General features: G+C 34.9%; 1 pseudogene; it reads right to left on the bottom strand.

Annotated features, from left to right (window-relative positions):
* Positions 1 to 30,782: 30,782 nt before the first annotated feature.
* LOC150041128 (mitochondrial amidoxime-reducing component 1 pseudogene) lies at positions 30,783 to 68,271 on the bottom strand (annotated as a pseudogene).
* Positions 68,272 to 72,089: the final 3,818 nt, after the last annotated feature.

Genomic DNA, 72,089 nt, shown 5'->3' with positions numbered 1-72,089 from the left:
CAGGAGGTTGAAATCTGAGGATCCCGGGTCAAAGCCAGCCTGGGCACCAGAATGTGACGCTTATATCCAATTAATCACTAGAACAGGGGAAGTTGGACTGTGGCTCAAGGGGTAGGGTTGTTGCCTTGAGCGGAAGAGCTCAGGAACAGCGCCCAGGTCTAGAGTTCAAGCTCCATGAATCATAAAAAAATAAACAAAGAAATCATAGCATTTCTATACTTAAAATAACTATAAGCCTGTATTGATTTCCACTTTACTGCTTTGAGCCAACTGAGTGAATTTCTTTTTTTTTCATATATTTTTATTGTTTTTTCTTTTTTATTGTAATTAATAAAAGGGTTACATGATATTTGCCAGATAGAAAGTGCATTAATTCACGTACATTGATGCCCTTTCACATGTCTTGGTACCCATTACCCTTCCCCCCATCCCCCCCACTTTCTTTTATAGTATTTCACTTTGTTATCTGAGTGAATTTCTTATAATTGCTTAAGATATTATTAATTTTGGACTTGTATTTCCTTTTTATTTGCTCAGAATCTGCATTTTAATAGTGTGTGTAGTCTAAATATTTTAAAGTCTTAAAAATTCATTTATCAAACTTTTATGTATTATAAAATTTATTCATTATAAAAATTTATTATTACCCTAATTTTTAGATAGAAATAAGTTGCAGCCAGGCACAACAATGACTTTTTGTTACAGCATGATTCTTTGAGCTTTTTGTGATCAGTGATTTTCTTGTCTACAGTTCCACCAGCCCATACTTCATGCATTCAAGAATCTTTTTTCCACTATCCTAAGTTCTAAAATCCCTCTTTGTACTCAGAACTTAATTGTATGCTTTTAAATCTCACCATGATTTATGTGGTTTTGAGCATGCTTGTCACGTTTTCCTCATAAGAATTCCTATCACGAGACCTCATTACTAATTTTGCAATGGTGTTCTTGCTAGTATCCTCCTGAACATGTTCATGGTCTATGGCTTACCATTTCTCAGCCCCGGGAGAATTTCCAGACTGCTCTGGTCCCCCGCCTCCCACCCACAACCTCCCACTTCTGAACTGTGAAACATTGTTGCAGGAATTTGTAAAGCAATGTTAAATGGATCCACTGCAGTTTTCTGTTGTCTAACCTCAATTGAACCACATGTGTTGCTTGGCAATCCTTTTATTTATCTGTGGTGACTCTACTACATTTTACACAGCAGCTGTCCAAACATATTATAGTTTTCAAGAGCCTAACTCACTATCACAGTTTTGCATTCAGCAGATGCCTCTCTTTACTGAGAGATAAGGTCAAGTAACTCAACAAAGCTTCATTTTTTTTTCTACTTAAGCTTTTTGTTGAAGCTTTTCAACCATTTTTTTTCCTGTATTAGAGTAACAAATATTATTCTCTACTAAATACCTGTGCGTGCCATTGTGTTTTCTTCCTCTATTTTCTTTTGGGCTTTTCTAATAAAATACTTATGTTTTCCCTTTATGTCTTAAATCTCTAACCCCTTACTTCTTGTTTTCCATTTCTGCGTGTATTGAGGTTTGAAGTCAGGTTGTCATGTCTGCTACCCAGGCATTTTACTATTTGATTCATGTCCAGATGCTAATTTTTCAGAAAGTCCCTTGAAATTTTGCCTGGAGCCAGCCTTAGACTGTAACCTTTCTATCTATGCCTTTTCATAGCTAGGATGAGATGCACATAACACTACACCTGAATTGTTGGTTGAGTTGAACTCTCACTGAATTGGTTGTTCCAGGGATAACTCAAAATAGTGATCTTTCAAATCTCCACCTCTCAAGTAGAAGCTAGAATATAATCCACTCTGTTTTTTTTAAATAACCAAATGACACTTCCATCCCTTAAAATTTGATTTTACTTTATTCTATAAAATAGTTACCTTTAATCATGTAACATAAAATCCTGTGAAATTTCTGTAATCTTTTTCTCTCTGGAAGCCCATGCTACATATAATTCTCTTAATTTTTTCTTCATATATTTCTTCTTAGTTTCTGTATTCTAGATTAATTCCACAAGTAAAACTACTTTCAAAGCTTATTTACAGATGTTCAAACCTCTCTCACTATACTTTTTCCTTAGTTATCACAAAATCTTGTACATTTATATCTTTTCATGATTTCTAGCTTAAATTCCATAGTCTACAATCAGACTTGTAAATCCACTCACATTTTGCACATATTTCTGTATTTGAATTTGCTTTGAAAACTGGAGTGTTAACCCATCAATCCAGTGATGTCATAGTTTAGGAGACTTCTATGATTGTTAGCCTACCTCATCTTCTACACAACCCAAAGTAAGGATTTTGTAGTACTTTTACAAAATTAGTAAGTAACAGTGTGCATTGTGTTAATGGTAAACAGTATAATAGTACATAAATGATTAATTCCTTTTGAATGATCAAAGGCTTTCAGCTACTCAAATCTATGTTTGAGTCCAAACTCAGATGCAAGCTATTTGACTGATCAACAAGTATCTCCTACCATGTATCCTTGTGTATGAAATGGAAATCCTGTGACATATTGTGAAGGAGCTAAAAATAATATTTTATCCAGTGAGAAAATGGTATAATAATAACACATGTCTATTTTTCAGAAAAGAATATTCTAATTATATGGAAATATGATTATTGCTCTTTTAACAAAATAAGTTTATTTTAAAGTGCTCATTGGACATTTGAATATGATAATATATGATATTGGACATTTGAATATGATAGGAAATGGCCAGTAATGAAAAATTCCAACATGGATTCTCTTTGTACCTAAACATGTAGTACTGCTTTTTAAGTACTATGAATACCCACATTACAAAAAAAATAAAAAGAAATGAATTTGGGTGTAATTTAACACTATACCCTATTAAAAATTATTTTTATATTATTAAAAAACAAAAATCCCTTAGTATTCAGAGCCACATAGTATTCTCAGGTCATGTGTAAAGTATATATAATCATTAAATATGCTATTGGTCTAAAATTATACAAGGATCCTAAAGAGGAGGTAGAGGTAAGAAATATGTGACCAAGTGTAATTGTAAGCCCACGTTACCCATAAAAATTTTAAATTATTTCTTGAATTTGCATTGTGTTAATTTGTATTGTGTCTACCATTGAAAATGTGAGACCTTATGTACTAGATATATCATTCATACATAGCACATATCACTGTTTAATATTTAAACTGTAACTGATAATATTGAATTGCTATAGAATATTTTGAATCACTTTTAATTGAAGAACTCTATTTCACTGACAACTGACTAGCTGTACTTCTAGGTGTCTTTAGTATTACAATATACAGTGAACTTTTGTATTTGGTTATATTCTCATGACAAATGCCAAGATCATCAGAAATTAATTACACATTTTAAACTTTGACATTTTCTCCACCCAAAACTCAAAGCAAAATACTACTAAGACTGCATTTACCATTTAACATCATTCAGTGCCAACTTAAATATGATTTTATTATACACCCAATTGAAATTAGTGTTCACTCTGTTTTTAAATTCAAATACCCTCCCAAAATATTGATAATGGCAATATTAATTAATTTTGTAAGCTGCTTCAGGAATTGTGGGATTTGACAAGTTATTCGACAAATTTATTGTATTCTTAATTCTGTGTGGATTATGGTAAGGTGGATTTTTCTTTATTATTACTAGTAATCACAACATTTTTTGTTTTTTCTTATTTTCAAATGATGGTTTTATGTAAGTCTGTAATTCATTTTCCAGTCTCTTGCACCTTGACTTGCTGACAAATATTTGCCGGTTACCTAAAAAACAAAAACAAACAACAAAATAAAAAAACACCTTTCGCCTAGCACGGAAACTCCTGAAAAATGTTTTTCGTTTAATGTCACCAAACTGACATTAAACAATTCTGATGCCAGACGTTGTTTCCTGAGCTCAGTGCTTTCTACTGTTTTTTTTTTTTTTATTTCAGTATCATCAAAAGTCCCTCATCACTGTTTGATATGAAAAAGGATGTTAGCTTTTTTCTTTGCTCTTAGAGATTTAAACTGTCTTTAATTAGGAATGTTCCCAATACTTCATAAAATTATTTGACAAATACAAAATTAATGGAATGATTACTTGGTAACTTTTTTTACATGATAAGAGTGTGAACTGTTTCAAGCTTTGTCTTAACTAAAAGAAATATCTTCATTTTAGAACACATGATTAAGGAAATGGATTAATGTATAGCTCAGCTTACTTTGTGAATACAAGTTATGAACATTCATAATGGTTGCTCTTTTGAAAATTAATTAACATAAGTGTATTTTCTATTTAGTATATAATTTTACTAATTCTGTGCACAATAAATATTTCTATTACCACTGTCTTTTAAAAGGAATTCCTTTTTAAAATTTATTTTTCACTGATGAACTGCAACTATACTTTCACATACTAATGAGGAAAAATATGATTCTTCAATACACGTATAAATTGCTTAATGCTTAAATCAGGTTAAAATTTTTTGGCAGTTATGTGAAATGAACTCAGGGCCTCTCAAAACCTTTCTCTCCAAACCAGTGCCCTACTATTTCAGGCACAGATCCACTTCCAAACTTTTGTTCGTTTATTTATTTATTGCTTGTTGTGGGGCTTGAACTCAAGGCCTGAGTACTGTCCTTGGAATTCTCTCAAGGCTAGAGCTCTACCCTTGAGCCACAGCACCACTTCCAGCTTTTTTCTAGGTATGTGGTAGCAAGGAATCAAACCTGGGTCTTTGTGCATGCTAGGCAAACATTCTACCACTAGGCCAAACACCTGGTCCTGCTAGATATTTCTATTTTTAATATATTTTTATTGTAATTAATAGAGGTGTTACATTATATTCAACAGATAGAGGGTGCATTATTTCACATACATTGATACCTTTTTTCATGTCTTGGTCCACATTTCCCTCCCCCCACACTCTTGTATACCCCCTCCCTTTCCTATTTACAATAAAAAAATAAACATGTGTACAATATACCAGATAACAAGTTGAAATACTTTAACAATATGAGCGAACCAAGGGATGGCGAAAGAGATGAGAGATAACATAGTACATTAAGGACAACAATCACTTATTATATGGCTTTTGTCTCTATATCCTGGAGGTCCTTTCATTTAGCATCATATTATATGGCCTTATGTATCTAGGTTTTGTTCTATTGTAAATCTCTGCTAGGAGAGCCCAAGGTTTCTGCTGATTAGGACAAATGAAGGAAACCATTGAGCCTATGTACCTCTGAGTCTGGCTTACTTCACTTAAAATGATTTTTTTCTAAGTCTTTCCATTTCCTTACAAATGGGGCAATGTCATTCTTTCTGACAGCAGCATAGAATTCCATTTTTATAAATACCAGATCTTGTGCAGGGTGACAAAGAAGGATCCAACTTTAGTTTTCTGAAGGTGCTTAACCAGTTCTGCCAGCACAACTTGTTGAAGAGGCTATATTTCTTCCATTCTATTTTTTTGGCTCCCTTGTCAAAGACTAGGTGGCCATAGGTCTGTGGTTTAATTTCTGGGTCCTCAGTTCTATTCCATTGGTCTTCAGTCCTGTTCTTGTGCCAGTACCAAGCTGTTTTGATAATTATTGCTCTGTAATAGAGTCTAAAGTTTGGTATTGAAATTCCTCCTGCACTGTTCTTTCTGCTAAGAAGTGTTTTTGTTATACGGGGCCTTTTATTATTCCATATGAAATTTTGGATTGCCTCTTGTAGTTCTTTAAAGAATGACATTGGGATATTGATGGGTATTGCGTTGAATTTGTAGATAGCTTGGCAAGACTGTCATTTTCACGATGTTGATTCTTCCAATCCAGGATCATGGGAGGTTTTTCCATTTCCTTAGTTCTGCTTTAATTCCCTTTTTCAGGGTTTTAAAGCTTTCATCAAAAAGGTCCTTCACATTCTTAGTTAAGCTAATTCCTAGGTACTTTATTTTCTTTGAGGCTATTGCAAAAAGAGTTGCTTTCCTGATTGTTGCCTCTTTCCTCTCACTGTTGGTGTAGAGAAAGGCAGTTGATTTTTGAGGGTTAATTTTATAGCCTGCTACCCTTCCAAAGTTTTTTTTTTATTTTTTATTGTAATTAGTAAAAGGGTTACATGATATTTGCCAGATAGAAGGTGCATTAATTCACATACATTGATACCCTTTCACATGTCTTGGTACCCATTACCCTCCCCCCCACACCCCCCTCCCGTCTTGGTTTTCCCCCCTTCCCTATCAAATTTCAAATAACCAAATACAAATAAATTCAATATATCAGATAACAAAGTGGGATACTATAACAATATGAGATAAACAAGGGACAGCAAAGGAGATGAGAGACAACATAGTACATTAAGGACAACAATCATTCGTTATAATTGTTTCAATATCCTGGAGGTCCTTTCAATTAGATTCATACTATATGAACTTATGTATCAAGATTTTGCTCTATTGCAGATCTCTGCTAGTAGAGCCCAAGGTTTCTACTGATTATGACGAATGACCTTCCAAAGTTTTGAATCAGCTCAAAGAGCTTAGGAGTAGAGTCTATAGGATTCTTTAAATACAGAATCATGTCATCTGCAAAGAGGGATAATTTTACTTCCTCTTTCCCTATTTGGATCTCCTTTATGCTTGCTTCTTGCCTTATTGCATTGGCTAGGAATTCTAATACTATGTTAAAGAGGAGTGGAGAGAGTGGGCATTCTCGTCTCATTCCTGATTTTAGAGGGAATGGCTTTAGCTTTTCATCATTAAGTATAATACTAGCTGTGGGTTTGTCATACACAGCCTTTATTATATTGAGGAATATTCCTTGGATTCCTAGTTTCTCCAGAGCTTTTAACATAAAGGGGTGTTGGATCTTGTCAAATCCCTTTTCTGCATCTATTGAGACAATCATGTGATTTTTGTCCTTGCTCCTGTTGATGTGTTGAATTATATTAATTGATTTGCGTATGTTGAACCAGCTTTGCCTCCCTGTGATGAAACCTGTTTGATCATAGTGTATAATTTTTTTGATGAGTTGTTGTAGACGGTTGGCCAGTATTTTGTTGAGAAATTTTGCATTGATGTTCATCAAAGAAATAAGTCTATAGTACTCTTTCTTTGATGAATCTCTGTCTGGTTTGGGGATGAGGGTTATACTGGCTTCATAGAATGAGTTTGGTAAAGAACCTTCATTTTCAATTTCGTTGAAGAGCTTGAGGATTATGGGTGTGAGTTCTGCTTTGAAGACCTTATAGAATTCAGCTGTGAATCCATCTGGCCCTGGGCTTTTCTTAGGTGGAAGTTCTCTAATTGCCATTTCTATTTCAGAGATTGAAATAGGCCTGTTTAGTTGAGTCAGTTCTTCTTGGTTCACTGTGGGTATGTTAATATTGGCTAGGAATTCATCCATTTCTTCTAGATTCTCAAATTTGTTGGTGTAAAGTTTTGAGAAGTACTCCCTCATGATATTCTGGATCTTGGTAATTTCCGTCGTGATATTACCATTTTCGTCTGCGATTTTGTTTATTTCGGTATGCTCTCTTCTTTTTTCGATAAGGTTTGCTAAGGGTTTGTCAATTTTGTTAATTCTTTCAAAGAACTAACTCCTTGTTTTGTTGATTCTTTCTATAGTTTTTTTGGATTCCAAATCATTTAATTCTGCTTTGATTTTAATAATTTTCTTCCTTCTAGTGGGATTAGGGTTGGTTTGTTGCTCTTTTTCCAGGAGCTTAAGGTGACCCATTAACTTGTTAGTTTGCGAGTTTTCCAACTTGTTGTTGTAGGCACTCAGAGCTATAAATTTTCCTCTGAGTACTGCCTTTGCCGTGTCCCAAAGGAGCTGGTATTTTGTGTGCTCCTCTTTGTTAAATTTCATAAACTGTTGGATTTCTGTTCTGATCTCTTCGATGACCCATTGGTGATTCAACAATTTGTTGTTTAATCTCCATGAATTACACGGTTTTCATTGATGGAGATGTGTGTTCAGTTCCAGTTTGATGCCTTTGTGATCTGAGAGCATGCAGGGAATAATTTCAGTGTTTCTGAATCTGTCCAGGTTTGTTTTATGGCCTAAGATGTCATCTATTTTGGAAAATGTTCCATGTGCTGCTGAAAAAAAACATATATTGTGTTGTTGCTGGGTGGAATATTCTGCAGATGTCTGTTAGATCTAGTTGGTCTATATAGTTGTTCAATTCTACGGTTTCTCTATTGAGTTTTTGTCTTGTTGATCTGTCCATAGGTGAGAGTGGTGTGTTAAAGTCACCAATAATCACTGTGTTTCGATCTATGTATGGTTTCAGTGAAAGTAAAATTTGCTTGATGAAATTTGGAGCTCCGGGATTGGGTGTGTAGATATTTAGGATTGTTATGTCTTCCTGGAGGAAAGATCCCTTTAGTAGTATGTAGTAACCTTCTTTGTCTTTTCTCACTAATTTTAGTTTGAAGTCTATTTTATCTGATATGAGGATGGCAACTCCAGCCTGTTTATGGGGGCTGTTAGCTTGATAGAGTTTATTCCAACCTCTCACTTTCAAAAAATATTTGTTTTTTTTTTTGGGTAAGATGTGTCTCTTGAAGACAGTAGAATGATGGATCTTGCCTTTTCATCCAACTTGAGAGTCTATGCTGTTTAATTGGAGAGATAAGTCCATTGATATTGAGCATTAGGATTGAGAGATATTTGTTAGTTCCTACCATTTTTAAAAGCTTTTATTAGAGACTGTGTCTTGACAGTTTTTGTGGTACTTAGATGGTATGCTGTTTAGGTGCCAATTCTTTCCCTATATTGCATTTATTTTGGTTTTCTATGTGTAGAACTTCTTTGAGAATTCTCTGTAGTGTTGGTTTTGTTGCTACATATTGTTGCAGCTTTTCCCTGGAATGGAATGTTTTTATTGTTCCCTCAGTTATGAATGAGACCTTAGCTGGGTACAGTATTCTTGGTTGGTAGTTATTTGACTTAAGGGCATGTCATATATGCTTCCAGACACTTCTTGCTTGCATGGTCTCTGCTGAGAAATTTGGGGTTATTCTGATTGGGTTGCCTTTATAGGTTATTGATCCCTTCACCCTGGCTGCCCTTAGGATCCTTTCTTTGATCTCTATTGATCCAGTTCGGATTACAATGTGGCGGTGGGATGTTCTTTTCTGATCAGGTCTGTTTGGGGTTCTAAAAGCTTCTTGTATCTGGATGGGCCTGCCCTTCTGGATATTTGGGAAATTCTCTGAGATGATTCCCCCCATTTGTTAGGAAATGGAAAGACTTAGAAAAAATCATATTAAGTGAAGTAAGCCAGACTCAAAGGAACTTAGGCTCAATGGTTTCCCTCATTCATCATAACCAGTAGAAACCTTGGGCTCTAATAGCAAAGATTTGCAATAGAGCAAAAATTTGATACATAAGGCCATATATTATGAAGCTAATTGAATGGACCTCTAGGATATTGAAACAAAAGCCATATAATGAATGATTGCTGTCCTTAAGGTGCTATGTTATCTCTCATTTTTTTTTTTGCCAGTCCTGCGCTTGAGCTCTGGGCCTGAACACTGTCCTTGGACCTTCTCAAGGCTAGAGCTCTACCACTTGAGCTTCAGCACTACTTCTGGCTTTTTTCTATGTATGTGGTACCGAGGAATCGAACCCGAGTCTTCATGCATGCTAGGCAAGCACTTTAACCACTAGGCCAAACTCCCGGCCCTATCTCTCATCTCTTTTGCTGTTCCTTTGTTATCTCATATTGTCACAATATCTCACTTTGTTATCTGATATGTTGGATACATTTGTATTTGGGTACTTGAAATTGGATAAGGAAGGGGGGAAAAGCAAGAGGGGTGGGGGGGGAGAGTAATGGGGACCAAGACATGTGAAGGGTATCAGTGAATAAATGCACCTTCTATCTGGCAAATATCATGTAACCCTTTTATTAAATACAATAAAAATATTAAAAAAAATAAATACCACATCTTGTTGATCCACTCATAAACTGAGGGACATCTGGGTTGTTTACATATCTTTGCTATGGGAAATAAAGCTGCAATGAATATCATTGTGCACGTAGTGGAATTTTTATTTCCTTGTTTCTGGATGATTGGGTAAATGCCAAGTAGTGGAATTGCTATGTCATAGGGGAACTTTATGTTTAGTCTTTTGAGGAACTGCCATACTGCTTTCCATAGTGTTTGAATGAGTTTGCAATCCCACCAACAGTGTAGTAGTGATCCCTCCTGGCCAAATCCCCTCCAGCGTCTGTTGTTATTAGATTTCTTGATCCTGGCCATTCTAACTGGTGTGAGGTGGAATCTTGGAGTTGTTTTGATTTGAATTTCTTTTATGGCCAGAGATGTTGAGCATTTCTTCATGTGTCTATGGGCCATTCTTATTTCTTCTTCAGAGAAGACCCTCTTTAAGTCTTTGACTCATCTTTTAATGGGATGGTTCTTTCTTTGGTGATTAGTTTGGGAGTGATTCAATTTTTTGAGCTGTTGTTATATTTTAGATATGAGGCCTTTGTCATATGTTTAGTGAAGATTTTCTCCCACACTGTAGGCTTTCTAGTTAATTTGCTAGCTATGTCTTTGGCATACAGAAGCCCTGTAGTTGAATGCAGTCCCACTTATCCAGAGTTTCTCTGATTTGTTGTGTTTCTTGGTCCTTATTAAGAAAGTTTCAAACTGTGCCAAGGAGGTGCCAATCCTAGAACCGAAACCCAGACCTTGGACATTTTACCTAAGCTTTTCTGCTCATGCTTATCACTGTACAGTTTTGAGCCACAGCTCCAGTTTCAGCTATTTAGTGGTTAGTTAATTGAAGATAATGGTCTAATAGATTTTCTTGCCTGATCTGTATTTGAACCTCGATCCTCAGATCACAACCTCTTTAGTAGCTAGGATTACAAGTACGAGCAACCCATGCTGAGTTTATTATTTTTAGGTAGTTTTATAAAGGGGTTGAATTCAACATGTCAGTTTATAAGTTCAAAACATGAATCGTGATCAAAGTCATTCCTTTCATTTTTCTCTTGCATCTCTCCCAACCCCAGCCACCCTCTCAATTTCCCTAATTATATTTTCATATATATATATATATACATTGTATATTCAGACTAAAAATGCTAGATTTTGCTATTGAAAAACTTGAAAAAAATGTTTAGTGGCCCAAATACATATTCAAATAGATCACATAGTAGGGTGCTGGTGGCTCATATCTATAATCTCAGGTACTCTGACATGCAGAGGATCATAGTTTGAAGCCAGTCTGGACAGAAAAGTAGTTGGAAACAAATATGAAAGAGTGATTCAAGTGGTAGAGATCTACCCAAGTAAGCAAGCTATGCAAGCATGAGACCTTAAGTTCAAACCCCATTTTGAACTACTTCACATCCACCAAAAATAAAATGTGGGAGGGGAAGGAAAAGTAATATCAAATGACATGGAGCAAGTGTTTCCCTTAATTATCATGAGGAAATATATAGTCCTATCAGTATTATTTTATTGGGTCAGACATAATGTATTCTAACATGTAATTATCCTTATATGGTAATAGTTTTAGGTATGAATTATAGTGAAAACAAGTAATACATTACAGTAAAAACACTCAAAACTGAAAGAGTCTGAAGCCAGGCACCAGTGGCTCATTCCTGTAATACTAGTTACAAAGAAAGCTGAGATTTGAGGATTGCAGTTCAAAGCCAACCCAGGCTTGAAAGTCTGTGAGACTCTTATCTCCATATTAATGAACAGAAAACTGGAAGTAGCATTGTGGCTCAAATTAGAAGAATTCTAGCCTTGAGTAAAATACTCATGCTCCAAATTCAAGCTCTACAACCTAAAAAATAAAAGGGTTGAATCTATACTTGTGACACTGGAACCTAGGCTCCTCGATCTAACAAAATATTAGTATTGTGACGTCGACCATAAACCAGCAGGGTGACTCAGCAGAGCCTTGTTTTTGTGTTAATTAAGGCCTCTGAGAATTATTTCCCAATACTTGGCTTGAAAAGGATTAAGCATAAAAACCCAATTAGGGAATAATTTTCTTTAGAAGTTAAGGCCACCTATGCTTTCAAAGGACTAAAGTATCCAAGGACCTTAATGACAAAGGATAAAATTTTAATTCTAGCATGATCATATTTTTCCAGCCTCCAAAAGCATTTATTCAGATAGTCCTTTTATCTCATAAATAAATATTAGTGAATATTTATTTTTCATCCTTTTAAAATTATTTTACCTGACATATTACTATAACCCTCTGTATACTATCTTTATAATAACCAGAAAAATTGTTATTTTCAAAAAAATATAAAAAATAAGGCTGTTTTTTCTTTGGTAAAAAAACAATGGAAATGGAAAGACATGCCATGCTCATGGCTAGCGAGAGCTATATTAAAGCCATATAACGAATGATTGTTGTCCTTAATGTACTATGTTATCTCTCATCTACTTTGATGTCCCTTGGGTATCTCATATTGTTACAGTATCTCACTTTGTTATCTGATATATTGAATTTATTTGTATTTGGTTATTTGAAATTTGATAGGGAAGGGGGGAAAACCAAGACGGGGGGTGGGTGGTGGGTGGGGGGGAGGGTAATGGGTACCAAGACATGTGAAAGGGTATCAATGTATGTGAATTAATGCACCTTCTATCTGGCAAATATCATGTAACCCTTTTATTAATTACAATAAAAAATATATATAAAAAACAAAAAATGGCTATACTGCCTAAATTGATATACAAATTCAATGCAATTCCCATCAAAATCCCAAAGACATTCTTTACAGAAATAGAAGATATAATCCAAAGATTCATATGGAACAAGAAAAGACCTAGAATAGCCAAAACAATTCTAGGCAAAAAGAGCAATGCTGGTGGTATTACAATACCAGACTTCAAACTCTACTATAGAGCCATAATAACAAAAACTGCTTGGTACTGGCGCAAAAACAGACCAGAGGATCAGTGGAACAGAATAGAAGACCCAGAAATAGAACCACATACTTACAGGCAACTTGTATTTGACAAAGGAGCCAAAGATATACAGTGGAACAAACACAGTCTATTCAATTATTGGTGCTGGCAAAACTGGGCAGCCACATGCAGAAAACTAAAAATTGACCCTAGCCTTTCGCCATGCACAAGCATTAACTCAAAGTGGATCAAAGACCTCAACGTCAGACCAGAAACCGTGAAAATGCTACATGATAGAGTAGGAGAGACACTGCAACTCATAGGCACAGGCAAAAGATTCCTGAACAGAATCCCAGGGTCACAACAGATTGGAGAGAGACTCGATAAATGGGACTACCTAAAAATAAAAAGTTTATGTACAGATAAAAATATAATCACAAAAGTAAAGAGACAGCCAACCAACTGGGAAAAGATATTCACCAACAATACATCTGACAAATGCTTAATATCCAGTATCTATAGGGAACTCAAGAAACTTCCCCCCCCCAACCCAATAAACCATTCATTAAATGGGCAAGCGAACTAAAGAGAGACTTAACAGAAGAAGAGATTAAAATGGCAGAAAAGCATATGAGAAAATGTTCATCATCTATGGACATAAAGGAAATGCAAATAAAAACAACCCTAAGATACCACCTTACCCCAACAAGAATGGCCAAGATTTTGAACTCAGACAATGACAGTTGCTGGTGGAATTGTGGAGAAAAAGGAACCCTACTACACTGCTGGTGGGAATGTAGACTAGTTCAGCCACTCTGGAAAGCAGTGTGGAGGTTTCTTAAAGAACTGAAAATAGACCTTCCCTACGATCCCGCCATACCACTTCTGGGCATCTAAAACATCATGACCCAAGATATTATAAGGACACCTGCTCAGCTATGTTTATCTCTGCGCTATTCACAGTAGCCAGGCAATGGAAACAATCCAGATGCCGTAATGCAAATGAATGGATACAGAAAATGTGGTATATATACACAATGGAATTCTACATAGCCAACAGACAAGATAAAATAATGGCATTTGCAGGGAAGTGGATGAATCTAGAGGGAATCATGTTAAGTGAGACAAGTCAAGACCTAAGGTATAAAAGGCGCATGGTATCCTTAATATGCGGCTATTAAATCCAAAGAGTACAAGAGCAAGGACTCAATAACTGCATACCAAAAGCTATGGACATGGTAATGGAAATATAAACATAAGTATATAGACATAAAAACCTATGACTCTACAGACATAATGTTTTATTTCTTAAATTAATATGTTTCTATGACATACAAACCCTTAGCCTAATTTTTATTAAGTTCTAAATACTAAGTCCCAGTGTTTGTAATTAGAGATTCCCTCCTTGAACACTTGTTTGTTAAACTTGTCATTTAAAATATGATGTAAAAATCAACGTTAATAAATTCTTTAATAAAAAATAAAACAAAACAAAAACAAAAAAATCACTTCGGCTAGGAGTTTGGCCTAGTAGTATAGCGCTTGCCTATCATGCACAATGACCCGGGTTCAATTCCTGGGTATCACATGCATAGAAAAAAGCAGGAATGGTGCTGTGGCTCAAGTGGTAGAGCTCTAGCCTTGAGAAAGCCAAAGGACAACACTGAGGCCCTGAATTCAAGCAGTAGGATTAAAAAAAAAATTAAAAATCACCTTTATTTCCTGACCATTTTTTCCAACCTGAAAACTCAGAAGCATGATCATGTTTTTTGTTTTTCGGGTTTTTTTTTGTTAGTAATGGAGCTTGAACTTTGGGCCTGGGTACTGTCCCTGAGCTGAATTTCAGCTCAAGGCTACCGCTCTACCCCTTGAACCACAGCACCATTTCCAGTTTTCTCGTGGTTAATTGGAGATAAGAGTCTCACGGGTACCAAGACATGTGAAAGGGTATCAATGTATGTGAATTAATGCACCGTCTATCTGGCAAATATCCTGTAACCCTTTTATTAATTACAATAAAAAAATTATAAAAAAAAGAGTCTCACGGACTTTAGTGCCTAGTCTGGCTTTGAACCCTGATCCTCAGAGCTCAGCCTCCTGAGTAGTTAGGATTACAAGTATGAGCCACTGGCGCCTGGCTGCATGATCATATTTTATAACTAAAAATAGGCTTCAAATTTCCTTGATCATAAACTACAAAGCCAAGATGTTAATTTCTCCTGACTCATAGATACTTAATGAATCAATGAATGTAATAGATATATACTGATGCCTGACTTAGGGGGCTGAGAGCTGAAGATCATAGTTCAAAGCCAGTCTGAGCAGGAAATCCACGAGACTTTTTTTCCAATTACCCACCAGAAAACCAGAAGTGGCTTTGTGGCTCAAAGTGGAAGAGTACTAGATTTGAGCAAAAGAGTTCAGGGACAGCATTCAGGCCCTAAATTCAGGACTCAGTGAGTTGAAGACTCACAACATATGTATATCATAGGCACAACAGTATGTGTTTCAGAAAGAATGAACTTCATATATATATATACAGATTTAAATAAATTCATAAAAATAGGTTTGCAAAGCCATATGTTCAAAGAAGGGCATTTCATTAAGGGAGATGCATCCCAAATTTTATTTACATAAATGACAAAATAAAAGAATATGTTTTGTGAATGTATGTATACATAAAGATCTATTTTTCAAGAAATTTAAATCCATACTTTTCTAGAAATTTTGCTTTCCAGGACAAAACTAATTCTGACTAACATAAGGATAAAAGGAAATTATTTCTAGGTAACTGTACAATTTTTGAGCTCAAAAAATTGCTAAGGAAGCTACAGCATTCAACTTGAATGGAAGGCAGCAGATATTGAAGGAAAACATGCAGTAGGAAATGGCCAAGGTCATGTTACAAGAAAGCACTGGAAACAATGAAACCACTGACACAACTGTCACTTAGCACTTCATCACTGCCAAAATTCTCGAGTTGCTCCGGAATGTGAGTCACTCCTCAAATTTCATAATCCTGAGCAGAAACATCTTATTGGTAAGTCATCTGGAAAAATTTCTACTCTGAGCACTCTGGCTGATAGAGCAAATGACTTCCTATCCTTGCACTAAGAGTTAAAAAATGAATGACCTTTCATAATTAAGAAATGGGCTCAGACATTGTTCAAGATATAATGTATTACTGTTGAAAAAGAAATGTACTTGGGCAGGGAGTTTGGCATAATGGTAAAGTGCTTGCCTAGCATGCAGGAAGACCAGGGTTTCATTCCTTGGTACCACATACAAAAGAAAAACCTGACAGTGGTGCTGAGGGTCAAGTGATAGAGTTCTAGCCTTGAGAAAGTCCAAGGACAGTGCTCAGGCTCTGAGTTCAAGCCCAGAACTGACAAAAAAAGAGAAATGTACTCATTATCTGACTTATATAACTGTAATGCCTTTTTATATCACCTTTACAATAATGTTTATTTCATTATTTTTAAATAATATTTATTATTAATTAAAATTTTTCCTGGGCTTTTGAACTCAGGGCCTGGGCAGTGTCTCTGAGGTTCTTTCGCTCAAGGCTAGCAATTTACCTTTTGAGCCACAACACCACAGCTCAAGAGGTTTTGATGTAGTTTAATGGACGCAAAAGTCTCACACTTTCCTGGGCCTGATGGCTGCAAATTGCAATCCTCAGATCTCAGCTTTCTGAGTAGCTAGCATTACAAGCATGAACTATAGGCAGCTGCCTCCAAACCAATTTCAACAAACTTCACTGTTCCATTTTCACACAAGAACATAAAGCATTTTGACCAAATTCACCTTTGTCTTCCCTCTTAGTTTGCCATTCTGTCCTCCAACCCTGGACAGGACCTGCTTCAATTTAAATCCAAGTCTCTATTCTCAAAACTACTAAGTCCAAAGGCTTAACATTTTTGTTTTATAAAGTTAGCACCCATAGCCAGAGGTAATTTTAGTATTAAGATTTTTAATGAACTGTACTTTTTTTGGTCATTGTACTGAAGTTAGGTGGCTGAGCCTAAGAGCTTATTGAAGCCATCCTGGTGCCTCTTGGTGGGTGGTGCTGAAAAGCCTAGAGATGAGAGAGAGGCCATTCACTGAATGCAAATGTCTACTTCAAGGTGAGCTTGCAGTGCTCTGCTTCAGAAAAATGCAGGTGACATAGCCTCAGGAAAGCTTTGCATAAGGAGAATGAATGTCTGACACCTTGTCATCAATATGGGGGAAGGTGCAGCTTCCCCAGGTGATAGGTATGCCTGAATCCATGGGATAAGGAGTGGGCACTTGGCTGATACGTTGTCAGTCCAGTACCTAAGACTGGGAGCTTCCTGTGACCCTGCCCCCTGACCTGACCCTAACTAGGCCTGGACCAGCATAGGAGTCATTATGCCATGCAATGTGTCTTTATGTTTGTGTCCTGCACTGGGTTTCCTGGCTGTTGCTGATCACCATGGCATCCCAATTCAGCTCTCCATTGGAGCTGAATTAGCTTGTTGGTATTGTTTTTGTTGTTTCTTTCCTCTCCAGTTCATTTCCTAATGTTATAAAGTGTATTTTCTGGCTGCTTGCCTTTGAGACAGGAGACCTTCGGGAGTCACTGGCCGCCTAATAAGGACTCCAAGATTTGAACCCTCAGAATGTGACTTCTCAGTATTCTTGCCTTACAACAGTAGTACAATAGGAATAGCTGACTAGGAAGAAAAAAAAAGATTCCTTCAACTGCTTTTAGAGCTGTTGTTAATTTTAACTCAAGATCACCCTCTGCTGGAAAAATTGGATATTGAACTATAAACTGCTTACAAAGGGCAAGCTCAGATTTCTAAAATGAATCATCAAAAATTTTTGTACTGCTTTATAATTAAACTAATCAGATCATATTATTGGATTTTACAAATAGGAAATGTATCAAATAAATAAATAAATAAATAAATAGGTATATATACAAATATAACTATAACATTCTTTCTAAAACTATGCTTTACATGGTTCTGTTTTTCAGTTGTCTACTATATATCTCTACCTCCTCACTTTCAACAACTCTAATCTGATTGATATGAGCTCCATAAACTACTAATTTTCTTCATTCCAGTTTCTACCTCATTTTTCCTCCTCCTCCTCCTGAAGTATTAGATTTGAATTCAGGGCCCATACTTGCTATCCAAGCACTCTACTGGCCATTTTGTGTGTGTGTGTGTGTGTGTGTGTGTGTGTGTGTGTGTGTGTGTGTGTGTGTGTGTGTGTGTGTGGTTTTGGTGGGTCATGGGGCTTGAACTCTGGGTCTGGTTGCTGTGCAATTCTTTGCTTTTAAATAATTTGCTCACATAACTAGGTGTGCACTCTTTGGAAATATATTAATTCTATGTTAAAATTTCAAAAATAATTACTACATGTACTTCCACATGTGTTAAATAACAGAATGCTAAGAATTTTATTACATGCATATCAAGCATATTTAGAGAACTATCTCTAAGTCCTGTGCCAATATTCATTTGGATTTTTTTTTTATTTTTCTGCTATTGAGTTGTATTCTGGAAAGTAATTGTTTATCAGATCATTTTTGTCCCTGTAAAGGTGACATACCAGGGGGTCAATTTTACATACGTCAGTTACTAAGTTTGTTTCTTTTTGAACAGTGTCAACTCTTCCTTCATTTTCTCCCAGGTTTTCCCTCCTGATCCCCCTCTACAAGTTGTATAGTTCATTTTCAACATAATGTCTACTGCGTATTACTGTAACAATTGTTCACCCTGTGTCTCACCATTTCTACATAGAAACAAAATAGATAAACTTACATACAAGATGAAAAGTACAGAAAACAAAAGTAGCAAATGAAAACAGTGACAGAAGAGAATACAAAAAAGAAAATTTAAAAAAACCTCTTGTTTCCATTTCTTGGAGTTTATTTCAACAAACATAATTTTATATGAGCATATGTAAATAGTTATTGAGCCTTTATGATCCTCTCTTAAGAATATTCTCCTTTTGTCTCACTGTGTGAATGTCAGACAGGAATTTTTTTGCTACTCTTTTCTCATGTTCTACAAGTTGATTGTCACTTGGTACTTTATTTTGTGCTTCTTTAGTAATCTTACCCACTATCAATCTGCTTATATATATATATAAGCAGACATATATATATATAAGCAGACATATATATATATAAGCAGACATATATATATATAAGCAGACATATATATATATATATATATATATATATATATATATATATATACGTCTAGGCCTGGGCTTTGTTTCTATGCTCTTCAGCTCAAGGCTACTGCCTACCCTTGAGCCAAGTCCCACTTCCCATTTTCTAGAAGCTAATTGGAGATTAGGGTCTCATGTCCTTTTGTGCCTGGGCTGGCTTTGAATTTTGGTCCTCAGATTTCAGCCTCCTGATTAGTTAGGATTACAGGTGTGAACCAAAATTACATATTTTATATGACAAAATGAATTCTCGAATATGTGGACATTGTAGGACAGGTTATTGAGCTTGTGAACCTATGACTTACCTTACATAATTATTTTCTTTTTGAATAAGAGTTCAATGACTTCTTCCTTGCTTGATAAAACAACAATGGCATAAATGAGCAATAACACCTGTTGGGAGCCAGAGTGGAATCAAACTGTACCTTGACTTGCATCAGAGGATGGCTTTATTGTCTTATTGCTTTCTGGCCCTATTCTATGTAAATGACCTGAGAATTACCATATGAATGTAACACCTGGAGGTTCCCTGGGTCTGGAGGAGGGAAGAAGCTGGAGTGGAAAATAAACGCAGCAGTCTCGGCAGTCTTTACCTGGACTGCGGATATCCCGGACCCGGTGTGTCTGTCTCTCTTCTATTTCTTGCTAGTTCTTGCCCCCGATTTCAGGAACCCCAATCTGCGAACCCTGGTTTGCTGCCGGTTGGCCCTGGCAAACACCAATAACAATATCCTCATCAACAAAGATATTGTACAAAAAGACTCAAGATTTTGTTTGGTGTTTTTTTGCATGTAAAAATATGCTTTCTTATTTTTGTGCAATTTTACAATATATAATAAAGAAAACAACATGAACACTGAGACTGAATGGATTTTTTGGTGAGTTGCTGTGAATAAAACACCTCATCTTTAGTTAACATTTTTGGTATAAAAAATTCAAGATGTGTTCTCTTAGTTATTTTCAAATACAATACATAATTATTGCTTCTAATTATCATATTGTACAATAATATCTCTTGAAAAATGATTCTCTTTTCTGAAATTTTCTGTCCTGTGACCGACATCTTCCTCAATAATGAATTCCACTATAGAAAACAAGTTTTACTATACATTCTTTGACATGTGCCTGTGAAAACTTATCTCAGTATTTTCATGATAAAATGCCTGAAAGTAGTATTACACAGTCAAGAAATATATCTAGTCTTAATTTTGATATATTTCACCAGTTGTGCTCAGACCACATAATAAATATCAAAGATTTTGGAATTCTTGATTTTCTATTTCTTTTCTTTCTTTCTTTCTTTCTTTCTTTCTTTCTTTCTTTCTTTCTTTCTTTTTTCTTCCTTCCTTCCTTCCTTTCTTCCTTCCTTCCTTTCTTTGCTTCTTTCTTTCCTTCCTTTCTTTCTTTTCTTCTTCCCTTCTTTACTTTTTTCTTTCTTTTTCTTTTGCCGGTCCTGGGGCTTGAACTCAGGGCCTGAGCACTGTCCATGTGCTTTTTCCTCAAAGCTATGGCTCTGCCACTTGAGCAACAGCACCACTTAATAGGCTAGTGCCTTCAATATAAAGATGAAAATTGATAGCTAAGAAAAAAATGAATAAATGAGTTTGAGAATGATAAAAATGATTAAAAAATACTTTGAGGCACAGGAGTTTGGCCTAGTGGTAGAGTGTTTGTCTAGCATAAATGAAGACCGGGGTTCGATTCCTCGGTACCGCATACATAGAAAAAGCTGGAAGTGGGCTGTGGCTCAATTGGTAGAGTGCTAGCCTATGCTATGATCGTAATTGGACATTCAGTATGGATGTGGAGTGTTTTTTTTCCTAATATCAGGTTTTGAAAGCCAAAATAAAGGGGGGAAGTAAATAAATCTAAAAAAGCAAATATAGTCCTTTTTAAAATACTGTAATTCTATTTAATACTTTTTTATATTTAGGTTAGTTAAATAGTAAAGCACTTTATCATTTGTACTAGCTTAATGAAAAGGAATTTTTGACTGGGGCATCTGTGGCTCACACATGTAGAGATCTGAGGACTGAAGTTCAAAACCAGCCTGGGAAGGAAAAGTCCTTGAGACCCTTATCTCCAATTAATCACAAAAAGGTGAGAGGGGAAACTGTAGATCAAGTGGTAGAGCACTATCTTTGGCCAAAAAAAGAAACTCAGGGAATGTGTTGGCAGGGAATGTGTCCATCAGGAAAAATGGCCCCATCTCCCTACATGGGAAACTGTAAAATCATTGCTTTCTGGATGTGACCCTCCCTAGAAGTTCCCACCTAACACTGTAAACTGGGCAACTGGTGCATCTGGGGGCAATGGGAAGGTGTTCAGGATCTAAGGTCACTTCCTCATCTGCTCCAATTATGCCTCCTTCATACTATCCCCTATATAATCTCTTTTTTTGCCATTCTGCACACACACCCATCTGATGCAGCCAGTGCTTTGGATCTCCTAATAAAATCTCTTCTGCCTGAACCACATGGGGTTTCATTTCCATAACTCTTACAAGTGCCTAGGCAATGAGTAATAGCCCCAGGAGAGGTAACACCACCCCCTGCCCCAAAAAATAAGAAAAGAAGAAAAAAAGGAATATAAAAATATTTCATAAGGGCCAAAAGTTTGGCCTAGTGGTAGAGTGGTTGCCTAGCATGCACATGTACCACATACATAGAACTGTGGCTCAAGTGATGGAGCTCTAGCCTTGAGAAAAGTCAAAGGACAGTGCTCAGTCCATGAGTTCAAGCCCCATGACTGGCAAAAAAGTATTTCATCATAGTTGGCTGGAAATTTTAAAATCATACTGAATCAGCATTCATTTCAGATTTCTTTTTGGATCTTATATAGCCACTAAGGTTTATCTGAATAAGAAGTACTTCAGGGCATATTTTTTTTGTTTTTTTTCCATATATATTTTTTATTGTAATTGATAGAAGGGTTACATGATATTTGCCAGATAGATGGTGCATTAATTCACATACATTGATACCCTTTCTCACATGTCTTGGTCCCCATTTCCCTCCTCCCACCCCCACCCCTCATCTTGTTTTCCCCCGTTCCCTATCTAATTTCAAATAACCAAATACAAATATATCCGATATATCACGTAACAAAGGCAGCTACTGTAACAATATGAGATAACCAAGGGATATCAAAAGAGATGAGAGATAACATAGTACCTTAAGAACAACAATCATTCATTATATGGCTTATGTTTCTATATCCTAGAGATCCTTTCATTCAGCGTCCTACTATATGGCCTTTTGTATCAAGGTTTTGCTCTATTGCAAATCTCTACTAGGAGAGCCCAAGGTTTCTACTGATTATGAAAAACGAGGGAAATCATTGAGCCTAAATTCCTTTGAGTCTGGCTTACTTCACTTAATATGATCTTTTCTTATATAGCCACTAAGGTTTGGCTGAATAAGAAGTACTTCAAGGCATAAATTTTTTATCAAAAATCTTTAGCAAACACAATAGACCAAAAGGTTTATTTTGTGCTTGGTAACAGTCCTGAAGAAGTTACTCTTGCTCGTAACTCTAGTGTACTTTCTTTTTTTTCACCTTTCATCATGTAAGTAATACCTACGCAGTTTTCTAAATGATATTCATTTTTCCATTATAGGATGCTGTTAGGTTTTTCTGTGTTTAAAGGCTGCCCCTTAATCACCATAGATTATTATCTTGCCTTCCATTCAAGGGACCATCTGAACACTGCTGCAGGAAATAAATTAATGAGATTATAGTTCTAAATCACAGTAGTTCACTATTGACATTTAGATTGTGAAAGTAATTTATTATAAACAAAGAGCTGAGCTTGAAAATAAGCTATGATCAGTGAAAACTTTCGGTGGCAGAGAAGATAAGCATTTTAGCTTCTGATGGCACTTTTGTCTTTGCTGAAGGAAACAGAAAACAGTTGTTATTTTTTACTAGGACAAACAGATTAAGTACAGAAATCATAGTGCAAAGATTATTATCACGAAAACAAACTCTATGTATCTCCAATCTGCAAAGATTAAAATCATATGTCTTGTTATAGATCACATGGCTTTCCACCATGAATCTACATAGTCATGTTATGAAAGCTGTACGAATGTTAAGATTGTGATTCCAGCAGGCAGTAAAAGAGAGACAATGTGTCCACTTTAAAAGAGATTCAGCAAGAATATCTATTCAAAAAAGGGGGTGGGGGAGGGGAAGTGGGAGAACATGGTAAGGGATAACAGTGTTGAAGAAGTAATATACCCAACTACCTGATGAATATAACTGTAACCCCTCTGTGCATCACCCCAAAATTAAAATAAAATTTAAAAAAAGGAAAAGAAAGCTACCTTCTTCCAATCACAATTATTATCCAGGTACAATTCTAAGGCCACATGAAAAGACACATCTGTGTGCACCTATTCTCCTCCAACACATATATGCCTAGTGCCCTGCACTGTGATCTATTTAACATGTACACGATAGCATTGTACCCTAAACTCTGAGTAGGGTGTGAAAGGTTGATCAGAGATGAGAACAGAGTCAGAGATGGCCTCTTGAAGAGCAAATGAGATTGTTTATGAAATTAGATTTGAATAATAATTAGGATTTTATGACATAAAGTGGATCTTGTTCATAGGCAAAATAACTGCTCATCCAGCATTTAATTCAGGAATGAGCTGTCACATTCAGACACTTGTAAATAGTTGACTACAAACAATAATGCAGGGTGACAATTGGAAAGAGAAGGGTAAATATGAAGGGAAAAGATGTAGAGTTAACTCATAAAAAACCCTGTTCTAATTCCAAATAACCAAATACAAATATATCCAATATATCAGATAAGAAAGTGAGATACTGTAACAATATGAGATAACCAAGGGACAGCAAAACAGATGAGAGATAACATAGTACATTAAGGGCAACAATCATTCATTATATGACTTTTGTTTCTATATCCTAGAGGTCCTTTCATTTAGCGTCATACTATATGGTCTTATGTATCTATGTTTTGCTCTATTGAAAGTCTCTGCTAGGAGACAAATGAGGGAAACCATTGAGCCTATGTTCCTTTGAGTCTGGCTTACTGCACTTAATATGATTTTTTCTAAGTCTTTCCATTTCCTAACAAATGGGGCGATGTCATTCTTTCTGACAGCCGCATAGAATTCCATTGTGTACAAATATGTGAGTTAATGCACCTTCTATCTGGCAAATATAATTGTAACCCTTCTATTAATTACAATACAAATATATTAAAAATTAAAAAAGCCTGGTTCCATGTATTAACAAATTAAGAAATCATCCTTACCACATTCTTCCCATCTAATGGTTTTTACCTAAGAAGAGAATTAAGAAAATGAAGACTTCTACATGAAGAAGGAAGTCAGCACATTTATGGAACATCTCTGACTAATTGTAACATAGTTTCTGACTTAATGTTTCATATTTGACTCTGCAGTTTTAGTATATCTTTTTCTTTCCTGTCACCATATATTGATTACTGTACATAGAGAAACTTGCATATTCCTTGAGATATTGATCCTTATAGGAATTGATCCCACCATCCCAGTATCATAGTAGTCATATTAACTTATTGTCAGTTACTCTTGCCATGTCAGCAAGACCACTTTGCTTGACTTGTGAACAATAACATTTCTTGCAAATACCCAGCATGCATGAAGTGTCATCAGTCTTCATAATTGACATGTTAATTGTGCATATCTGTTTCACCTTCCCACAGGTGATTATAAAACCATGAGATTGATTGAAAATTTATCATACATAGTCCTATTGAATCATCAGAGGAGCCCTCTAAGGTTGCCCTCATTAGAACTTCTTTTTTACAGTGAACAAAACTAATCTTTTCAGAATTCCTTAATCTATTCAAAGCTACACAACTAGTAAATGACAGTATTAGGACATGAGTCCCATTCTGCAAACATCTAAAATCCTTATAGGAAAAGGAAGGCTTGGCTTCAGTGCCTCATGAAAATCACAATTTTGCCTTACTTGAAGTAATATTTTTATTATCCTTACCTTGATGAAGCCTGGAATTGAAATAAGTCATTACCAAAGCTACTCAGATTATCTGGGTGTAATCAGCAGGTGAACTGCAGCAGCATGGAGCTAGTCTACACAGAGTGAGCAAAATGTGTCAGCTGCTAAAGCTATCTTTTAGAGAAGGTGTAAGTTGCCTTTGTAGTTTGTCCTTTTTACTTTGTCCAGCCTTTCTTGGCCTTTCCAAATCACAGTTATCACCTTTAACCTTGCATCTTGTCGAGGGATTCCTAAACATTTAGGATTGGCCAAGGACAAAATTGATATTTATTGTGACGCTCTTGAACCACACCTAACAGTTTATGCCAATAAGGTGACAGCCTCAAGCCAAGGGTGATCAGCCAGATCTCTTGGGAGTCAGGAGGTAAAAATTTAAGTTCACTAAAGAACAGTTATTCAATCAATCCATGCCTTGTTACTGGAGTTCAAATGAATATTTGGACACTAAAATTCAGATGTGTTTTCCAGCTTGGCAGATTCTGTTTGCATTACTACACATAAGTGACAAGAGGATAATGCATCCAGAGAAAAATCACATCACAAATATTAATGTGATGTAATGCTATTGACTTCCATATCATAAATATAGAAACAGACAATTCAAACTGAGTCAGATTATTTTTAATATTTTATATTATTTTGAAACAATAGTATACTTCAGCAGGTGATGAAATGCCAGCTATATCTCATGGAAATGAAATGTAATGGCAACATTATATTGGGCAATATTGGTGACTCATAATTGCAAGAAAAATTCTATGTATATCATGTAAGCTTTCTTGTAAATAAGTTTTGTTTTATGACAAATTACACAATATGCCACTAGAGTGTGCTAAAACATTTTCTCAGACTTGAAAATTATTTCTGAAATTCACAGTATTATAAGGAACATTTATTACTGGACCAATTGTATACGATCTTTGAGGAAGTTACTATAATAATACAAATTTCCAACTTATCTATGAAGTATTTTGGCTTTTGATAGTTTGTGATATTTGTTTTCAAATTAGGAAACTATTTAACAGTATTAATTTTAATTATCATTGTTAAGTATAGCAAGAAACATAATAGTATCTATCACATTGTCTAAACCAGTGAAAGGAGGCAATATGGATAATTGGTAAGAGGGCCCAAACATCAATGGAAATGAATAGTCAGTAGAAAATTCTAATTTAGAATTGATGTGAGGCAAAATATCACTGTGAAACCTTTCATAATTAGACAAATTTGGAATAATTTGACAATGATGTTAAACTTTGGTTATTTTGTTTTAATTCAAATTATCACAGAAGCATATTGATTAGACAAATTCACATAAAAATTTGAAGGGCTTTAAAACAGAAAGGACTCAATAAAAGAAAAATATGAATGTTTTTATACATGCTCTTTATGAACATATCTCATATAATTGTAAGCAAATCTTAGACACAAAGAAAATTACAGAACATGAATGAGGGAGGGAAACATGTTTGTTTTCTCACCAATCCTCTTCCTAATTGGAATGTCTTATAAGATTCTAGAGGAAGGTAAGGTTCTAACTCCTGGTGATGTACCTTTCTTCCATTTAAGAAAAATTTAAATAAACACCAGGGAATATGTGATCATATTCCACTGTACATGTAGAGAGAGATTTCAACATATATTGTTAGAAGATTCTCATACCTTGGTACTAGTATCTTCAAAAATTTAAACTGGCTTGGTTACATCCTATTTCACAAAGTGAAATGTGGTCTGAAAATTTACTCTAGGATGGGACACATGGTTCATAGTATTAGGAATGAGGGAAAAGCTATCTATAACAAAAGACATAGTGGAGATAATGTTTAAGTCATATCATAATATTAGTTTTATGCTTTACATTTTTATTAATGGAATTGTGGGAACTTTATCAAAACTGCCTTACAATAGTTATAAGGGAAGAATATGTATAAACTAAAAAATCTCTAATGTGTGATATATTCAGATGGCCTTATTATGAAATTTCCTGAGGAATGAAGATTATTACATTATTTGGAGGAATCAAGAGAATAAAGTAAAGAAGTCTCAAGTTAATTTGTGATTTTACTTCTGTGATATACAAACTAGGCACAGAAAACTGCATGAACTTTGAAAGACAAACTGATGAACAGAAGAAACAATCACCTTAAGAATTAAGTAATGAAATTCATTAATATATTAAGCAATTATACACTATGACCTACAGCTATCCTCTAAATGATAGCATGGTTCACAGGTGGAGAACTTATGGTCATGATTTCCTCCAATAAATCAAATAAGGGAACATAAGCATACAGATGTACAATTATTTTTCTAAATGTTGAAGTGGCATTTGAGGAACTGTAAATTTATGGTGGAAAAAACATAACGAACTGTGAGTGGAAGCGTACACTTTCTTTACAACGAAGTACATTTTTTTGAAACACCTATGATCCTAGTGCTTTACATTGATGCTATTAAGGAAAGAACATGATAGGAATCCATGTCCTTGCAATTATTGTTAAAGTAATATAATATGATTGTAAAGGGAGACTCCATCTGGCAACCAGGAAATACTGATGGGATGAAAAACAGAAGTACATTATATACAGAGATGAAAATGATACAATGAAACTTATTTTCATCCCATTTACAATCATGTCCTATTGTATTAAGCAATAATTCTAAACAATTTAAAAGAAGAGAAGGAGCAAGGACATTTAAGAAAGAGGCACATGAGTTTAGTGAACTCAAAATACATTATAAACACATTTTAAATATTATAATGAATTTTTTTATATAATTAATTTGTTCTAACAAAAAGAAAATATTTTGTCAACTTGATATTGGCATGAGGAGGTAAAAGAAAATATGGAGATACAAGAAGTGAGATCATTTATTTGTGACAGGCAATATGATTGTCAAGCGAAACAAAAATAAGCACAAATACAATAGAAGTAATTTGTTCACATAAGATTTCAACAAGATAGGCCTTAATATATCCCTCATCTCTCATTTTATGTTTAAGGAAATGAAGCATAATATTCTAGTTTATATAGTTAATAAGTGAAAGATACTGAATTTAGTTCTTTATTCAGTTTAATAGTTAGGTCAAGGAAACAATTTGAAAAGATAATATCCCATATGCAAATTCAATGTAGAAAAATAGAGTGACATAATATATAGGTATTCTATGAAGAAACAATCAAACTTTACTGAAATTATGTGCAAGAAAGAGAGAGAGAGAGAGAGAGAGAGAGAGAGAGAGAGAGAGAGAGAGAGAGAGAGAGAGAGAGAGAGAGAGAGAGAGAGAGGGGGGGGGGGAGTTTTAGTCCTACAGCTTAAACTCAGAAACTGAGTGCTATATCTGAGATTTTGCTTAAGGCTGCTAGCCTCTACCACTTGAGCTACAGCTTCTCCTCTGGCTTTTTCGGTGGTTAATTGGAGATATGAGTCTCACCAACTTTCTTGCCCCGACTGGCTTTGAACCCCATTCTCAAATCTCAGCCTCCTAAGAATCTAAGATTACAGGCTTGCCTCATTTGCACCTGGCTGAAATACATTTAGTAAATGAAAACTAAAAAAGATGCAGAGTAAATTGTATCAAATACCAAGGATAGGGAGATTAGTTTTAGAAAACGTGATCACGAAGTTCATCTGGCACACGAAAGGAAAGAGTCAAAAATACTCAGGGTATAATGAGAGTAGTAGCTTGCTGCTGCTCCTAACCTTTAAATAGAATATCACACAGAGTACTGTTAGCCAAGGGCGGTGGGGGGAGGAATTCAAACTTTTAAGGATGATTTTACTTACTGCAAATTGCTTTTTATAAGATTGCAGAGTTGAAAATATGAAGTAAAGGCAGCTTATTTTGAAGATCCATCTGTACATTATGAGGAATTATGTTATATTTGATATGTGGTTTATATTATGGAATGACTCAGAGTAATAAAATATCATCTCATACATCTTTTTAAAGGCTGCTATTAAAAAACTACGAAATCAGGTGGTGTAATAGCATATGTCTGTATTTTCATATTCAAGAGGCTGAAACAAGATCACAAATTTAAGACCAGACTAAGCAACACATTGAGAGAAAAGAAAATGAATGCCATCAAGTGAAACATTTAGTTAAGTACAAGTGAACAAATTTAATCAGTTAACTTTTTAGTTAAGGACTACAGAATAGTTCAATAACATGGGAGAGTTTTTATTTCCAGTCAAGAAGCTTCAATTTATTTGTAGTTTGGGGGTTATTTTTCATGATTTATAGTCAATTTCTTTACTGCAAGGAATAGACTAAAGGACATCAAAAAATCTACCCTATAACTCAAGTGGTAGAGCACTGGCCTTGAGGACAGTGTTCAGGCCCTGAGTTCATGTCCCAGGACTGACAAAAAAGAAAGAAGAAAGAAAGAAAGAAGAAAACTATATCCTACAAGATGTGTAGAATTGAAAAATTAGATTAGTAGAAAAACTGGGGTTCAACAAAAGGCCACTTTTCTTCCCCTTCAAAAATATCAGCATTTTTTCCACCTTGAATTTAAAAGGAGCACTTACTCATGTGCAAAGGTTAAAAAAAAAGCTTCTGATGCCACAGAGCCAGTATGGTTTAGGGAATAAGCCCAATCCTACACCAAAGACACAAAGAAATGGCTGGAGTCTATTTTCTTCCTTTAGGAAGTTTTTCTAGAAAACTACAAAGATGGCTATTTTAATCCTTCCACAAGGTCAGCTAAACTGCCATTTATCACCACTACATGGCACTACCTTCTTCTTGGTCTATTTCATTTTGTTCATTAAGAAGGCACCATTGCCAGCATCTCATGCCTTTAATCCTACCTATTCAGGAGACTGACATCTGAGGATTGCAGTTCAAACCAGCCAGGGCAGTAAAGTTCCCATAAGACTCTTACCTCCAATTAACCACTCAAAACCCAAGTGCAGTTATGGCTCAAGAGTGATGTAATGCTAACCTAGCCTTGGGCAAAAGAGCTCAGGAACAGCACCCAAACCCCGAGTTCAAGTTCCATGACTGACCAAAAAAATGCACCATCCTTCCTTAAGCAAGATCCTTTTGTCTCTTGTGTCACTGTCCACTTGTTCATGTTGGAAAGTGTTTTAGAGCCATTAGTAGAAAGTATTTCACATTTTGTCTCATGGCAGAAAAAAAAAAGTAAAAGCAAACAAAACTACTTTTTTGTTGTTTTAGGACTTTACAAAAAGCTAATCCAGAACTGAGGAGACATGTGAATTGACACTCCAGCCTAATTTGGGAAGCAATTTAATTTTCATTATTTCTCTCACACACAATCACAAAATCTTCACAAACTCCTGGCTCACCTGCTCTTATTCTTTTTCTGAAAGATGAGTAGAAAAGATGAGAATGATGTTATATTGCTCTTCCCAGGAGGAAGAATTCCATAATTATAGTTAAATGGGGTTTTTTTCATTGAACTTACTTAATGGAATCCTACTTGAAATTAACAAGACTCCTTTGCTTTGTGGGACCCAGGAAGTGTTGATTCAAATCCAAATTCAGAAGATGAAAAACTTGCATCCTAGAGCTTCAGATAATATGATTCAGTCAGTTCAGAAACACTGTGCTTCGTATGCCGAACTGTGAAAGGCATCTGAACTCCAGAACAGCTCCCTACGGGCCCAGCAGGAACACAGGGTCTCCCACTTTGTCTCTGGCTTCTCAGAACATAATACTGTCCAAAGAGGGGCGACTTTCCATATAATTTTACTTGGGAAGGGTCACACTGGCAAACTCTTCAGAGTTTCCAGTGGCTCCTTGGTGCTCATGATGCCTGTGTCTGAGTCCACCGTGGGGAGAATGAACCTGGTGCAAGCCATCACCCTCTTTAACTCCACGTCCCCAATCACAACCTGCTTCCAAGAATCCTCTGCAAACACATCACAATTACAATTTTTGGGCCAGAATTTAGACACCTTCACTTTCTTTTGCAACCTGCAGTTCAGATCCGCCAATGATGCCTCGGAGAGTACCAAGAAGGGGCTTGTTTCTGAATAGGCAACCTGGTCCGTGGGCCGGAACAAGTACTTGATTTAATGAAAACTTCGTGGTCTCATATGGGGCTCAAATTGTACTAGGCTGTACCCTGCATTCTCACAGTGGACTCGTGGCAGTTGTTCTGATGGGCAACAGCAGGTCCTGCACGTGGGTGTCTCCCTCACAGGTGGGGGAAATCAGGACCAGGCGCGGCTCCTGGAGAGCAGTAACCATGTTGCCTTCCTCACTGATCACAAGCCAAAACCTGTCCCCAAGGCCGCCAAGGCGCAGCTCCAAGGCCGTGCACTTGGCCGCGTCCACCTGTTATGGTCAGCCCAGGCGGACAGAAGCAGAGAGCATGTCAGAGTTTTTATGCCAAATGAAAGAAATAAAAGGAAATGTCTGCAATATTACATATTTAAAAACAATACTATTAAATAATTGGTAAAATAGTCCCTTAGCTGGCCACCAGTGGAACTTGCCTGTATTCCTGATTGCTAAGGAGGCTGAGGTCTAAGCTAGGTTTTGTTATGCAGTCCAAGATAGGTTTTGAATTTAAGGCCTTTAGTTGTGGACTTACTTGCTCAGCTGTCACTGTTCCAGTGGAGTCATGCTTTCATTCTGGCTTCTTACTAATGATTTTCGTGCTAATACCTTGTACATTTTTCTGCTTGGGCTATCATCAAGCTGGAATCCTCCAGATCTCAACCTCCTGGTTATCAGGAGTTACCTTTCTATGGTGCTTCTGTTTCTACAAGATCTTCGCATGCCATGCAGAAAATTCCCATCACTAGCAATAAACCGAGAAGTGGGAAAGAATGAGTAGGGCATTAATCAAGGCCCTGTGTTTGGGCACAGATGCTTTAGATTAGAGTTATCAGTGCAGTGTGGACAATGAACCAAATGCCATGGGAAGCTAATGACTCAAGTTAAATCTAATGATTCAAGTTATCAGGTATGCAGAATCCCACATTCATATCCACTGACATAAAGTCCCCAAAGCACTTCAACACTATCATTTTCCAAGGTATATTTTTGTGAAGATAGTTATGGAAAGGATAAGGGTAAGGATTTACAAAAGAGAAGACAATATTCAAAAGATATGGAAACAACAGTTTTTTCTTCGTGGTTGTTGTTTTTATTGTGCTATGTGAAGCTATTTCTTTTTTCTTTTCTTTCCCTCCCCTAGGTTTTATCTCCTGTTGGTACTCTATTTGATTTTAGTACCCTGCGTATTGTATATATGCTTATCTGAATTAGGGAAGGGAAGGGGAACAACAAAATGGTGTGACAAAGGGCAAAGGGTGAACCAATGTAACAGCGATACTCACAAGACAATATGTTGGAAATGAACTTTATAACTTGTTGGGGGGGGGAGAGTTGGGCAGAAAGGGAAATTGGAAGAAAAACAAGAGAGGGGTAACAATGTTCTTCTAGAAATGTACTCACTACCTTACATATGTAACTATAACTTCTCTGCACATCACCTTGGCAATAAAATTAAATTCAAAAAAGAAAATATATAAATAAAGCATAGTAAGGTATACTAAGCAGAGAAAAATAGGGAGTTTTTGAACTATGAAAATTTTCATGATTAGTCAGGCACAATACAAATATTTACAGTAGGAAAGGCAAAACATGGAAACACCGAATTGTGGCTACCTACAACCCACTCACACAGTTATGGTGAGGAAATTCACTAGTAAAATATTAGCATGACTATTTTGTGTTAGTGCCACCATATCAAAACCTGTCTGTTATTTTGTGTGCATGTTTGTGTGCGCCTGTCATGTATCCTGAACTCAGGGCCTGGGTACTATACTTGAGCTATTTTGCTCAAGGCTAGTTAGTGCTCTACCACTTTTAGCCACAGTGCCACTTCCAATTTTCTTGGGGTTAATTGGAGATGAGTTTCATGAGGCCTTTCCTGCCTAGGCTGGCTTTGAACCACGTTCCTTAGATCTCAGCTCCTGCGGAGCTAGGATTACAGGCATGAGCCATCGGCACCTGACTTTCACAACCTTTTTACAACACTAAAATAAATTCCCATTATTAAAGAACTCCAAACCAAGTTCTCAGGTCAACTGCTGATATACCTTATGTAGTTCCTTTGCTCTCCCCAGAATAGGCATTTGGAATCTGGAGTTCAAAATAAATTAACTCAATGCAGTAGGACTTCTCTAATAGTTGACATTTTAAAAAAGAAATCTCACTACCAAACATGTTGGGGATCAGATAGTTCAATTCAATGGCAGATGCTAGATTCGCTGTTGTATCTTAAACCTTTCTTTTCACATAACAGGCTTATTTTCATTGTTTTAGGCCAAGACCTAATGGAATACTACTATTCCATTCATACCTGTTATGAAAGAATGTGTCCACTATGTGTGAGACAGTGTACTGCACTCTTTAGGGGCTCTACATTTGAATTTCAGTTCTCTCTTTATAAATCCAAAAGTGAATCAATTTCTCTTTCACTCTATTTGTTCAAATTCAATATGAGGCTACTTCATAAAACTACTTATTATAATTCTTGTTATGTGAGAAATGTTCAATAAGTAGTAATCTTTTCAGTTTATTTTTGATGGTAAGATCTAGGAAGGTGCTATTAATAATGTTAATAGAAAATAAATCACCAAGATGATAGATTGATATAGAAATTAATGAATAGGGATGGAGAATAAAGAGGAATAGGAAAAAGGAAACAGTAAGGCCAGAGCAGAAGTGGAAGATCAGACTGCTTGTGATAAATAGGGAAGCTGGGGGAAAATTACTTTATCTGAAAAATAAGTGACAACTGAAAATGTAGGGCTAACAGCAGGTTGCAAAATGTAAGAGATAAATTTATCAAAGGAGTCCTATGCATAAAATAGATGGAATTACCAATTTTTATTTATTTATTTATTTATTTTTGACAGTCCTGGGGCTTGAAATCAGGGCCTGAGCACTGCCCTTGGGCTTCTTCCTAAGGCTAGCACTTTGCCACATGAGCCACAGCAACACTTCCAGCTTTTTTTCTAAGTATGTGGTACCAAGGAATCAAACACGGGTCTTGGTGCATGATAGGCAAGCACTCTACCACTAGGCCAAACTCCTGGCCCGATGTTATTACTAATTTTTAAATATTGTGGTCATGTTTATGACAAGCTCTTCCTTAAATATGTGTAAGTTTGTTAAGTAGATTCTCATGACCATGACCTATTATGGTTTTGTTTCTCTATCTTTCCTCCAGCTCTTATATGATTGCATTGCTTTCTTTGGTTTTGCCTGTCATATTTCATAGGATTACAAAGTGGGTAAGAGCTGATGGACAGGAGGGAAAGTATTAGTTTTCCCAGTAAAAGGGGAATTGGGGACAAGGGCATATTTAGTGTTTGTGTTGACCATTGCATGATACAATGATTCAATGAGGGATCAACCACAAAGGTTGACAATGACTAAGTATGTATGTGTGTGATGCTGAACAACCAACTGTAACAAAACTCAGGGAAAATACTACTCTATTTTTAAACTTACCATATCATAGTCACTTTCGAACATCAGAAAACAGTGAAAATATAATTTAATTAGTCTTTGAGTTTGTCCACACAATTAGCATTTTAAGCCAATATTGTCCTGGGATCTGGGTAAACAGAGACATTTCTTAATCATATCTAACATTCATTTGTTGTTTGTGACTGCTATTCATTCTTAGCAACCCTGAGATGAACTCACAATTAGATTGTCACATTTTGGGAAAAAATATGCTCAGTAATCATATGCATATACTGTTTCTGACAAAAAAAGATGCAAATACAATTACAAAGAATTCTGTTGGATTAAATATTGGAAGTTTGAAATATCTGTATATCTGCACAAGGAGTGTTTCTTCACATTTTAAGAAATGATTGTCAAATGCAATAAATGTATAATTCTTTGCTTTTATGGAAATCTATTTAAACATCATTATGGAACTTTTATCATTTGGTATCTCTGCTTTAGTTTCTAATAAATGATAGTCCCTTAAAAGTCATTAAATGTTTGATACTTCTGAATGATTTTACAAAGCTATTTGATGGCTTTATCTACCATTTCATTCCTGTAATATATACACAAACTAGGAGTCACACAAAAATGACATTGTTGCTTTGATGTATTACCATATTATAGACATCAATAATTCCCAAAGCCCATCCTAGTTGTGGTGATTGAAATTTCCAGGATGATACCAATGGCACTTAAAAGATTTGAAAAAGTGATAGATTGTAAAGGCTGTACTTTAGCAATCTAATTCAGTGCCATACAGACATGAAATAACTCACCACTGTACCCTGGTAAGTAATCAAACAGCTTAACTGACATTTTAAAAACTTGAACTCCTGTTGAATGATTCTCAGAGGACAAGAATGGGATTTGTGGTATTCAAACATAGATACAAGCTAAAATGGAAAAAGTATCCCCACATTATGCATATAAGTAAAGATTACTTAAAGAGCTAAAATTTCTATACTGCCAGAGCATCGCATTCATCACGGCTTTGAAAATTATAAAGTAGGTGAGGTTTATATTTGGGAAAAAAGTAGGTATATTTCTCTTAAAGTTTGAGATTCTTTCTTTTTTAATAAATGAGATGCAGTTGAATCTTTTTCAGCATTTTCATCTGACCACAGCAGTAACAACACAGTTACCAAAAAACCAAAAAGTTCAAATGACAATATTTTACCTATATTTTCTTGAAAATAACATGTGTATAAATTGTAAATGTGCTTTGCTTATATAACTTCTATTTGTATAATATTTTTTAATTTAACTGCTTTAATTACTTTGTAAGGCATGGATCGAAATGGCTCTCCCTTTATTTTCTCATTTCCAAAATAATTTATTATTAGGTAGAAAATTTAATGGCATGTAGCATATGTACCAAATTCCAAATTTCAGAATCAGGCATTTGACACATATAATGAAATAACTAATTTTCGTTTCTTTTATGGCCATAGATGCTGAATATCAATTCATGTATTGATTAGCTATTCCTACTTCTTCTGAGAATTCTCTTTTTAGCTCATGTATTAATAAGGTGGTTTATTTTTTTGAGGATTTTTTTTGGTTGAGTTAATTATTGGATCTTTCAGTATATGAAAATAGCTATTATTTATATTCTAAATAGGAGAAAAGAGATTTTCTATCTATTTCCTAAAATATTCTGGATACTTACACATCTGTGCTTTTAAGACTTGCTTTGCTCAATTGCCAAACTGAGAATAAAGGTCCTAATATAAGTCATCATTCAGTCACACTCATAAATAGTTCAATTCTATACTAAATGTTATTTTTCTTTATCATTGATAAAGTAGACAGAATGAATTATAGTTGTCTCAAAAGTATCCATTGATAATTTATTTATTGAATATCTAACTTAAAAAGTGCCACTATTTGAAGTAAACTGTTTTACAAATACAGAAGCTATGATGTTTTTCTCCTAAGCTATTTACATTTCTCTACCATAACAATGCTACAAAATTATCATTAGTTGCTCCAAGATGGATTTATTATTGTAAATTTCACATTTTAAAGTAAAATCAGTCTTTATAGCCATTCTCAAAGAAAATGTACAAATATTAATAAAAAATATTGTATTATTTGTAAGAAAATGACACAAAGGGTGAACCAATGTAACAGCAATAATGACAAGACAATATGATGAAAAAAAAGACTTTACAACTTGGGAGGAGACGGGGGATGCAATGTGGGAAATGGGTACCAATGTTCACGAAGTAATATACTCATTACTTTATCAATGTAACTGTAACCCCTCTGTACATAACCTTGATAATAAAATAAAATTAAAAGAAGAGAAAATGCCTATGATATGGATAGTCATTTTGACTGTATATTAAAAAATTACGAAGATTTTCTTTTAACGATACATACTTCCAAATCTTCTTACCTCAGCTTCTAGAATCAATGTCAATAAAATTTGTGCTGGTGTATTGGAACATTTATTTTTTATAAAAAGCTCATGAAGCTAATAATTTTAAGTTATTCTATTATAAGAAATTACTGGTACTATGGTACTTTCTTAAGAAGCCTATTATATTTTTTTCACTGTCCATAAATACAACACATAAAATCTCATTACACAATGCTTTATTAACATCAGAAGACAGTCTTATGACATGATCTACAGTTGATTGATTTTCCTGAAAGCCACTTTAATACTGAGAAAGAAGATTTTTCTTCTCCACAAAGAATGACAGAATATAATAAATCATTTCTTCCATCATCATACTTAGCAATGATGTTGAGCCTATCGGTACAAGAACCTGAAGCAGGGGATGATTCTTTGTACTAAAAAAATAAAATATGAGAAAATGGCTTTCTCAGTTTTGGAACCATCCAGCACTACAAATATATACATATATATATATATACATATATAGAATCACTAAATTATTGTGAATTATGTGAAAATAATTTGAACTTGGCTAACATTCTAAAGTGCTCTGTAAAGCTTTTTATCTTTCCTTTGGAACCTGAGTCAGATTGAGCAATGAATAACTATCTTAATTCATTAAATATGTTTTACAATATATTTTAGACTGAGGAACTTAAAAACAATAGAAATTTATCGCTCACAGTTCAAGTGTCCTCTTTAAAGGTCTCCTTTTTAAATTATGTTTTTATTATCTATAAGTAGTTGTGTAAAAGGAGTACCATCTAGAATGTAAGTTTGTAAATTCAATTCATTTTGATCAATATCACCCCTTACATGTTCGCCCCCATTCCTCCCGTCCTCATCCTCACATAAATATTGAATCTTAGATATGCATTTCCCCACTTTCTTTTTGTCTATTGTCTGCCCCCCAACCCAACACAAGTTCCAGCTTCCTGGTATTCATTTCATTAGACTGAGTGAGTTGTTTTTAGGGAGTTACATAATTTGTAATCTCTCCTTCATATTCTATACTTTAGTTAATATGTTCATGCACATGTATATGAGCCTATAAGTGTTTTTTGTATATACATATATATATATATATATATATATATATTGCCAGTCCTGGGCTTGAGCTCAGGGCCTGAGCCCTGTCCTTGGACTTTCTCAAGGCTAGCACTCTACCACTTGAGCCTCAGCACCATTTCCGGCTTTTGTCTATGTATGTGGTACCAAGGAATCGAACCTGGGTCTTCGTGCATGCTAGGCAAGCACTTTAACCATTAGGCCAAACTCCCGGCCCCGCTTTTGTATATATTTTATATTGGGTCTAACTTCCACACATGAGAGAAAATCTTTTTCCTTTGTTTTGGTGGGCCTGACTTACATAGATTTAGAACATACTTAAAATTAAGCTGAGAGTTTGTATGTCATAGATACATATCAATCTATATAACATTATGTCTATAGAGTATATATCCCATCATAGATTTTATGTCTATGTAGTTATATTTATATATCCAAGTTCATGTCAATAACCTTGGGTACGTAATATTGAGTCATCATCCTTGTACTAATTGGATCTAATATCCACATAAGATGGTGATCTCTTGCTCTGTATTTATATGGTAGGAGGGGCAAACAAATTCCTTTGTACCTCTTTCATAAGGACTCTGCCCAAATGTTCTAATCATCTCTTAAAACCTTCTAACTTTTCATGTCATTGCATTGTGGATTTTTCAGGGAACACATTTAGTCCACAGTAATAAAGTATTTCACAATTTAAAAATTATCTTTATACTTAAAGATAATTGGATAGAGGGATTTCAACTCGCCATGTCAGTTTGTGATTACCATGAGTCTTCTATCTAAAAGTTATATCTATGCAAATATGACTGATATGTACCCAGAACCTAATAATTTTAAGTAATATAAGATATTGACAATATAATGAAATGGTCATCAGACATTACCAAGTTTTGAATAAAAGTTTTTTAAAAATTAAATTCTAGTATGCCTTCTAAATTTAAGAGATATATGAAATTATTACCATGAGTGAAGGAAAAGATTCATCATCTTCAAATTTTTCCTTTGTCCATCGTACTTGCTATATTAAGTTCACGTTGTCAAGTATTAAGAAACAGGAGCACGGGAAAATTTTAAGAGGTATTTAGGTTATGAGAGCTGTACCCTCATTAGTGGATTAATGGATCAAGAAGCTATCTGAAGTGTGAGTCTGCTATAAAAGCAAGTGTGACTCTTAATGGCTTGTAAGGCCTTTCTTCAACTTGCAGCTCTGCAGTTTGGTTTTCATCATTGGTTTTAGTAGCCTCAAAGTATAGTTCTTTTTTGTTTTTCCGTTGGTCATGGGGCTTAAACTCTGGGCCTGGGTGCTGTCCCTGAGCTCTTCACCTCATGGATACCTCCCTATCCCTGGAGCCACAGCACCACTTCTGGTTTTCCAGTGGTTGATTAGAAATGAGTCCCACAGACTTAAAAATGATGTCATGTTCCCCTCCAAAGGGAAAGAGAGAGAGAGAGAGAGAGAGAGAGAGAGAGAGAGAGAGAGAGAGAGAGAGAGAGAGAGAGAGAGAGAGAGAGAGAGAGAGGCTGACTCATGGACTTTAGAGCCCGAGCTGGCCATGAACAGCGATCCTCAGATCTCATTCTCCTGAGAAGCTAGCATTACAGGTGTGAGCCAACATGCTCGGCCTCAAATGTATACTCTTTATAAATGATCTTCACTTTGATATTCTGCTATATCAAGACATCACAATCAAAGAGCACATCTGAGAGATAAGGATATGGAAAGCATATCCTTGAACAAAATCAATAAATCAAGAACATATAATGAATAGTCTATTTTCAGAAAGCCTTTTGAATCCATAAAGTATTTTCAAATTCAAGAACTTTTTTTTTTAAACACTCACCTCCAAATACCCAAGTTTAGCCAATCAGAAAAGAAAAAAAAATATTGTGTCCTGACAGGTAGTTTGATCTGGGAGTTAAGTGATATAAATTAGATGCATAGAAACATGTTTGCCTTTTCACATAAATTCCAGGCTAACCTCCACACAGTACATCAATTTCAGAAAACAAACCTTATTGTGATCTTTTCCCTACTGGGTATTTAGTAAACAATTCATACTTCTGACTCTTCTGTTTAGTCAGGACTCCATGTGAATAACATGTGTAACAAATAAATTATCTTTAATTTCGGGTCTATGGGAACAGATCTCATTTGTCTTCAGTAATTTCTCTCTCCTCCATTAATGGTTTGTGGTTCTGTGAAAAGCTTCCACTCTCACTTCTAGAATATTAAAGAATTGCATGGTTCAGAAGCCAGTCCAACTTCCTGAGCACTTTAGTGTTACTATACTGAGTCTTCAGCCTACTTAAGAAGTAAAATAGTATTCCCCACTCATAACAGCATATTGTTTGGGAAATAGAAGGTGGTCAAATTAATTTAGAATTTAAAATAAGATGTATGTTTTTGTAGGCTCTTGACATCTCCTTTACAGCAAAGCCTAATTCTGCTTAATTGAACTACATTTTTTCTATTATAGTTAAAGTTAGTGTTGACAGCTGGGTTAGATAATTGTATTCACTTTTGTAATTAAATGTTGAAATTACTTCTGGTTTAAAGAAAATGTATAATTTGAAACAATTTGATTTTCCCTATTTCCTCCATTTCTTCTGCTTCAAAACTAATCCAGCAATTTTTCAACACAGAAGTTGCTTCACAGCAACAATACTAGGATCATATGAGCTTGGAACATACCACAAACCTTTATGAAGAAACTAGAGCTCTAGGTTTTCATTTTGCATGTAAGGAGCATTGAAGTTGCTATGGATAAAGTTTTAAACTCAGTTTGTAATTGACCAAACAGTGTTTCGAAATTGGAATTTATTAACTACTAAAGGCTCAACCTGGACTCTTAGTCTTAAAAATCCCAAGAGTCATTGAAGGTCTCCATATTTTTGTGAGTTTTATCCTCAAAAACTTAACCAGATTTCCACAGTTAATATGTGAGAACCCTTCTTCATGTTTTTAGCCAGAGGAAGAGAAGTAGAAAGCGACATTTCCAAAGAAGTCACAATATTCTGCCCTTTGTAAAGCTGCCCTTAAGAGAAACTGTTTACCATATCATAACCTGCTGGAGGCTTATAAGAGCCCAATTGTTCCTGAGATATATTCAACCACCATCATGCTATCAATTTTCCCTATGAGAGTAAGAAAACATCTTTCTTCAGACTCGCCACCTATTATGTCCCACTTAAGGTGATTTAAAAAAATGAGAACTATCTGTGAATTTCAAATGAGAAATATAGGCTTACTAAAAGCCTGAATTCTAGTAAAAATAAAAACCTGTTTCCCACTATCTACATCCATCAACAGATCACTTAGGGTCTATTTAGAGCATATCTTCTTACTCAGAACATCTTGCGAAGCTAGAAAAAATTTTCAATACATATTAAGGGTGAAAAAAACCATTGTTTGGGGCCTGATATGGTGGCTGATACCTGTATTCTCATCTATTTTGGAAGTGGGGATCAGTATAATCACAGCTAAAAGTCAAACCAGACAAAATTTCATGAGACTCATTCTAATCAACAATTCAAACATATCGAAACATTTATACTACTCAAAAGTAACCTAATGTTAATAAATTGTAATATATACGGAAAAGGTTATATGAAAAGACATGGAGGAAAATCAAACTCATTGCAATTTAGATGAATAAAATCTGAAAAAACTACAATTTTCTTTGTTCTAATAATGCAATATTTTAGAAAAGTCAAAACTATGGGAATAGTAAAAGGCTCAATTATTGGTAGGAATTTTGGGGAAGAATATCATGGGTAAGTGGACCATTAGTACATTTTAGGAGAGTATAACTATTCTGCATGATGGTATAATGGTAGATTTATATCTGTATTTTTCCAAACTGTAGAACATGCAACATGAATAATGAGTTTTAATACAAGGTAGGGATTTGGATGATAATGCACAAGTATGAATTGATTATCTATTATGATAAGTATATTATTGGGATGAAATATGTATATATGATATAACTCTGTACTTTCCACTGAATTTTATTGTAAACTTAAAACGTTTCTTCAATTAGATTTTATTAAAAGTAAAAGGTTACCAATAAATGTTTACTTAGGATACTAGCCTCATAGAGAGCCAGATGATGTATTGAAAAAAAGATTCAAATATAATACTAATAGTGGTTAGCCCTTCTGAAGATGTATTCCATCATTTAAACATTATTAAATAAATTACATTATCATTTTGCTTGGATTTTGACCTGAAAATAGAGCATATTATTTAGGTATTTATCCATGATTATAAAAATGATTGTAGTCAATGTGAGTTTTCCTTCTTCAATATGATAGCTCATGTAATTATCAATATTTAAAGAAAAGCCTCAGTATTTTTAGAATACCTATCATTTTAAGGGTTTTCTAAAAGAATGATAGAAAAATCAATTTGTTTTTCCATTACAATATGAAAGGGGGAAGATAGTAATCATGTTAAGAAATGTCAAAATCAACTAGGAATATTGCTCTATTATTCATGCATTTGATCTGGGATACATTAAAACATGATTCAAAGATATAAGGAAAAGGTATTATATGACTGAAATTGCCAAAACAGGCCTTGTTTTAGACATGTTTCTGTAATCCAGTACAGACTGTATTTAAGCTAGATCTCATCTTTCTCTCAGAATATATGCCCAACATCAAACATCTTGTAAATATTTTTGTGTGTATGTTTCACATAAATATTTGTGTGTATATGTGTTTGTGAATATATGTTGGTATGTACACATATATACACATGTATACTATTGCATAATGACTACGAGTCTTTCTTTTGTTTTTATAATATTTTAGACTTAGAAGTGTTGATGGCCCAATATCATTTTTTTATTTCTGGGTAATGTATAGAGAGCTTACAGTTATATTCATCAAGCACAAAAATTGATTTCATGTCTAAAAATCAGCAGTCGTTTAGAATTTGACCATTAAGTTCCTCATAGTTATATAAAAATCACTCTATAAAAATATATAAGCATTCTGTGTCATCTGTATCTGTGAGTGTCTTTTAACTTCTTGTCCATAAAAGAAATTTTGAAATGTAGAATTATGGAGTTGGGGATGGTGTATGTATAAAACTTTTATTAACTCATATTTAAAATATATTTTTCTATCAAATAACAATGAATAAATGTGTGCTTAGTCATTAAAAAATGTGCATGTGTACCACAATTTCCCAGACATTCTTTGCTTTTAGTAAAATTTAGATTACCAGACAAAAATTTTTCTCGCAATTGGTTGAGGTTACAATTATGATTTACACAAAAGATACGTTTTGGAAAATGGTACTCTATTATGCTAATAACTAGTAGCCATATGTTTTGCTTGTATGAAGCAAACATATAATTTGTAAACTCAAAATATTTAGCTAGGAATATATATCAGAAGATTTTTCCACAATTAGGATGTCAAACAAGTAATGTATGCTTTTGGAGCTGTATAATTCCCTATGACTTGGTCTGCCACTGGCATTATGTTACAAAAAGAAAATGCCTGCATATATTATTTCTACTAAGCTACTATGATGCAGTTAAGTCAATTACAAAATTTATTGGAAATAATCGCATATAGACTCTTTAACGTTTATTGCAAAATTGAGAGTAGTATAGTGCATAAGTAGCTATATTAACTAGAAAGAAATTAGTATTGAAATTTCAAAAATAGTTATTGAATTTTGGAATCTAGAAGGTAATGAAAATACTTAAATAGGCCATGTTGGAAAATAATATAGTAAGTTCCCCTAAAGAGTATATTTTATAGCATTGTGAAAGATTTGAGAGACCTAGTCAATTATCAAACGATAGCATCTAAAGAAGTTTAATATTTTGTATGTTTGTTAAGTTATTTTACTTTGAAATGTTCTTTCTTTAACCGAGATTTGAAAGGTCAATATATAAAATAGATGCTTTTCCCTCAAGAGGGATAAAGGCAAATAAGATGGTAAAAGGGCTTGTAGATAGCAAATCAAGTTGACATTTTTATAGTTAACATGTAGGTGTAGTGCAAAGTCATAACGAGAATGTGTACTGATTCCACAGAAAAATGAATGTGCTAATGCACTTGATAACTAGATTTTATAAGTGGAAAAAATGAATTTGAGGGCCAGGAGCATAGCCTAGTGGCAGAGTGCTTGCCTAGCATTCATAAAGCCTTGGGTTCGATTCCTCGATACCACATACACAGAAAAAGTCGGAGGTGGTGCTGTGGCTCCAGTGGTAGAGTGCTAACCTTGAGCAAAAATTGTCCAAGTACAGCGCACAGGCTCTAAGTTCAAGCTCCAGGACTTACCCCCACACACACACCAAAAAAAGGAACATTAAGCCAGATGCCGTAGCTCATGCCTGTAATCCTAGCTACTCAAGAGGCTAAGATGTGAGGATTAAGGTTCAAAGCCAGTCCCGGCACGAAAAACCATGTAACTCTTATCTCCAATTAACCACCAGAAAATCAGAAGTGGTATTGTGACTCAAGGAGTAGGGCAATAGTTTTGAGCTGAAGAGCTCAGGGACAGCGCCCAGGCCGAGTCCAAGCCCCATGACCAACAAAAACAAACAACAAGCAAATAAATAGATAGATAAATAAACAAGTAAAATGAATCTGGGTCAAATCTAAGCTTTAAGCCCATTCTGAAAGATTATCTTCAAGTTCATGATCTTTTCACCAAAGTAAACAAAAAGGTGAATATCATAGGCAATGATAATCACCCTGATGGCATGTATAGTTTAGCAGGAAAAAAAAATTGAACAATAAAATTAAGAAATAATGTGGGGTATGGCCAAGCAAATACCTCTGGAAAAAAGCTATTTAGGAAAAACAAATATCTAATATAATACAGGTGTTGAGGTGAGTATGTTATTCCCAAATTATGGACTTAATGGAAGCAGTAAGGATGAACCTAGTAAAAGGTAATGTTTAAGAGAAATGAGACAGGAAGAGTAAAGATACCATGATGGAAATGGTAGGCCATTGCAAAGACTTAAGACCTTCCCTCAGAAAAAAGCAGTTTGGCTGAGAAGTGACATGATCTGACTCATTAACTGTGTCCCTCTGCAGTATAAAGGAATGTATACAGAAATGAAGATAATTATAGCTTTTCATACATAAAATGATAGTTTCACCAACTAAGGTGAGAATAAAAATGAAATGGAATTGAAAAATGAAATGAAATTCAGAACATTTAAAGTTGCAGATAAGATTTTCAAAAAATACACAATGAAAGGTTACTGAAGATGCTTAACCTCAGCAATGTGAAGGGGAGAATCATCATAAAATGATCTGTAGAGGGTTATATAGGTTATGAGGTAAAGACCAGGTGTTCAGTTTTGCATATATTCAATTCGAGTGTCTATTAGATATAAATTCAGTATTTTTATTGTGATACAAGGAATCACTTCATTACTGGATTGTTACAACTCAGTTTTCTGTGGCAATTCACATTCAGAATGTATTAACATATTAATATAAGTACAATGTGTTATATAAAATATTTTAGTCACATCTGGGATTCATTTAGGACAATAAGGGACATCAAACATGCATATTTAAACGTTGAACTATCGCATTGCATGTTATTCAATTTTAAAAAGGTAATATAGTGCATAGATAATTTTGTAGTGTTATTACAAAGTGTTCTGAATTATTTTATATTTCAAATGCAAATCTACAGACCTTAATCCACTGAAGAGATTCTGTAAAAATATTTTGATTGCTGTGGACAACGTGTATTAAATAAAGTGTCCCATTGAGTTTTTCATTGTTATCTGTATAAGTTTGGAGTGAGTCATCCTGGATTTTGTAACAAGTGAAAAATGTAATTTGACATTTTTAATATGAAGACCATAATGGTATTTAAAGATGAACTTGAGCTCTGCTAATTCTATTAAACTACAGCCTGCCAATGAGCTATAAAGTCTAATTAATCATTTTGTCAGATTTGCTTTCTGAAGCTAGTCAATATAAATTTGAATAAATAGGAAGCAGCTGACCCAGGATCCTTTGAATATTCTGAATAGAGATGTAGCAGCTGTAAAATATTGTATCTGTAGTCTATATAACAACACATCTATGTCTCAGCCACCCATTCTGATTTATGGGATATGTGCTTTGCCACTTTAAATGTGCTACTAAGTGAGGACTAGGTCATTTTTAACATAAATATTTTACAAATTTTCATGTCCTATCATGTAAAAGTACATTTAAGATAAACAAATTTAACTGAAAATTTTTGTAGATGACATTGTTCAGTGACTTGTCACATCCAAATACATCAAAATGCCCGTGTATCAAAGTAATACAGAGTGACGGATGATATTCAAGCAGTAGTAATGCCCCTTAATGAGATGTGTCAGCATTTTTATTGGTCACTTTCAAGGAAGGCTTATTTGTTTAAAGGTGTTCATAGTAGACAATAAAATGGAACAAAAGATTCATGCTATTTAAATAAATTTGCATAAGACAAACCACTTACCACTTCATAGTAGGATTGTCACCAATGCATACTAATTATAAAAAATTTACAGACTTGGCCTTCCTGCATTCCTGTTCTGTCCTTGTTTTTATTTTAATGTACAATGCAGAGCAAGGACCGAAAAACAAATACACTATTTTTTTCTGCCAACATGTAATAAAAACAATATGCTCCCTTTACAGTTGCTAGGGAAAAAATATGTAAGATTTTGGTCTTATAATGCAACAGCTATTCTTACAAGTTCTCTGAAATCAACATTTGGGTCTGTTTTGAGAATGAGCTACTAAATTATATTATAGAGAACTAGAAACAGGGTTGTTTTAGGCCACAACCAATTTTAATAACTCTGAGTCAGCTTAACATTGGTGACAATAGCCCAATCATCTACAATTGCTTTTTGTCCAGATAGAAAATACTTTTGCCAGATTGTGGATCACTTTTGCCAGATATAGGGAACAAATTGTCCATTTCAAGATTCTGAGAGAAGAGAGTAACATATGGTTTAACCAGAGTTTGAATTTCACTGATATTTGATTGATTTGTACATGAGATTGTAATTTGGTGCATGGTATTGTGCCATTATACTACCTCTGATTTGGTTCTAAGCTTTTCATAATGAAAAGAAAAAATGGGGTATTTATCGGAAAACAATGAGCTTCAGTTTTAAGTTCCTAAAAATGTAAAAATGTCTCTTCATATACTAATATACAAAATAGTGATTAGAAATTCAGATTGAACAATAAGTTTCTGCATATGTATGACTACTTCTGAAAATGCTCCATGATTATAACAAGTGCCAAAGGTGTTTTCTTTAATAAAGTATCCCTCCTCACATGTACCTCAAAGCCCTAAGAAAGCATGGGCACACACAGACAAAGTAAACAGACATTTGCTGAAGATACAGGCTGGTCATATAGTTCCCTTTCTTATGCAAAGGAAGTGAAAAATCTGACTTGTAGAGAAAACTTACTTCTGAGAAATCAGGGCACTTGCACAATTAGTCTTGGCCATGTTCTTCAGAATTAGTGCATGGGATGAATTTGGAAAAAATTTAGGAAACAGGTTAGAAAAATCTTAAATTCCGTAAATGGCATTTCATGGGTGATTCTGGTTTAAACTCAGATCAGAATGCAGATGGCAATGCACATAGCAATGACTGCTCATAATATTTCAGTTGGAAATGACGAACATATTGGGAATTAGACTAAAAGCTGTCTCTGTTACATAGTGTCAAATAAGTTGTGTACATAATTTTTCCATGCCCTGAAATTCTGGGGGTGGCTAAGTTTGAAAGCAACAGACTAGTGAACTGGGTGGAGGAAATTTCAAGACAGTACAGTATTCAACCTATGGCATGCATATTGTTTGCTTACTAGTTTTACTCACATCTGTAGTAAAAATTAGGAACACAAAAAAGACAGCACTATTTGAAACAGTTTTCAGTTTAGCCAAGGAATGGTGTGTAAAGATGAGGGCAAGAAATGCTGTGCTTGCTGAAGAAATTAATGCCATTAAAAAGGCGTTTATTTCACCTGGGACAGTGTGAAAGATGACTTGAGAGCATCTTAGGATTGCTCAGTCCCAATAATTGGTTATTGGAAAGATCATTCAAAGAGAGAGTTTGGTAGTATGCTGCTTGTACAGGGTCCTCTAGGAAAATGATTTCCTATGTTCAGCCATTAAGGCTCTCCGTGGCCAATTCACCATTGTTCCTGCCCTCATAAGTACTGCCTTCCTAGAAGAAGCCATGTGGCTCTCAAGAACAGGGCCAGCAAAGCCAAGTGTGGGTGGAGAGGTTTTCCTAAGCCATTTGGAGCTCACATCATGACACCATGCTTTTCACCGTGAACATGATGCTAAAGGATTTATTACGTTTTCCCTGCAGCATCAGTGCTCATTCGGTCTCCTTCCATCTTTCTATTCTATTCCTCCTTTTTTCTTTTCTATTCTTTTCTCTTTTTTTTCTGGGTTGTGGGCCTTGAATTCAGGATCTGAGCAGTGTCCCTGAACAATTTTTGCTCCATGCTAGTGCTCTATCACTTTGAGCCACAGCTTCACCTCTGGTTTTCTGGTGCTTATATGGAGGTAAGAGTCTCATAAATTTTCCTGCCCAGATTGGGTTACTGGAGTGACACAGGTGCCCTGCTATCCCTCCTCTTTGAAATGGGAATGCTCCAATTTGCTTCTTCCCAGATTGTAGGCAGTACATATTGTTGTCTTGGAACCCTTTCTTTTCTTCCTTTATTTTTTTCATTTTTATTGTAAAGGTAATGTACAGAGTGGTTACAATTACATAAGTTAGGTAATGAATACATCTCTTTTTGAACAGTTTCACCCTCTCCTTTGCTTTCTCCCAGATATTCCCTCACACCCCCCAACACAATTTGTATAGTTCATTTTCAATACAGCATCTAGTTAGTATCTATGCTGCAATTATTCCTCCTTTATCCCACCATTTCTGTGCTTCCCATTATCCTCCCCCAAACAGTTATACTTACATACAAAAGGTACAGAAATAAAAAATAGCAGTGGCAATTAAAGAAAACTTCTTTGCTTTTCTGGAATTAGTTCCAGAATTTTAGAGACTTCATTCTTTTGGTATCAATAAATATTTGTTCTTAATAATGGTTAAATGTGTAATGGTTTATTTCAGTACTTTTTTATTTTATTTATTTTTTATTGTAATTAATAAAAGGGTTACATGACATTTGCCAGGTAGAAGGTGCATTAATTCACATATATTGATACCCTTTAACATGTCTTGGTCCCCATTACCCTCCCCTCTACCCCACCTCCCGTCTTGGTTTTCCCCCCTTCCCTATCCAATTTCAAATAACCAAATACAAATAAATCCAATATATCAGATAACAAAGTGAGATACTATAACAATATGAGATAATCAAGGGACAGCAAAAGAGATGAGAGATAACATATTACATTAAGGACAACAATCATTCATTGTATAGCTTTTGTTTCAATATTCTGGAGGTCTTTTCAATTAGCTTCATACTATATGGCCATATGTATCAAGGTTTTTCTCTATTGCAGGTCTCTGCTAGTAGAGCCCAAGGTTTTTACTGATTATGACAAATGAGGGGAACCATTGAGCCTAAGTTCCTTTGAGTCTGGCTTACTGAGACATCCTAATCACACAGCAAATGTCTTCCATCAGTTAGTGTGCTATTGTTATTACTAACAAAATCTTAATTTTCATTGTTATGTATTTCCTAAGTTAACCACATATTTTGAAAATGTTAAATTCCATCTTCCACTGGGAGAATAACCAGAGTACATTATTTGATATTTCTTAACACCTCAGTATGCTTTTGTACAGTGCAAGCATAATGCTTGGTATTAGAACATAAAAAGCATCACTGCTACTGACATATTCCCTCTGAGGATGAAGGACAGTAAACTGTTCATCTCCAGGAGATTATCAGGGAGGATCTTTTGTGTTTGTGTGACTGGTCAATGACAATTTCTAGTTGAATAACTCTGAAGGAAATACTTGTTGGTGTGAGCACAGTCTTATTATAGCTTTCAGTAAAGGATGATAGATTTTGCTGTCATTGTGAGAAACTGCAACATGTATACTGGCAATACAAAACTAAATAAAGCACTAGTAGATGTGTTTGGTTTAGCTATTGATCAACAAACAATAAAGGCTCACTTTGAGAAAGTTCTAAACATTTCAAGCTCAGATGTCCACAAACTGCTTTACTTTACTCAATATTGGTTCAGATGAAGAATTTAAATTTCTGCTATTTATGGACTTGCAAGTTATAATACATTCATTGTTCTTCAGATATCAATATTCTTCATTATTTTGCTTAAACAAAAGACACTTGTTATAATTCTTTGGTGAGGCTGTAACTGTGTAGCCTTTTGGAAACAGAAAAAAAAAACACCAAACATTTTTATGGTTCCTTTAGTGTTTAACAATAGTTCTCTCTCTACTCAAATTTTCTTCCCTTATTACAACCTACCACTTAGTAAAAGTGAAAAATTCAGATGGTATAAAACATGACTATATACTGACTTCTGAACTGTAGCTAACTATTTGTATACTGCTCTATTTGGGAAGGGCATGAATGTAAAATTGGTGACAAGGCTGTTTTAGGAAGAGGTATGTGGCTAGACCTATAAAAATGGGCAATGCCTGTGAAAAAGTTGTGCCATGTACAGAGGGTTCGAATATTCAAATGAATAGGATGGCCTATAATATGAATAACCTTCAATCTTTTCTCACCCATGCTTGTCATTGCCCAATGGGCTCCTAAACCAAGTAGCCATGGCGACGGGAACTCAGGTTATGCATGGGATAAGTACCATTAACTTCCTCTCAACAAGTCTTAATGCCTAGTGTGCCAGCAGCAGAGATCAATATTGTGCCCCCCCATAGGAGGTTCCCGGGGTGATCAGACAGTAGTTTGGTGGCAGGTTGATTACACTGGAGCATTTCCATCATGCAAGGGGAAGCACTTTATGCTTACTGTTATAGATTCTTATTCTGAATGTGAATTTGCCTTACCCTCACAGAATATTTCTGGTCTGTCTACAGATTCATAGAATATCTTGTCCAACTCCATGACAATGAAATGGTTTTAGGTATGGAACTTGCGATTGGATTCACCACTTAACTAAGTTCATGATGTTCAACTGGTATTATCCAAGTTCTAGCTGTCTTCCACACAGGAAGAATAGCACATCTGAATAGGAAACCACCACCCAAGCACCTTTCAAGTCTTGATGGTGGCATTAATTCTTAACATCTCTCCAGGGATGTAAAGCTATTTTTGATCTACAATTTTCACATTTTTATTTCAGTTGGGATAAAAGTTTGGCCACTGATAAAATTTGGGTTGATAAATCTGCTTTCCATTTTTGAATAGACCATTTCTGTGGTCTCAAATATATTTTCCTCAAAAATCTTTTGTATGCAAATAACATTTTTTTTTGTTTGTCATGGCATTAGAACCCTGAGCCTGGACGCTATCCCTGAGCTGCTCATCTGAAGGCTAGTGTTCTTGCACTTGAGCCACAGTGCCACTTCCTGTTTTCTGGTGGTTAATTGAAGATAAGAGTCTCATGGACTTTCATGCCCAGGCTGGCATTAAACTGTGATCCTCAGATATTAGCCTCCTGAGAATCTGGGATTACATATGTGAGCCACCGGCACCTGGCTAATAGTAACATTTTTTTTTTGGCCAGTCCTGTGCTTGAGCTCAAGGCCTGAGCACCGTCTTTGGACTTTCTACCACTTGAGCCTCAGCACCACTTCGGCTTTTTTCTGTATGTGGTACCGAAGAATCGAACCCGGGTCTTCATGCATGCTAGGCAAGCACTTTAACCACTAGGCCAAACTCCCGGCCCCAGTAGTAACATTTTTTTAAACACAGCAGAAGAGACAAATCCTTCCTCTGTGTCCCATGTGAGAATGTTTCCTCCATTGTCCTGATCTGGAGGAAGTGGGGATATTATTCCCTCATGCACTTGGACATGAGAAAGCCTTGATTTCTCTGACTCAGGGAGCTCTGCTCTCCCTGCCAGGCTAATGTACTGTCTTGCCTCTCACTGTACATGGCTGTTGGCTTTGAAGACAGAATCTTTGATCTCCAAGACATCCATATTTTTTAAATAATATATTTGAATTTGTATAGAAAATAGATTTTCCAAATATTTTAAGTGATTATAGATCTTATTCATTTTTAAAGGATTTCTCCCTTCTGCATATATAAATGTTCCATTAAGAACAAAACAATTATGGTAAGAAAAGTTACATAGTACTTTAGGAATATTCAGTGCTAATTTAACCAAGTCACTAGTGGTCTTCTGGCCTATATATTATTTTTTAATTTATTCTCTTTGCCTGATATGTCCTGCCAATCCTCAGTTTATGAAACCTAGATTTGTCACCATTTTATACATATAAACTTCATCTCCCCTGAAGTCTTTCCTGACTAGCCCGTAAATCTAGAATCATTTTCTCTTTATCTATACCACTGTTGGAAATGTGGCAACACCAAGTACATGAGGTAGCTAATTTTTCTTTGTATGTCTTATGCCTTAAATTATATTCCATTGTCATATCCACTATAGTTTATTTGCTATACCTCTTTTAAAAGACAGAATTATATTTCATAACTACTTAAATACTATTTGACACTTTATTCTAAACATAGTTATATAAAATTTGCACTGTTTAAATATCAAATTATATACTACTAGTGAATATAAAGCTGACTAACCAGATCCTAGATATAATTTTTAGACAGAACATTTTCAAACTATGTAAAATCAAGGGCTAAACTATGATCTCTAAATTTTTGTCAAAGAAAACAAAACTTTCACTCCTGTATTTACTATAAATATTCCCAAGATAAATGATATCTTAGCAGCCAAAAACATGAAAATTTTGCAACAATGCCAATATTATTATTTTGAAATTATAAACTATTTCATAACAATATCTATCATTAGTTCCAGTAGCACAAAGTAATCAGCTTTGAGTTGGCTAAATGTCATTCATTTTCCATGTAAAGGAGTTTCCTTGGATGAAAACTGCATCTATGATAAGCCTGGGACAGCTTGTACCACAGGTTTTATCAAATTATAGAAGAGCATTGGAACTGATCATAAGAAAACAATTCAAGTGGTCAGATCTAGGCAATTTTAATGTGAAATAAGAGTGACAACAATACATGGAAACAGTAGCAATAAAAGCATAAAAATATCCAGGAATAAATTTAATCAAAGTGGTTAAAGATAACTACAATGGAACCAATTTAAGAGAACATGGGGGAAATTGAAAGATATCCCATGTTCATGAAGTAAAAGAATTGTTGTTAAAAATATCCCTACTGCTGGGCGCTGGTGGCTCCTGCTTGTAAATTCTAGCTACTTCAGGAGTCTGGGACCTGAGGATCGCTGTTCAAAGCAAGCCCAGGCATGAAAGCCCTCCAGACTCTTTATCTCCAATAAAGCACCAGAAAACAGGAAGAAGCACTGTAGCTCAAGTGATAAGGCACTAGCCAGGAGCTGAAGAGCCCAGAGGCAGGGCCCAGCCCTAGGCCCAGGACCTTCCCTCACTTGACAAAATATATCTATACTACTCAAAGTGATATAGAGATCCAAGGAAATTTCTATCAAAATATCAATGGAATCACACACAGTAATAGAAAAAATACAATCCTTTGGTAATTTTGAATTTTTAACTAATTCCCTTACATTTATTTCTGGCAAATGAATAAAATAAAGATAATGAAGAACAAACCAAGTAAATTGCACTGCAAACCCTATTGTCAGTGCCTCTTAATCTTTAAAATGCCTGATACATTTATTATAATGTTATGGCTCTTAGTTTACATAGATTGATGAAATGGACTTCTATATGAATTCACAACTGTGAATTGTAATTATATTATAGTCCTTAGAGTCCTAGTTATAAGTTAACAATAAGCTATTCTTGCAGTATATTTGAATCCAATATGGCATATTTATGTAAGTCCTACAGAGTTCATTAAATAGGGGTATAAACTATAACACACCGGATAGTTCAAGAATCAATATGATCATTCGGGCCACACTCTATGCTTCTTTCTTTTTAATTCTGGAATCTTTATTTCTGTTGCCTCTGTTGCCATTAATAGTTTAAATTTCGTACTGGTACACATTGTAGTAAATCTCCTTACTCTAAATAATTTCAGTATAGTGTCATCATCACATTACTCTATTTGTTAAAAGTAGATCAGATCATATGTTATAGTACTCTTAAATCACATGAATTCTAGCAACTGCTTTATTCTCTTTTTTTGGGTCATGGGTCTTGAACTATGGGCCTAGGCATTGTCCCAGAGTTCTTCAGCTCAAGGCTGCCGCCCTACCCCTTGATTCACAGCATCACTTCTGCTTTTCTAGTGGTTAATTGGAGATAAGAGTCTCATGGACTTTACTGCTCAGGCTGGCTTTTAACTGTGATCCTCAAATCACAGCCTCCTGATTAGCTGAGTAGGATTGCAGGCATGAGCCACTGTGCCTGGCAAATTCTAGCAATTCTAAAAGCAACATCAGTTTGTTCTCTTGTAAAAGTTTTGCAGAAAATAACTTTTAGTATAAATGGAAAAAGGAAACCAATACTCTTGTGCTAATATCTTGAGATTTATCCTCTAGTATTACAGAACTTTTTAAGCTTTAGATAGCTAGATCACCATGACTATAAACCAGTAGGAAGTTATGACATATAATGCAAGTTGTTTTTATTGATGCAGCTGTTTACGTCTAGTAGTGTGAAATATTTCAAACAGGGAGTTGGATTACATTAGTGAAGAGAAATGAACAAAGTAAGTCCCATAAGTACATGCATTTCTACGAAGAATATTGGTTATATTGTCTTAGGGAGGGGAATTAACAAAATATATCCCAGATGCAGAGGTAGTCATAAAATAAACTTTGAAAGATAAAATTTAAAAACTGTACAAGAACACAGGCAGTGAAAAGAACTAATTATTTTGCTACAAAAGAGTCAAAGTCAGATGGTTTCAGATTTCTCTGAAGCAAAACAGGATATGTATAGACAAGGAGAATTTCATACTCACAAGGGCATGGTCTTTATAACCATAACTATGATAAGACCTAAAGACTAAGATATTGATTAAATATTAATACATCAAAATGGAAAAGTAATAAAATAGCAGGTGATATTTTTAAGTCAATGAATCATATTAGATAAAGTATAAATTCCATTGGCATTACCATATCAATAAATGAATGCCAAAAAGAAATAACTTGAAGTGTAATATATTAAATCAGTAATTTTTCTAAAATTTCTTAAAATTCCTTAATTGAAGGATAATTCAGAAAATAGGGAGATGCTGGTAAAGACAAAGAAGCCTCCAATAAGTTCTAATAAAGAATTCTTCACCACTATCTTTTCAAATTTTAATTAATTTCTACACAAAAAACTGCTCATAATGTTAAACTATCAATAAATTAAAAAAAATTGAAATTCTACTCTGTTAAAATAGCTCAGTTGGTAGAATGTTAGACCGAAGTCTAGGTTAGGTTGATTTTTAATATAATCTATTCAATTTTATTTATTGAAATATGACTAATTAATAATGAACAATGTTTTAGAAATTCCTAGTATAAATACTTCAAAATCCACTTGGGATTTACTTAACCCTCTCTTCTACATGATGCTTAACTCACTACCTGCTATTTGTCTTAATAAAATGCACCTGTATTAGAATAACTCAATGCTCAAATTGTTTGACAGATGAATCAATGAAATAAATGAAACACTACTGTATTGTTGGGCTTTTAATCTTTAATGTGATAGTTATACAAATATAGACCATGTATTAAATAGTGTTCATGTGGTGAGGCTAGCAGTTTGAGGTTATATTGTGTTCTTCCATATTGTTAAACATGCTGAGTTTCTCTATAGTCTACAAGAAAACTGTCACTATTTCCATGCCAACCACCAGTGCAGGGTTCCTGAAATACAGTTGAAAAAGGACATGTTAGAAATAATTTATTTTATTGGAACTGCATTGGGATATTATCTGGCATCTGTTGCCTCTGCTTTGGAACTGTCTCCTACTGTTTGAAACCTTTTAGAAATGAATTAGAGTATCTTCAAAATTTTTCTGTAATGAATGTAATTAGAGAATAAAGAAATGATTTGTTCTAAATAAAAAGAAATGATTTCTTCTTAAATCCTAAAGTCAGAGTCCTAGTTTAAATGCTCCATGGCAATATTTCCTTGAGTGATCATCTAGAGAGCTATTTAGGCATGGAGAATGTCCCTTTTAATTTTGTAGTGCTTACTTTCTATCAATATACTTTATATCAATATAAACTCATGGAATATTTATTTCACACTTTTCTTAAAACTCAACATTACTTATTTTGCTTCTGAAATTTTTTCAGGTTCAATTGAGCTGTTTATCTGCTTAGTTTTCACATTCCTTTAATATGTACCTAATCCTAATATTCTTTAGCGCTTTCTTAGGTTTTGACATTTGGAGATGTTCTAGGGTAATCTTGTATATTTTCTTCAAGAATCCTAAAAACAGCTATGTTTAAGAATCACTCTATCTTCTTATTGAGCCATGTTAACAAAAGTTAGGATCATGGCACTAAGGTTGCATATGTTCATGGTACATTATTTATTCTAGGCTTTCTAAATTGATAGAGAAGGGCCATGCAAAGTATCTCTAAAAATATTGATATATTTCATCACTTGTATTTATAATAAACCAAAAATGAGCCTACACTGACTTCTTCAATTATCATCCTTTACTTACTAAGCCATGTAAATTTGTATGTGTCTGCCAGACCTGGACTCTGAACTCAGGGACTGGGTGTTGTCCCTTACCTTTTTAAATCAAGGCTAACACTCTACCACTTTACCCAAAGTCTCATTTCTCACATTTTTTGTGGTTAATTCGAGATAAGAGTCTTAATGAATATCCTGTCTAGAGATGGCTTCAAATCCTCATATCTCAGCCTCCTGAGCAGCTAGGATTACAGGCATACACCATCAGTGCCAGGTGCCATGTATTCTTATTGTTTATATACATTCCAAAAGAGGAAATGGGATGTATTTAAACATATTGAATAATTTTAGAAGTAGGATTTCTTGGCTACTTTCATTAAGGTAACTTAATGACATGCAGCATTCAGTATGGTCCTGCTGTGTAGGAATTTTATGTTTTTGTGCACATAATGAACATGTGGTGACAAGGCATTTGGTGCCCTAAATAATAAAATAAAGAAACTAAACAGCCAATAAAATGTTTAGAATGCCTTTTACCTGATGGTTTAAAATATTTTCCCTTAATGATTGAAGTCAGAAGAACCATTATAATTAACTATTTTAAGTAAGGAACAATCTGAACACATAATCTTAAATGTATTTGTTAATAGAATGTTTGCATTTATGAAAAATATATGTACTTCAATATTTATTAGATCTGTAAGTATATGATTTAATCATAATTCCCATTAGGATAAATTGTTCTTCAATTACAACAAAATGATATGGAAGATCCTCTGGTCTATAGAAAATATTTGTTTACCATTTTGGCTTTCTAGCCAGCACCATAGTGGTAGGCAATAACAAGCTCCTTATAAAAGGTGGCAAAAGGGGAGCCAAGAAGAAAGTGGTTGACCCATTTTTTAAAAAAGAATGGTATGATGTGAAAGCCCTGGCCATGTTCAATATAAGAAATATTGGGGAAAAAAGTAGTCACAAGGACTCAAGGAAGGAAAATCTCATCTGATGATCTCAAGGGTTGGGATTTTAAAGAGAGTCTCACTGATCTGCAGAATAACCAAGTCGCATGTAGAAAATTCAAGCTAATTTCTGAGGATGTTACGGGCAAGAACTCCCTGACCAACTTCCATGGCAAAAAGTGGCAGACCAGGATGGTAGCTCATGTTGACGTCAAGACTACAGATATGTGTGTCGTCTGTTCTGTGTTGGTTTTAGTAAAAATCAGAACAATCAGATCCAAAGACCACATATGCCCAGCATCAGCAGCTATTTCAGATCTGGAAGAAGATGATGGAAATCATGACCTGAGAAGTGCAAACAAATGACTTGAAAGAAATAGTTAATAAACTGATTCCATGTCGGGAGTTTGGTCTAGTGGAAGAATGCTTGCCTAGCAGACATGAAGACCCAGGTTCGATTCCTCTGTACCACATACATAGAAAAAGCCAGAAATGGTCATGTGGCTCAAGTGGTAGAGCTCTAGCCTTGAGAAAGCTCAAAGGCAGCGCTCTATCCCTGAGTTCAAGCGTCAGGACTGGCAAAAAGCAAATTGATTCCAGACAGCATTGCAGAAGACATAGCAAAGGCTTGCCTATTTCATGATGTTTTTGTTGGAAAAGTGAAAATGCTTCAGGAAGCCAAGATTAAATTGGTAAAACTCATGGAGCTTCATAATGAAAGTGGTAGTTTTGGAAACGATACGAAGGACGACTGGTGCTAAAGTCAAGCGAGTGGATGGTATAGATCCATCAGTCCAAGAATCTGTTTAAAAATTTAGTTTTATTTTTTTCATATAATTTTTATTGTAATTAATAGAAGGGTTACATGATATTTGCCAGATAGATGGTGCATTAATTCCCATACACTGATACCCTTTCACATGTCTTGGTCCCCATTTCCCTCCCTCCCGCCCCCACCCCTCATCTTGTTTTCGCCATTCCCTATCCAATTTCAAATAACCATAAAATTTAGTTTTAGTAGTGACAAATAAAGGCCTATTTGTGAAGAAAAAAAAGTGCTTGTTTGTTAAATCTGTTTCTAGAGAGTTATCTTTTCTTTATTATAATGAAAGTTTTTGGTGCTATAGTTATTTGAACTATTTTATTTATCTAATTTACTTTAGCGTAATAATAGTTCACTAAAACTGGGAGAAAATGAGAAAAGGGCTGACATTGTTCAAAAAAGAAATGTATTTATTAACTGACGTACATAATTGTAACATCACTTTACAAAGCAAATAAAAAAGAACACAAATGAGCACAAAAATCCCCATTAGAGATAAAAATTAAAACCTGCAATTCTAACTAGCCCAGAGGCTGGATCTGAGGGTCATGGTTTGACACCTTATCTACATGACACCTTATGTACAATTAACTACCAAAAAAGCAGAAGTAGAGCTGTGAAGTAAATGGCAGAGTTTTAACTCTGAGCAAGAAGCTCAGGTATAACTCTCAGGCCTGGACTGGCCAAAACAAAACTCATGAGTGCACATGCACACATCAATCAATTTATGCTTACTGACTACTTCTCCGTTAAAGAAGATATCATAGACTAACACTACCAGTATTATATAGAGAACAAATGCACTTTATTTCATATTAAATTACATTGACGGATTTTCTGGGTCTTAGGGGATCTCTATGTTTAGTCTTTTGAGGAACTGCAATACTGCTTTCAATAGTGGTTGAATGAGTTTACACTCCTACCAACAGTGTAGTAGTAATCCCTCCTAGCCACATCCCCACCAGAATCTGTTGTTATTAGATTTCTTGATAATAGCCATTCTAACTCGAGTGAGGTGGAATCTCAGAGTTGTTTTGAGTTGCATTTCTTTGGCATTTACCCAGTCATCCAGAAACAAGGACATACTAAAGCCACTAGCACAACAATGTTCATTGCAGCACTATTTACCCTAGCAAAGATACGGAACCAACCCAGATGACCCTCAGTAGATGATTGGATCAGCAAGATCTGTTATTTACTCAGAATGGACTTCTATTCTGCCATCAGAAAGAACACCATCACACCATTTGTAAGGAAATGGAAAGACTTGGAAAAAGTGAAGTAAGCCAGACTCAAAGGAACGTAGGCTCACTGGTTTCCCTCATTTGTAATAATTAGTACAAACCTTGAACTCTCTTTGCAAATGATTACAATAGCTCAAACCCTAGGTACATAAGGCCATATAGAATGAGGCTAAATGAAAGGACCTCCAGGATATGGAAACAAAACCTATGTAATGAGTGAATGTTGTTCTTAATGTACTATATTATTACTCATCTCTTTTGCTCTCCCTTGGTTACTCTCATATTGTTACATTATCTTTTCTTGTTATCTGGTATATTGTACATATGATTATTGTTTTATTTGAAATTGGATAGGGAAGGGCGGAAAACAAGATGAGGGGAGGGGCTGGAAGGAGGGAAATAGGCATTAACCTCAACTCAAATACTACAAAAATTTAAAATACTCAGAAATGTTAAGTATTTTTGAAGTTAAATATGGCTAATAAGTCATATTTTGCTTGCCTAATAATTTTACATATTTTAAGCCCCTGATACATGTTAATTTCTACAACTTTGATAGTCATTTCCTGTGTAGCTTTTTGGACTGCATGGTATGGTATCTTTAACCATGATTCTAATTTCAGTAAAGATTAAGTAATAAGTACCAAATAACTCTGAGGCTCTTAAACTTTGTGATTGTTAAAGAAGTACTCCTCCTAAGGCTTTTACTTCTATATTAACAGGTGTTTTGAGCTATATCACAGTTTAGATTGTCTATGTTCAGTTGAACACCAGCACTTTATATTGCATTTTGCTCTCTAATAAAGAAGACATCAAATCAATTTCAGCTTGTTTATCTCTCTATCTCTTTTTTGGTCAGTCATGGGGCTTGGATCCTGGGCCTGGGCACTCTCACTGAGCTCTTCAGCTCAAGGCTACCACCCTACCCCTTGAGCCACAGTGACACATCTGGTTATCTAGTGGTTAATTGGAGATAAGAGTATTATGGCCTTTAGTGCCCAGGCTGGCTTAGAACCATGATTCTCAGATCTTAGCCTCCTGATTAACTAATATTACAAGTGTGAGCCACCATACCCAGTGTTTTTTCTGTTTCTTATAATGGGTTTCTTATAGATGTAGCCAAATGGCATCAGTAACCAAATGGCATAGGTAATTAGGTATTAGGCATAGGTAATTATTTTAAGGTGGTTAGGTTTTTGTTTAAAGTAAGAAAAGAATGATTAGAATAAATAAATTACTTTATGATAAATCTTCAGATTAGAATTTTAAGGCTGTGTAATGTGACTTCGTAGATAAGGAAATGTTTCCTTGGAACTACTATTTGGCACTTTCTTCTACTTAGATAAAGCATACAAATAAAAATGATGTGATTTTCCATGCTATTCCCAATGACATAACTTAATGTTAAAATGATGTTTTCAATTCTGATAGTTTTTATCAATATAGGTAAATCTATCAGGTTAGAAAGACTAATATTGGTTAGTAATGACTTGTGATACTGATGTGTTCTCAAATTTAAAAATAAACTTTCACTTTCAAAAAATAAAGAAGGCATCAAGGGAGAGTGATTGAGGGAGTAAATGTGATCCTTATAATATATGCATATATGGACATGTCAAAACGAGTTTATAATATACAGTTGTATACTAGTAAAATTGAAGTTAGTAAAAATGTGGAAAAATGTGCCTCAAAAAGGAAGTCGAAAATTAAAACAAAAAATTTAAAGTAATATGTATCAGTGTTTTTTTCATGTTCATTAATGGGTGATCATCGAATACATACTTCAATTTACTTTAGATATTAAATCATACTTGATTTCCTCTTAAATCCACATTATAATGACTTAAAAAGAAATTTTAAATAATAGCTAATTTTGTTTTGTCAGTCCTTCATTTAGGCTCAGGGGCAGAGCACTGTCTTAGGTTTTCTCAAGGCTAGAGTTCTACCACTTTAGCCACAGCACCACTTCTGGCTTTTTTCTGTGTATGTGGTACTGAGGAATCAATCCCAGGTCTTCGTGCATGGTAGGCAAGCACTCTACCACTAGGCCAAAATCCCAGCTAAATAATAGCTATTTTTTTGCTTATGGTATCTCTGGTTTTTGTCACTTTTCAACACATATTATAAGCAATATAGATTTTAAAAGAATATGGACTCTGAAAATGAGAAAAGAATATTGAAATTATAGAAATAATTGTTTACAAAGATATAACATTTTTTTCTAGTTACTTAATCTTTTTCCTGATCTGTAATATGAGAATTATAATAATGGTATTCACTTGTAATTGTAATGGTCAATTGTAATCACTTATGTGGAAAATTTACAGAAATGCTTGAGTATTTGTTTTCACCTTTAAAAGCTAAACTCAGAGACTGCTTTATTCCCTTCAAGAAGGAGATGAGAAAAACCATTCAGAATTCTTACGACTTTAGTGATTTTTGTTTAAGCAGTTGTAACCTAATATTATACAAGTTATTTTCTACCCTATATCAAACTTGTTTTTCAGTACACTGAGGACAATGAATCATTTTTAATAATGGCACATATGACATATTTACACTTGTGATAAATACAGGAGTTTCTGATTTTCCATTTATTATTGCTATTTAGTCACAAGAACTTAACACTTCACAAAATTTATTTTAAGCCGGGCCTGGTGTCTCACGCCTGTAATCTTAGCTACTCAGGAAGCTGAGATCTGAGGATCGCGGTTTAAAGCTAGCACGGGCCCTAAGTCTTTGAGACTCTTATCTCCAATTAACAACCAGAGAACCGGAAGTTTTGCTGTGGTTTAAGTGGTAGTTTTTTTTTTTTTTTTTGAGCTGTAGAGCTCAGGGACAGTACCCAGGCCCAGAGTTCAAGTCTCACGACCTGCAATAGCAGCCAAAAAGAAAAAAAGAAGAAAGAAAGAAATTTGTATGAAGAATCCTTGACAAAACTAACAAGGCATCTTCACAAGGATACAAAGGAAAGGTAATAAAGAACTTTTTCCTTATAAAAACTTCTAAGCTGTATAATTTGATTTTCCCCCAGAATGCAAAACCTTAATATTAAAAGCAAAGACAAAAAATGTAAGAAGAAAACAGTAAAATAGAAGACTTAAGAAAAGGACTTTTTCTATGCAAATGTATTACAGATATTGTTGGGGATGAATGGGTTGGGTTTTAATAAAAAATACTTATCCACATTGTGAGTGATTGCTGTCCTTAATGTACTATGTTATCTCTCATCTCTTTTGCTGTCTCTTGGTTATCTCATATTGTTATAGTATTTCACCTTGTTATCTGATATATTTTATACATGCATATTTGGTTATTTGAAATTGGATAAGGAAGGCACGTTGAGGTCATGTAGATGTTCCCCTGGGTCCACAAAGCTACCATCGGCAGGAGAGGCGGTTTTACGGAACAAGGGGCTTTCTTTTCACTTTTCCAATGCCCAAGGTATCGTTCAAGTTTTTCACAATAGATGTTTTCCATGCACTGTTCTTTCTTTCCACATGGAAGGGACAAAACCGCTTTTATTCACTGAATTTTGAACTCTCCACCAGGACTTAGAATCATCCAGAAGCAATCACCTCTCATTCTTCTTGATCCCAAGCTCTTGTTCTTGTGCCACGTGATTAAATTTGGCTATCACTGCTACTTCCTCCTCCATCTTTCAGCCGTACCTGTTGCCGAACCCCTGGTGACTGCAGTCCACCTGAGGAAGATCCCAGGACACTGGGGGGGCTGATGGGATGGCCACTATGGTCAGAAATGTTTACCTATTAATGGGACCTTAAAATGAATTTATGCAGACAAAAACCCTCACAGGTATATGATAGTTTGTAAGACAAAATTTGTTTCCTTTTCAAACAGAACTTTTTACTTAAATTAAATAAAAACAAAAGAAAGTTCTAACTGCAGGATATGTGTACAGAAATAAAAAGATGAAGTGGGAGATACTCACAAAATTCAATGCATTTCATGTAAAATTAAGAATATTGTGAGAAGGGATAGAGAGGGATGAGAGAGAATGATAAAAGAAGTGACATTATTAATCAAGATGCATTGTACTCATATACTACTTTATTGAATGGCAATGCCATTGTATAACCACTTAAAGATAAAAATAAAAATTTAAAAATAAAAGTACAATCCAAGAGGCAGTGACTCATGGCTACAATCCTAGCTATTCAAGAGGCTGAGATACAAGGATTTCTGGTTGAAGTCAGCCCATGTAGAAAAGTCCATGACACCCTTGTCTCCAAAAAACTACTTAGAAATAGTAAGTGACACTGTGGCAGAAGTACTTGTTTTGAGCAAAAACAGTTCAGGGACAGCACCTAGGCCCAGAGTTCAAGCCTCATTAAGAAAAAACTAACTAAATCAATAAAAATACAGTAATGTGTACATGCATAACATAATAATTATCCACAAATTTATATTTATATGTGTATACAGCAGCTTATACTTTATAGTTAGAAATTTTAGCTCATGTGGATAGGAAATGAGTAACACACCATGCAGGGCCTTATAAATGAAATGCTAGTACTTTGGACTTTGTCAGTTTTCTGCCTTTTTCCTCACTGGCTGAGATCTCTGTGGTGCTAAAGCTTACATAGGCTGGATCTTTGGGTATGAACTTTTCCCTATGGTGCTAGAACTGGTATCTTGATGAGAGCTCAGAAAGACTAACACTGAAAACTGCCACCATCTTCCACCGATCTACATTGTGGACAAATTTTAACAGATTGCCCATACTAATATCTGACTTGATAGAGAACAAATAACAGTTGTTTTCTCTTACCCAGTCTCAAGTGATTGTGTTCACAAAGTACTTACATGAAAGTCTTACTCTCCAGTTCTGTTTCTGAAGAAATCAAACCCAAAAAACCATATGGGTAGAAATATATTTTATTTTATTTTTTTATAATTTTTTATTGTAATTAATAAAAGGGTTACATGATATTTGCCAGATAGAAGGTGCATAAATTCACATACATTGATACCCTTTCACATGTCTTGGTACCCATCACCCTCCCCCCCACCCACCACCCACCCCCGGTCTTGGTTTTCCCCCCTTCCCTATCAAATTTCAAATAACCAAATAGAAATATATTTTAAGTTGACCATATTGAATTCAGTTGCAGAAGTATAACTATAAAATGCTTACTTCATTGATTTAAACAAGCCGTATAGAAGGCTTAGGGACTGTTTGAAAACATGGGGAATAGGATATACCTGAAAAATCTATAAGAAGTAAAATGGAAAGTTAACGGAGTCAATGATTGATTATGTTTAAGGAGAATATAATGTAAATATTTCTGCTATGTTCTTGTTCTGCTTAATAAGGTGTAGCTAATCCTTCATACAATAATATAAAATGCAGAATTAGGTTTGTGTGGACTTGGAAAAAAAATAACAAAATTGAATTTAAAATGTAGCATTTGCAATATGTGAACAATCAACTCAATATGCTCAGAGGCTGTTTTGAATTCAAAATGTCTGCACATTAGTTACAAGGATAAAGACTATGATTTTCAGAGTCAGTTGGAGATATGGGAGTAGATGAGTAAAAAGGAGCATGCTTCAGTGAGGAAATTAATTCTCAAGGGTCTATTTCTAAAATTAATGAATGTTAAAGATTTGGTAAGAGGAACAATCCATAAAAGAAGGATGAGAATTAGATTGAGAAACTTGTGCAGATTTATTAGATAATAGCAGAACAAATATACTCTTCAGTCTACCCACATAATCAATACACTGTTCATGTGTAATTTTTATCTTATGCAGTCCTTGGGGTTACTGTGAATATAAAATATTCTATTTAAATATTTTATTTACTCTATTATACTTATAGAGAACATATAGTTTTAGATAGAAAATACCACCTATTTTATTTGACCAACTATTATTTTGACCAACTATTTGGCACATAATGGTCTATAATGGTAAACAGATATATCACCTTGACACTTAAATATATGTAGCATCCAAATCAACTGCACTTCTAATTGTGTACTATGATCTATATGTCACCTTTCCATAGAAGATGGAGAGTAATGCAGACCACAGTGTCACTTCTGGAAGAGAAGTAAGATAATCATTTATATTTTAATATAAGCCATTCTTTCCAGAAGAATCTTATAATAAATGACAATGTACAATGCTCTTATTTTCCCAGCCAGTTGGGAACTTTTCCATGGGTTTATTTCAAGCCTTAGATAATGACAAATAAATTAGACTTAAACCCATGGAATTAAGCAAGAGAAGTCATCCTTAATTTATTCAACATTTTATAAACAATTGTACAAACTTGCCAATGATACACAATGAACCAAAATAACAGATGCACAATCTAAGGAGCCTTTCTCTTACTTAAAATGTTCTTGCATTTTTTTCCTGACCACAGTTATTTGTAGAAATTTTACATGATAGGCCTTGTGGGAAATGCCTGCCTTCCCTACACAAGGCTCAATGTAGAGCTATTGCATGACAGGCTCCGAAAGAAGCTGCAGCAGAGTATCCTTTGCACATATATGCTGCATTTTTAGATTTACCTCCCTTGCCCCTAAGTCTCTGTGAGGCTGAGCCCAACGTCCTCTGAAAAGTAAGGAGAAACAGTGAAGAAGCCTTATTTCACTCTGCTTCCATCTATTCCATGTCCTCTTCTTGCCTTCAGCACTAATTCTCCATCCCTGCAGAACAATGATTATACAACTCTCACAGTGCTTTTTGTTCATAGTTCCTTCAAGAGTGTCACCATACACAATTCTGTGCAGATATTCCTGATCCATTGCATAAACAAAAATTGAACAGAGAATTTGTGTTTCTTTGGATATTACACTCCTGTGTATCCTATTATACTAAGTGACTAAAGCCTTAATACTTCCATTTAGATTTGATTCCATCAATCAGTCTCAGATAGGTTAGCACTTGCATCTCAGCTCTTTTTCACACAGCTCAGAGGATTCCTGACAGAAACAAAGAAAGAAGAGATTGAACACATGTGTTTCAATCTAATTTCCACACAATTATACATGATAATTGATAATATACCTGATACCAGATAGCAATTAATAAATTCAATAAGTAAGAAAGATGCAATAAATTCATGCAAATACAGAAAGTCTATAGTAGGTTCATAATACAGCCTGAAAATAACCAAATTAAATTATTATTCCTGGTCATGAAATATCTAGCCCATTCTAGTTCCAAGAAGCTTCTCATGGTGCATCCTATTCTTGCTAATTTTATTTTTAAAAATTTACTGGAACTTGACATTGAACTCAAGACCTCACACTTACTTCCACCTGAAAATCTACTACTTGAGATAGGAGATTTGTTGACTTTACTTCCTGGATTGGGTTATAACCTCTGAATCTCAATTTCTAGTTTAACTAGGATTACAGTCTTGAACCAATAGTGCCAATACTTTCCTTTCTTGATTTTTTACAATTTTTGTATAGTATACAGTGGTCACAGTTATATTTGCCAGATACAGGGTATATTACTTTGCACATTTTTTTACATCCCTCATGTATTTGTCCCCATTTCCCTCCCCCCACACATTCCCAATCATCTTGTTTTCCCCCATTCCCTTTCCTATTTCAAATAAACATATATATATGTATATATATATATATATATGCAATATACCAGGTAACAAAGTCAGATACTGTAACAATATGAGATTAACCAAATGGCAACATAAGAGAAGAGAAATAATGTAGTATATTAAGAACAACAATGACTGAAAGTGGCAGGGCTCACTTTGTACAGGAGAGCTGAGTTCAAGCTCCAGGACCTGCAAAGGAAAAGAAAGAAAGAAAGAAAAAGAAAAGCAAAGATATTGCAAAGTCATTTTTGATATGATGAGACCCTGTTCTAAATTCTGTAAATTTCTTAATAAGAAGTGGCTGGATGCCAGTCGGCTAGAGCCTGGATGCACGCAGCCTTGGCATCCCCTCTGACCTCCTTGACCTTGGCAGTTCCAGGACAATTACTACCTAAGGTCTTGGGTACTTAGTTTGTCTCCACTAGGCCCCAGTCACCCTTGCTGACTCTCTCCTCTCTCCAGCCCCTCCAGATGGAGGACCACTCACCTGAGAGTGCTGGGCCACTCAGAGGCAGGTCCCAGCTCCTGCCCCTAGCTCCACCTTCTGTGGGCAGCATTTCAGGAGGCTAATGCCCAGGGATAGGAGTCCCAAATCTGCCTGTCCACTGCAGGGCAAAAGATCCGCAGCTAGCTCTTTACTGTGTTTGTGCCACTCTTCAGCCTGTTCTTCATGGGGGAGGGCGAGGGGGTGCTTTGGCCAAGATCTGTGGAAACAATGCAACGCCATGCTCGGGGCACAATGTCAGGCATAGATTTGGCGGGACCCCATGAGGAAGTGAACATCTTCAGGGGCAGCTTCCTGCATGCTTTCCAAAAACATGCCTTAGTTTCTTATAAAACTCGGGGACCGTGTTACTCTTATCACATTTTCAACCTTGGTAATTTCAGAACTATGGGTATCTGGGTTACACTCTTTCCCCACTTGCCATAGGAAATAAATAGATATTCTCAGGAACAGGAGAGCACCAGAGACCAGTAGAGACCCCCACATAGAAATAACTATGCAATGTGTGTTAGTGTTTCATTTTACCCAGCTATTATATATACTTATAATTTATATATAGAGATCATGTGTGTGTGTGTGTGTGTGTGTGTGTGTGTGTGTGTGTGTGTGTGTGTGTGTATACATAGAGGAAGAGACCATAGATCTATCTATAGACATACAGACAGAGAGACAGGCAGATAGATAGATAGATAGATAGATAGATAGATAGATAGATAGATAGATCAAAATGGTCACGTGCCCTTATCTTGGAACCCCCAAATGGTACCTTGACTCACTAACACTCAGTCCTTCCTTTCCCATACCAGATAAACTCATGCAGCAAGCATTCAATCAAGATATACTTCAAGTTTGGTCCTTGAGCAGATATCAAGGCTCAGATCTCTCCAGCTCAAGCTGTGACCTTGTTTACTATCATTTGTTCCGCCTTCACGCAGCCCCCACTAGCGATTTCTAGAATTATTTCAGCCCAGCTCTCAGTACATTAGATTGTAAGCAAGGTACCTCGAATCTTTGTCTGAGGTCCCCCCTTCCAGATGTTTTTGTTTGTTTGTATGGGTTTTTTTTCCTAATAAACCTGTGCTGGTGATGAAAAAAAAAAGCACAACAATCACATAATGTAAAGCTCTTGTTTTCATATCCTGGAGATCTTTCATTTAGACACATCTTATATGACCTCATGTATCTAGGTTTTAAGCTATGATAGTCCTCTGCTAGAAGAGTCCTAGATGTGTACAATAGTGCCAATATGTACAAATTCTTATAAAGCATTGATTAAAGACATTATAGAAAGAAAGCAGCAACAAAAATGTATTAAATTCCAATACCAAGGCAATTAATATTAGGATATTAGATTCTCAAGGCAGTATTATCAGTGATGGCTTTATTAATAAATCCATGTATAATAATATAGGTTCTTGCTTCCTTATAACACAAAGATATTTCCAATATTTTTTTTCAGTATTAACAGTGGATACAATAATGTTTAAAGGATGGATACTTTGAGTTAGAAACATGAGTCTCTGTACTAATAAACTTATAAATTATACTTTGTTTACTGTAATTAAAAAGAAAGGATAGATGCTGTCAAACAAAGTCTAAGTTAGAGAATAGGCTTTGTATATAATTCTTAGCTGCAATGTCCTACTGCAAAGATAATTTGACAGCAATTTTCATTCTTTATACCAAAAACATGGAAAAGTATTAAGACAAAAGACAATAGTATTTGCTTTTATTTTTTCTTTCCTTATCCATGATTATATCCTTCTAGTAGTTTTTGTAAAGTGAAATGCTGGTTGTTCATATCCTTAATACTAGCTACTCAGGGGGCTGAGATCTGAGATCCTCATTCCAAGCCAGCATAGGCAAGAAAGACTATGATACTCATAATCAAACAATCACCAAAAATCTGGAAATAGATCTGTGGTTCAAGTGGCTGAGTGTAGCCTTGAGCAAAAAAAGCTCATAGATAATGCCCAGGCTTTGAGATAATTTAAAACAAGAAAATGAGTTGCTTGGTTAATTTATAACATAAGATAACCTATTTATGAATTCTATCTCCCCTACTTACTTAATGACTGACTCTACATCATATTTAGCATCTGACTTGTTTATGATGTAGGGAAATAATGGTTTTTGCAGTTTTTCTGAGAGCAAAATGAGATACTACACATCTAGGTCTGTAGTAAGTACTGTGTGAAAACTAGAACTTGTTAAATTCGTGAAGTTGAAATGAATATCACTATGAAAAATATTTTGTGGGTCACTATAGCAAGAAGTAGCTATGCAAGAAAAACATCAATAAAATGATCCCTTTTACAATAGTTAAATTTTAAAATAAAATTTAAAAAATAAATTCAAACACACATAATTGTCCTGTATACCAAAACCTATAAAAACACATAATACCAAAAGCATTTAAAGATTCAATACAATCACTACAAAACTTTTCAATATTTAAAACAAAAATTGAATATAAACACTTCTAACAGCCAAATCAATCTTTAGCAAAAAAAAGTTAGAATTGAAAATATTTGACCATGAAATACATTATAGTGCTATGATTTCAAAACAGCATAGAATTTGCAAAAATACATGGATTGAAAGGAACTGTGTGTTAGTGGCTACTGAATATCATATAAATAGTAAGTTGGGGTTTTGGTGGCTCATGCCTGTAATTCTAGCTACTCAGAAGGCTGAGATCTAAGGGTCACTGTTCAAAGTCAGACAGGGTAGGGAAATCCATGAAACACTTATCACAAATTAACCACATAAAATTTGGAAGTATATCTGTGGCTCAAATAATAGAGCATTAGCCTTGAGCACAAAAGCTCAGGGGCATTTCTCAGGCCCTAAGTTTAAACCCCAGAACAATCACACATACAATAATAATAAGAGTGATTTCTTCTCTCATATGTTGTTAGATTAGTGTATATCTATCCTTGTGGAAAAGAAGTAGGCAAGAGAGAGTTGTAAGGGATGTGGTTCACTGAACCCGAAAAATTTACAAGTATCATTTTCTTGAATAACATACAACCATCTCTAGGACTCAGTTTCCATTTCAGGAACTAAAAAAATCAAAGTTAATTTATTCTACAGTCCTTCAATGATATTATTTTAAAATAAACTGCACAGATGAAGAATAGCTCTAGCTATTTTTCACAATTATTATGTAATTTCCCCTAATCTTCATTTCTACTTCAGAGAAAATAAACTTTTCATTCTGTAGGATAAGAGTTTTGAGAAATTACCAATAAAATAATTGAAGTAACTGAAAGTATTATACATGAAATCACTCTAGACTCCAAAATAGTACCTATATGATTATCAATAATTTATAGATGATTATCAATAAGTTATAAAAATGTTTAACATTTTAAGTACCAATTCAACACACATAATGAAACTGTACTTAGATCTGGGTTGCTAATAAAGTTATTTAATCTCCAACACAGCTAATTATTAGCAACCATTTTATTGTTCCCAGTAAATCAGAAGAATGAATGATGATGGAGAGGATTCCCATGGGAATCATGTACTTAATATTTTAATTGTACCATACTAAAAGTATATTTAGTATGGAAAATGCAAGCTCTTTAAGGCTAAGATAGAATATTAATACATCCTTAAAAGGGAGCAGACCTTCTTGATCTTCCACAAACTTGTGCTTTAATGTACATTATTTTGATGAATGACATGTTCATAGGTAACTAAGCAATTGCTCAATGATTTTTCAACTTGAGGAATATATTGAGTGTCAAAAATACAAGTGATACTCAGATACTTAAACAATTGCAAAGATGAAAAATAATTGATTTAGAAGATCCGTGGAAGATGGCGGCGGTTCAGTGTGAGACGTACTGAGCTCCTGCCATTATTTGAATTCTGACAGCATAGGAGACAGTTTTTTTTTGTTTTTTTTGTTTTGTTTTGTTTTTTAACAAAATTAATCCTAAGTAAGCTTTAGCACCACAGAGGAAAAAGGCAGAAAATACCAGTGTGAGAAGACAGTGTGGAGCCCCACCAGCCGTGGAGCAGCCGGG

Source organism: Megascapheus bottae, chromosome X (assembly GCF_031878675.1).
Source record: "Megascapheus bottae isolate mThoBot1 chromosome X, mThoBot2.hap1, whole genome shotgun sequence".
NCBI lineage: Eukaryota > Metazoa > Chordata > Mammalia > Rodentia > Geomyidae > Megascapheus > Megascapheus bottae.
Note: the sequence above shows the minus strand (reverse complement) of the source record. Positions and strands in the feature narration are given on the sequence as shown.